This window comes from Haliotis asinina, chromosome 3, assembly GCF_037392515.1.
Source record: "Haliotis asinina isolate JCU_RB_2024 chromosome 3, JCU_Hal_asi_v2, whole genome shotgun sequence".
NCBI lineage: Eukaryota > Metazoa > Mollusca > Gastropoda > Lepetellida > Haliotidae > Haliotis > Haliotis asinina.
The window spans coordinates 43,601,753-43,662,700 of NC_090282.1; the positions used below are offsets into that span (position 1 = coordinate 43,601,753).

Sequence of the window (60,948 nt, forward strand, 5' to 3'; positions counted from 1 at the left end):
AATGTTAAAGTCTGCTGCTGATGCGGCGACTGGCAGTATTCATTCACTCCTTTATAACCGGTAATAAGAAACTATGGAAACAGGTGGTCGCACTGGCTGACAGTAGTTGATGCATGTCATTATATCCCAATTATATTCAAGCTCATGAGGTGTCAACAGTTCAAATCTTCAGATTGTCCCAAACTGCCTGTCAGTGCCGGAAGTGTAATTAGTGTTGCTTCCCTTCCTGTTCATTCCCTATTAGACGTGTGTATCAGTGCTACGTCGAGCCTGCTTTTGGGGTGACAGCTAACTCAAGCAATCGCCTTCCAGTGAGCAGATTGTGAGCCGTTCCCGGAGAAGAAGTTGCACAAAATCCACACAGCAGGCTTAACCCATCACCGCACAAGATTTCTCTGATAAACATGGCAGATTAGAAACTTTGGGATTTTTGTCAGAACAGATTAGGTAAGATGGGTAAAATTATTTATATTCAACAGCAAAAAGACGATGACACAATGAAGGACGGATTTAAACTGTTATGAGAACCCAGGTTACAAAACATCCGCGACCACCTGCACGTATCAGAGGCAGTAGAAATAGCTAGAACATTCCTGACGGAGACTGACATTCCTACCATGTCCATGATGCATGTAGCCTAGTATCGTATTGATTGTTGGCCATACATGTATATACAGAGGGGGCGTGACTGAGAGACTGCGCAGGTAATACCAGATACAGATGTTCTAAAAGCGTCGCGTTTCACCTTATATGAATGCTGTTCATTCGCATGTTTAGTTAATTTGTTCTGTCATATTGAATGCGAAGGTTGAGGAGTGTAAAATAAGCAAACATATAACAGCTAGCATGCAGATGTGAACAGTGCATGTAATGTATAGTAGGCATGTAAAGAGACTGTGGATACAAAAGTTTAAAATCTAAATTTATCAAACCTGTGTAGAAACATAAGGATTTAAATTCAGAGATTAGTGACATGAATTCCGTGACGTCAGTGGTTACGTCCTTGAGACGTGCAATACGTTGCTGCACGTGCATTCCAGGAAAGAGAAACAGAGCAAATGAATGCCACACAATACTGTCACTTTGGAAAGCTCAACCCCTGCCCTTGCGATAGTTCACAATATTAAACGGCTATTAAAACATATAGCATGCCAAGGCTATTGTCTGCACAACGTTATGAGGCCATTGGTATGGTCCGTGCGGGGAATGTCTCAACGACAAGTGGCTGCACATTTCCACTGCCACTGGAACACCATTTCTGCATTGGTGAGACGCTACCAGAACACAAATGACGTCATCGACCGGCCACGTTGTATTGCTAAAGGATGTAGAATTTTTTGGACATGTTTTTTCTTTCGAAAATAATCAAAATGGCCGCCATTTTGGCCGCCATCTTGAATTGTCTTGGGTTGCCTCCGCGGCAGTTAAATTTACATGAAAATTAACACCGAATGTGTCCATTTTCATACAATGGTGACACTTTTGATGTTTTTTTACACTTGTCTCTTCTCGAGTGATGGCTTCATTCATTTGATGTCACATGTTTAACACAGTTTAGAAAAACACTACAACTTCAATGTTATGGTTAATAAGTTTTGTTTCTTGATGTGTTTCTTTGTTGGCAGTGTTTAGAAGTGTGTGGCAGTGTATGGCAAAAACAAGCACTCCTGCACGGCGATAAAGTTGGGCACATCCGATTTTCATGGAGATAAACAGTTCTTCTCGAGTACACAACTTCCAAAAACAAAACAACAAAACAAACAAGTACAATTGAACAAGCTGTGTGGATTACGTTTTTTTAATGTCATCATTCCCAACATGAACAGTACCAAATCTTCGAACATAAACACCAACATTGTTGCCGCAGAATGTGTGTCTAAATTTACCTTGGTCAAATTTGAGATTTGAACAAGGTCAAAGGTAACTGAAGCCCGACACGTAAAACCAGAGATAAAAAACATTTTGAGATTTTAAAAAAACCTCTGGAACCGTGTTCCCTCAACGTATGCAACGCCACCTATTCTACTGGAGGGTTTACAGTAGAAGACACGCATAGAACATTGTCACAGAATGTACGAAGAGTAAAACATCCACACCCTGCTCAAGAAGAATCGCTGATCCACTTCTGTCCATTGAATGTCTTTTTGGCAGTTGTCCTGCCTCTGGGGGACTTCAGGATCCATTTCCGACCCCAGGACGATGGCATCCACGCTCCTGATAAAAAAAGGTAAACATATTCTACTCATTGGTACTGTGTGTACTAATGCAAAATATATACCTCCACGAGAAAAAATCTCAAACATGAAACACAAGTTGTGCCTTGAAGTAGACATCATTGTAAACAAGGCGGCATGTTATGTTTTCTTTCAAGGATCGTTTGAAAATAACACAGTTGCTTCCGTGGGCGACGCTTTTACTAATTAAGGTAAAAACTATTCTACATCATTTATATTTCCCACACATATTAAGATAGCATGAGTGTTGTTTTTACACCGTTGTTAGGAATATTACAGCTTCATCACGGTGAGAATCAACCAATATATATTTCACACATCATTGCCATATATGGGAAATCGAATGAGGGTTGTTTGGAGCATCATGAGCGAACGCTTTCAACCATTCGGTTATTCGACGATCCCCATAGATTTAAATGCAAAACAAATACGTCGGGTTGTGAAAAAAACATTTAATCTAAATTTGAAACTGAAATATTAAAATGCTTTACCAGCTGGGGGCCGCGCAGTCGGCCAGTGCACTGACTCCCAAAGTGACCATCCGGGATTTGCTTTGTCTCGAACTACCTATTGAAGGACGGAATGGTGGGTTAACACTAAGTTATGCCATCTATAGACATCATCGTACAGGGCATGCACGAAGGGGGCCCTATCTACTCTACCACGTAATCTACCAGTCAAGTGTAGTCAGCATTGGACCTACTGGGGATGCTGAAAAGACTGGGCCACAGAGTGTGCCAACCCTAAACTAGCTGGGTTGCTGTAACAACCATCCTGACTGTACAATCAGGCCCTAGCACCGAACCTACTCCATGTACAGTTGGCGGGGAGCTACATGAGACAAAACTCATCCCGTCGGCCCCTCGGAAAGCCAGTGTACTGGTAGAAGGGTTTAGAAGGACACAACACCAAATCCAGAATGTGCCAGGGTTCCTGCGTCTGAAAGAAATGAGTCATTCATAAGCATCAGGAATCACATTTCTCATGTATGTAGATTGGTTTAACAACAGCGGGTAAGTGTGGTTTTATGCCGCTTTGGGCAATATTCCAACGACGGGCCTCAGAAGTGGGCGTGAGACATAGTATTTAAGTGGGGACTCGAACACTGGCACTGAACATGGTGTGCCAGCACTTGAACAACTAGGCTACACTACCACTCTGTTTACATGCAGAAACCAGTATCAACTTTTCCCATCTATACCTAAATGGCTGTATACTATGAAAGAATGAGTGTGCACTGTATATTAAACAAATATTCATGAAGAAGCATATTTTCTTCCAAACAGAGTTGGAAACACCTGCCTGTCTGGTCCTGTGCCACCCTTCCGAAGAATCCTTGGTCCACTTCTGTCCATGGAATGTCTTCTTGGCAGTCGTCCTGCCTCTGGGGGACTTCAGGGTCCAATTCTGGCCCCAGGACGATGATATCCACGTTCCTAGCACTAAAGATAACAAATAGGTTAATGTTTCATATCACTGATCCTTACTACATAGATAATGAATATCAAATGTATATGCTTTTCCGTGAGAAAAACGCTGTAACCTGTAACATGACGTCATTGTCAACAAGAATATATTGTATGTTGTGTTCAAAAGATTGTTAGGAGAACTTGCCTTCCTGGTAGTCGAGCGGCTTTGTGGCCGTTGTCCTGCCGCCAGAAGAGTCCTTGATTCATACTTCTGTCCATGGAATATCTTCTTGGCAGTCGTACTGCCTCTGGGGGACTTCAGGGTCCAGTTCTGGCCCCAGGACGATGGTATCCCTGCTCCTAATAGTAAAGAGAATATATTTTACATCATTGGTACTTACTGTGTGTATAAATGCAAGTTATATGCCTACACATGAAAAAATCTCAAACATGAAACTCAAGTTGTGACTTTGCAGTAGACGTCATGGTAATCAAGGATACACTGCACTTTTATGTTTTCTTCAACAGATTGTTTGAAAGAAACAGTTGTTTGTGTAAGTGAAGGTTCTACTGATAAAAAGCAAAGAACATTTTACATAACTTATGCTTCCCACACAGACTATGACTGCATGAGTGTACTTTATTCACAGCTTTTAGCAATTTACCAGCTATATCACGGTGGGAAACAACAAATATAGGCTTCACACATCATCCCCATACGGGAAATCGAATGAGGGTTGTTTGGAGCATCAGTAGCGAACATTTTGATCATTCGGTTATTCGACGATCCCCATAGATTTAAATGCAAAACAAATACGTCGGGTCCTAAAAACAAAATTTAATCTAAATATGAAACTGGAATCTTGAAATACTTTACCAGCAGCGAGCCGCGCAGTCGGCCAGTACACTGACTCTCAAAGTGACCATCCGGGATTTGCTTTGTCTCGAACTACCTATTGAAGGACGGAATGGTGGGTTAACACTAAGTTATGCCATCTATAGACACAGCATCGTACAGGGCATGCACGAAGGGGGCCCAATCTACGCTACCACCTAATCTACCAGTCAAGTGCAGTCAGCATTGGACCTACTGGGGATGCTGAAAAGACTGGGCCACAGAGTGTGCCAACCCTAAACTAGCTGGGTTGCTGTAACAACCATCCTGACTGTACAATCAGGCCCTAGCACCGAACCTACTCCATGTACAGTCGGTGGGGAGCTACGCGGAGAGCGGACGTACAATGGAGGCACCATCAGACAAAAACTCATCCCGTCGGCCCCTCAGAAAGCCAGTGTACTAAAGTCCAGGTGGAAGGGTTTAGGAGGACACAACACCAAATCCAGTATGTGCCAGGGTTCCTGCGTCTGAAAGAAATGAGTCATTCATAAGCATCAAGAATCACATTTCTCATGTATGTAGATTGGTTTAACAACAGCGGGTAAGTGTGGTTTTATGCCGCTTTGGGCAATATTCCAACGACGGGCCTCAGAAGTGGGCGTGAGACATAGTATTTAAGTGGGGACTCGAACACTGGCACTGAACATGGTGTGCCAGCACTTGAACAACTAGGCTACACTACCACTCTGTTTACATGCAGAAACCAGTATCAACTTTTCCCATCTATACCTAAATGGCTGTATACTATGAAAGAATATTAATGAGTGTGCACTGTATATTAAACAAATATTCATGAAGAAGCATATTTTCTTCCAAATAGAGTTGGAAACACCTGCCTGTCTGGTCCTCTGTTGACCTTCCGAGGAATCCTCGAAGTCGTCCTACCTCTACAGGATTTCAAGACTTTCTGCCCCTACGACGAATATTTCACATCATTGTGAGTCGGTGCTCAGACTCCAAGCGGGCAGCAGTCGCTCGCTGGAAACGACAAAGGGCAAACCAGCCACCTTACGTAACCTAATCCCAGTCGCCGAACCCGAAACAAAGGGTTAAAGCTATTGAAACACCTCAATCACAAGTGTTTGCACAGAGACATGTTTTTTTGATATAGCGTGAGCCAAGTAATATTCTGGTAATATTCTTTATTGAAACAAAACGAGACCAAACGTTCTTCCATTAATTACATAATCATTATATATTATAATCATATAAATAATTATTTATGTAAGACAATATAATTAAACATGATCAACGTCTAATACAGTAAGGTATGACGCATTGTACATTTAAAATTACAAGTTGAACCCAAAATGACATAGGTGTATGGATCATTCGATACAAATGAATTAAAACAACCTGTTGTCCGTGGGTGGGAATGTTGTAAATTGTGATGTGCTTATCACTGCTCATTGCATTCGTGACTCACTCGTGTTATTCTGCGATTACAGTCTGTTTGCCGTGAAAACGTACCGATGAATGTCTCTTTAAACAAAAAAGTAAATCGAATAAAGTGAAATTAAGACTGGAAATTCTTATAATTTTACCTTGCCAATAAAACATCTAATTATCAGCAGTTTATTCAATTTAAGATGAAAGTTGTTTAACAAACGATCATAATTTCAAATCACTTTCTTTGTATTACAAGGGGGTATGCACATTACATAAAACGCCGAGAAGAAGTTGGGTTGGTCTAAGTTAACGCTCATCACGTGCTCTTGTTTTACTGTTCCAACTGCTGCGCTTACCCCCTTGTAATAGAAACCAGCAATAACTATTTGAATCTAAGATCGTTTGTTAAACAACTTTTATTCTACGATGAATAATATTCTAAGACTTAAACGTTCAATTGGTATGATAAAATTACGTGGATTTGAAACATTAATTTCACGATGTCTCGTTTACTTTTTGTTTAAGGCGAGAAATCATCTAAACATCGGACAGCACCATATATATATGTACATGAGACACCACCATCACATTCACCAATACATGGCGCACCACCACCGGCATTACGTGGGACACCACAACATCTACCAATGCATGGGGCACCACCACCACATGCACCACTACACATAGACACAGCCACCGACACAACATGGAACTCAACACAGCCACCACTGATTACGGCACAACTACATCCACCACTACACCACTGGAACACCCAAACCACATCTATCACTGTATGCATGTTATCATCAAGATATGGTGATATGGTGGACAGTGAAGTGTTTTAGTCCAGCATGTTTAGTGGTGGGTTTGTTCATCCTTTCCTTGTGCAAACTGTTCTAAAGATGTGTTGTGATGCGATATGCATCCTAGAAAGACAAAGTAGGATCATACCTTTTGAATTAATTAAATCTCTCGATATGCATGAATTTGAAATTAAAGGAATATGCATTTGAAACCACAATATTGACACCTAGGTGATTTACAAAGTACATACGATATACTCCCAGTTTTGCGATATTCTAAAAAAAAACCCTCTTAAAACTCATGACACGTTTTATTGATAACAGTACTTCTTTTTTTAATCTTTATACCACGTTTCAGAACCACTTCATTTTATTCTTCATACGACGTTTCAGATCTAATTCTTGCTCCTAGTCAGCTATTGTTTCCAGATGATAAGATGTTACATTTACTAGCCAGTGTTTAGAATACAGCTTGGCTACATTTTCAGCTATATGTACTTTTGCTGAATCAGCTGTCACGTACATACAAGTCACGGTGTGGATGCATCTTGCAGTCATCGTACAGTGTAGGTTTAACATTTGTGGATTTAGATCTGGTTTTACATAATCGTAGATTATACATCTGTTTATTGAGAATTGCATCGAAATGATCGTAGATTGTACATTTATGAATTAAATCTGGTTTTGAATAATCGCACATTGCCTATGCGTGTATTAAGACAATAGAACATATAAATTAATACATGTTTTATATAATTGTATCAAATTCCGATTTATTCCCTTAAAACTTAAAGATATTCTTGTGAAATTCCGATGATTTAATGGCCTTTCCTGTGTCTTGTTTCGGGGAAAGGGCATATTCGGTAGACTGGATCAGCTGCACAAAATGAAGACATAATAATATAGGACTTCACTAAACGTGAGGATCCTTGAGAATGGCTTTAAAACTAACATTTTGAGCGATCGAACCTACCTACACTAATTGACAAAACGCTTCACTCACTCACTCACTTACTCACTCTCTCAGCTATTCCGGACGTTGGATTTGATTTCTGCTTTGTATGCGTATACAATCTGGAACATTCTGTGATATTACATTGACGTGTTTTGACCTGTTTCCAAAGTATATTCAAACTGCCCACAAGATATAATGTGTGTATAGACCTGCCTGCCTGCCTGCCTGCCTGCCTGCCTGCCTGCCTGCCTGCCTGCCTGCCTGCCTGCCTGCCTGCCTGCCTGCCTGCCTGCCTGCCTGCCTGCCTGCCTGCCTGCCTGCCTGCCTGCCTGCCTGCCTGCCTGCCTGCCTGCCTGCCTGCCTGCCTGCCTGCCTGCCTGCCTGCCTGCCTGCCTGCCTGCCTGCCTGCCTGCCTGCCTGCCTGCCTGCCTGCCTGCCTGCCTGCCTGCCTGCCTGCCTGCCTGCCTGCCTGCCTGCCTGCCTGCCTGCCTGCCTGCCTGTGTTATGTCCTCCCATGTTATGTCCTCCCATGTTATAACATGTAGAACATTGGACAATGGGAATTGTCTGACTGAAGTCCTCTGATACGCACCAACTACATTCACACGAATAGATGACAATCAGGATTTTGTCGGTCATGACAGCTGCAAATTTGTTCATGTTTCACAAGCAGAAATGTTTATCCCAAATGGAGAACATGTTAATAACGCATGTCTGTATACCCTGCCGTGTCATATCCTAATGCACACAGTGTTGACATAGTGAGACCTGTTTGAGACCTGCATAAACGCAGAACGAATAGAACTTGATGGGAATCTATTGCGCTCTTTCAGATCCGAGTAGAAATGTACTTCAAACTTTTTAAGAACAATTCATGGTAAGCAACATGAAGTTAGAAACGGATTCGGGATTCGAGATTCGGGATTCGAATCCCGAATCTGAATGTTTTGTTCACATTCGGGATTCAAATCCTGAATTTGAATTTCTGTATGTATGCATGCATGCCTGTATGTATGTGTGTATGTCTGTATGTATGTGTGTATGTCTGTATGTATGTGTGTCTGTCTGTATGTCTGTATGTCTGTGTGTCTGTCTGTCTGTATGTGTGTGTGTGTGTGTGTGTGTGTGTGTGTGTGTATGTGTATGTATGTATGTATGATTTGGTTTTGAGAATATTTGCACGGAATACCTAAGTAACTAAAAACATAATGCGGGCGAGTTTCGTCTGTCTGAGAACGGAGTTGACCTGGTGGCAACTGTGTACCTACGTTTCGCAACTGATGTCCAGCTATATTATGTCTGCACACATCCCCATTAGGTTTGAAGTACGGCGATTCCGTTCGCCATATGGCATCTCCGTCCCATTTTAGAACATGTAGAACATTGGACAAAGGGTCTCACTGAAGTCCTCTCAACATGTGTTCATGTTTCACAAACAGAAATGTTCTCCATGTTCTCCATTTGGGATAAACATTTCTGCTTGTTAAATATGAACAAATTTGCAGATGTCAGCATGCTGAATGCTTACTTCCTGCAATTATTTTTGGAAGCAGAACAAGAGTACAATGGACCGGTAGAGCAAGAAAGGAGGAAACGAACAAGATCTTGTTGGGTGAGAAACTGGCTTTAACCCGAGAGGCCGATAGCTGTGGAACATCTCATCAACTGTCACAGGATCTCGCCTTGATGACCATGCGTCCTTCTAAAATTTCTTGAGAATCACCCCACCCATGTTTAGTGAAATTCTTGAATGCATCACCCCTTCATTAAATAAGATGTCTTTCTTGATCCATCCTCATTTTTCTGTGGAGGCATGGTGAAACTGATAACGGAAATATGAATGGGCTGGTTACTTACAGAAATCAAACCTGGACATGACTTCTATTACCACTGCACACGCTAGAATCAGAGTGAGAATGTAGTGCGAACGGGAAGAGGTGTCTGAATACGAGCTGGTTGAGTTAAGAAAGAGTTAGAGCTGGGTAGTGCATATTAAGAACGTGGTAGGTATAATTCAGAACGGATATTAAATGACTCAAGGACGGGGTTGAACTGCTTGGAAACGTTGTTCACATGGGGTGAATGCGCATTTCTTCCCAGTCTATACGTAATACCAACTGTCTGGGGATTGGGCACAGATGAGGTAGACATACTGACAACAGTTTATTATCAAACGAGCATCGTAATTTATATAATCATTACACCTTCTATCCCGTTCAATCTCTTTTTATAGTTATTGTTAAGAGAGGTCAGGGCGTCCTAAGAACTACAAATGACCTTGGTGTGCATCGGGCCAACCAACAGGTAGCATGGCCGGACCAACAGAACCGCGTCGTTCGTTCGTTCGCGACAAGACTAGACTTGTTGAAAGGACAGCTGATTTGTCCCAATGTCTTGGTAGTGGTGTGTTTTTGCCAACAATCTTGACTTCTTGTGCCTTTGACGATCATCTTTGATTCTCACCCCTACTTTGACCGACTCTTGCCTGGCATACCTGTTACAAACAGCATCAACTCTAATGCAGTCAGTTCGATTCCGAATTTATCTCAATGCATCAGCCAAGTCTCCAAATTTTGAAGCAGCTCCCTTTCTGCACATTTGCAATTTTGCCATGCCATTAACTATAGGAAGAGCCAGCATTCTCTCCTCTGCTAGTAGGGAATGAAGGATCAAACACTCCCGTTTAAAGTTCCACTTACAAACCGCATTTGATGATTTTCTTGATGTTCCACCCGAATGAGCCATTGTAAAAGGAACACCAGAAATGTCAATGTGCTAATCAGGATTGATGGGAAAATCCACTCAGTCTTCCAAATTAACGACGTGTCATGTCTGTATCTTATGAGCATTGCAAGTGGAGTTGTTGTCCCAAAGGATATAATTCACATCTTCTTGCATGCTGAACACAGCAAAAGGATTAATATCATATGTAGTCAGCTGAACTCTTCCAAGGTAAATTTTTGGTCACCTTTACATCAATTGAACCTGAAACTCTTCTACATTGATTCCCTAAAAGTCTATAAAGCCCAAGGATGAGAAGCTCCACACAACAAATGGATCACAGTTGTGATGTTCACGAAACAATCTTTACATCTTGTGGACAGGTTTCTAATGCTATGTATGTACAAAATAATCTAATGATGTTTGTAGATGAAGTATTTACAAAAACTCCCACCAACATCCAACAGTCTAAAACGTCTTATTGAGTGAGTTAACTACCAAGTGCATGTGTGGATACAACCAGCTGGCCCTGGTTGGAGCATTTGTGATGGTCAGCTTATCCCTTTTGTGATGTCGAGAGATCTTGCTCCCTGTGGGTTGGTTGAACTGACGTCGAGTAAATGCAAAAAGTCAGCATGCCAGCAGAGAGATCTATGTCAATGCAGATGAACTGATTTATTGTGCACAGAGACATGTCTTTTTGTACGGCAGGTGACTGTTGCCCGAACAGCTTTGCCTTGTAGATGACTCCAATTCTGACATGATGTAACATATGATGTGAAAGAAAGTGAAGAGGACTATCAACATTAAAAGGGTGTTATATCAATACGTTTATGCATAAAAGGTAACCTGTAAAAAATTGTAGGGGGCAGCTGTACCCCTGCTTTCCCGACCCTGTATTACCAGAGCTTAGCATAGTTTTCTAACACTTTGGATGATGCTATTTCATCAGCTATTTTAGGCAATTGACGCTTTCATAAACCATACCATTTTGTTCTTTTTCAATACTGTATAAAACATTTGACATCAAATGAATTGTTTCTTTACAGATCAGTACACACTTAGTCCTCTGTTATGTATAAGTAGTAAAACTACAATGGCTGCCATCTTGGTAGCCATTTTGAATTCTGGATTATATGAAATAATTTCATATAACATGGTGTCACTCTAGAAGTAAACAGGAAACACAAACAACTGATTCTAGTTACAAGAATAATGTAAACTTTCAATAAATAAATCACCACAACACATTTCCACGAAAAGTCAGAGAATCGCTAAAATCCCCCGTCTCAAAGAGTATGCTGTAAAACATTGTATTACCACGACACGACCATACAAAATTACGTGTTTTGTGCCCAAGCCACCACTCTAAAAGAGACATGTGTCAAAAATATCTAAGGCATCAACATTGGATGTAAATTGACACATTCGGTGTTATTTTTTATGTAAATGTAACTGTCGAGAAGGCAACCCACGACAATTCAAGATGGCGGCCAAAATGGCAACCATTTTGATTATTTTCAAAAGCAAAAATATGCCAAAAGCATTCTACATCCTTTAGCAATACACTAACGTCAAAATGAAAGAGATCAGATTGATGGTAGTAAAACTATCCATGATTAGCTTTGAGATGTCGGGCAGCAAACCAAATGTCATGAAAATGCTCACACACACACACACCACATAACATGGCCTGTGAAACAAAACTGACAGACCAATCTGAGAGTATCACAGGCCTTCTCATGAGCCCAAGACAACATACTAACTGAAAATAGTGTCAAACCAAATCAGTACTGGGGAGGCTACGAAATCCTATTTCTAGGAACTGTTTGAGATTCTCCTCCTGGGCTAACTGGAGAGGAATCAACATATGATGATGCAGCTTGCTCGATGCATCATCCAGTCGCATCGACCTCTTCTGTTTGTATGATTACGTTTCTTTAAATAGTTAAGTTGAATTACTTCATTGAAACTCAATTATAGCCAAGCCCTCTCATTTTAAACAATAATCGAATTTCACGTTTTAATGCTTTTAATAGCTGAAGAGGAAATGTATTTTCCATCCATTCTGTTAATCAGCAAAACCGGCAAAACCGATTTTGTATGGATTGTAGGTTCCACGGATTCTGCTCAATATTATGCGTTGGACGCTCTCATCTGAAGTACAAATAACCTTCAAATGCCCTCTGGATCACTTTCAATCTGTTTCTCCTTTCGGTTAAACTGCGATATCAGCAGACAGTTTATAACGTTAGTGTTGAATTGTAATTACTTTCTAACTGATTACTCTGCCCCTGTACTGTAACATTTCTCAAATAGCTGCATTTGTTTAACTGTGTAATGTGCAATTTTCCATATCTTAAACCCTATAACTCAATTTCCGACAACGCATTGGTTTTAATGTGTCCATTGTTGTGAATAAATCACCTATTGATTTCAGAACCACGTATTGATTTCAGAACTTCTCATCTCTTTATGATGCATTGGTAACCCCAGAATTATTTCATCAAGTATTTTGTTTTGAAGGCTATTCAGTGACCTGACGTGTTATTCTTGTCTAGTCAGGGTTGCAGCTCACACACAAGCATCTCATACCTAGAGGCAGTCGGGACATTTGCATTTCTTGCCAAGTAAATTTCGCCATGTCAGTGGGGAAGTTTTCCGATCATGAGATGAACTTTTACTGCAACTATTCTTTTTATCACATATATTCGTGATCTCACTCTGAAAACCATGGTTCCTTAATCTATTATAGCATTTCTTTATGCACGATAGAAATATTGGGTGTCTCTGTTCACCTGGGGAAACCTTGACAATTCACTTGCACAGAAATTCACAGAAATCATGTTGACTACCTGTTAGACGTATTTATGTTATAAACTGTCTTTGGTATACCACAGAAAATCACCTTATTCTGACTGCAGAACATAACCTTCTGACGACATATCCCTGCCGCAGTCCATATTGGTCAGAGCAAAGTCCACGATATACATGAACAACCAATACCCCTGAGTCATCGTGTCACCAAACACCATTCAGTCTGGGCCAAATTAAAGTTTCGGATATAAACGAAGCACCTATCTTGTATCCCCACTAAATCGTGGCCACAAAATTGTCAGATGCCGCAGTTCAAAGTAAACCGAGGGTAATCATTTTAATCACCATTTCTGTGATTGTGTTTCCATATTGAATTACATTATTGTGGTGCTATGTGTTCAAAGAAATTCTGACCTTATTTATTTAGTTCTTTGTTGTTTGACGCCACTATGCTAGCAATAGACAAGATTAATGTCATTACAAGAGGATAATCCCGTGCTTGAAGACATGCGTAAAACAGGATTATCAAAATACATATGTAGACTTCTTGTTCGAAGCATTTCAACCATTCTTCGATGGCTGACCAGTTTGTCGCACATATACACGGTCGCACGTGAGGTGTGTACACGTGATGTGCTTCACACATAAAAGAGATTTGTCTAATCAAAGTCTTTATAGTAAATATACCACAGTTTACAATTGGTGATTTTTCTACAAATTCGAGCGGTGGAACTCATCAACATGTCGGGAGCCATGGAGGAACGATGACAAGCCACCTGCCATGTCGCCGAGTTTAACTTTGAGTCTTACACAAAGCATACTGATTTACTTTCCTCCACCATGTTTTCTATCGCTTACACACAGTGGGTGCACCCGTAAAGGACTGTCCCAAGCTGGGTATTTAGAGTCTTGCTGATGAATAATACCTATACAACTGAAACTTAACACCTGAGATACCAGAAACACTCGCCATTGTGGACATTGTGGGAAAAAGTTCAGGAAGATTTAGAAAGTGTTAACTCAGATCTGTTTTTAGAAACATAGAGAGACAAAAAATAGTCCTAAATTCAGTTGTTATTTCACATGGAGCAAATAAAAAACTTCGACTTTTAAATTTGAGCCAATAAGTCCTTTTATCCATCACTGTGACAAAGTAGGTTTTCATTTTGCTGCGAAGCTTCTTTTCATCTTGCTAAAGGTCAAACTGTTTTATGGGTTTAATTATCTCACTACACCTACTGAAAGTTTAAAACCGGGGTAAATTGGCTCGGCTGGTGTCTCCTTGAGCAGAAAAACAAATACATCAGATTTATTTAAGAGCAAATGCCGAATCACATGTCAGAAAGAACGATATCATTCCGCAGATATTTACGATAATAGTTAGTAGGGTCTCTTCGTCGCTGAACAAATCAAAATATGAAAAGGGAAAACCGTTCATCAGTCACTCGAGGACTATGTCCTGTGTCATTATACGCAGAGGGGACAAACACGTCGTGGAATAATGTCCTAGGGTTTAGAATGTATTCATGTTTCTTGATATACAACGGGCTGTCGAATAGCCGAGTGGCTAAATCGTTCATTAGTCACGCCTTACGCCGTGGTTCGATTCCGCTTATGGGTACAATGTGTGACGCCCCTCTCTGGTGTGGTCCGTCGTCATATTGATAGAATATTACTAAACGCGGCGTAACACTAAACTTGCCCACTGACACCAGTCTTAGTGCACACAACATACAGTGAGGGTCAACTCTTTGAGTACCTTTGTAGAAAAATAGTGCCTGTAAATGAAGTTCTTTGGCATTGAGCACACTTGATTACATGCAGTTGATGTGTTCTTTATTCGTAAACAAATTATATTTTCTCGAGTCAATAAAAACTTGGTACAACGCCAGTTGACACCAAATGTTTCATTTGTCACGCAGTTACGAATACGGTAGAAATGTAGTTTCCATTTGTTGACATATTTCTCTTTTCATGTCAGTTCCCCTGACAGAAAGTGTTAAGCTGTGCCCTTTATTTGTTTATTCTTTATTTGTGCTCTTTTTGTGCATCATCTTGTATGTATTAAAAAAACTTCAAAAGGCAAATAGGGCCTTGTTTCTGTTTACATCACACAAACGGTTCTCGTTATTGCTGTTAGGCATTCACACAGGTTGTGGCCTTTATCATAACAAGTCATAAATCACTGTCCCAGAGACTGATGGGATAATCTTGCTCAATAAACGCCCTATCGAATTCATGGTGAAGCATACTGGTTTACAGTGTGCATCACTCCAGTAGAAGTATCTGCATGTCATAGCACGCACCGTGTCGGGACACCCATTCCTTCAAGACCCGTGAAGGTCCCGGGGTAGAATAGGCCTTCAGCAACCCAGGCTTGCCATAAAAGGCGACTATGCTTGTCGTAAGAGGCGACTAACGGGATCGAGTGACTTGGTTGACACATGTCATCGGTTCCCAATTGCGCAGATCGATGCTCATTTTGTTACTCACTGGATTGTCTGGTCCAGACTCGATTCTTTACAGACCGTCGCCATATAGCTGGAATATTGCTGAGCGCGGCGTAAAGCTAAACTCACTCACTCACTCACTCCTTCAAGCATAAGGGACTAATGTTTGACGCTGCATGAACAATTTGTCCTGTACATAATTTACCTTAAAGTAACGTCACTGGACCAACCTTGGCACAGGTGACTATTGCCCGTCACCAGTCACAGTGCTGACATGAACGTACAAGTCACAGTTTTGCGTTGAAGCATCATTAACGCCCCAATGTGGAAATCTGCTTGGAGAGTGGCATGGTGTGTTATTGATCAGGGTTAATGAGCATTTCATGTCATCAGTTAAACATTCCAGTGTAGGAGTATGAACATGTATAGGAAGGAACAGTTTGGCCTTTTAAAATTCCCTATCGGAAATAAGTAGAAAATGGGTTATGCATATTGACCTTTTGATAAGACTCAAAGTGTTTATATTGGTGTTTGATTGGTTCGACCTCCCATGATACCTTACCCTCGCTCTCCGTTAAAGTTTAGCTCTTATCTATTCTCATTTCCTGATTACACTACCCATTACATATTTCCCACCATTCAGATCAGATACCAACTACTAGTGTTTGTGAAACAGATACATCAGAACACGACAACTATTTTTTCTGATCTTCCATTTCTCAAAAAAAAAAAATAATAATTCAAGAAGGATTCATGCATAAAGACTGTTGACAGAACAATATCCGTTGGTATATACCTTTTCACCGAAGATCAGTTTAACAAACACTTGGCATCATACTGAGCAGCTTAATACTTTACCGCTGGTAATCGATTTGCTGTTGTTACTAGAATTTATGTTTCAGTGAGTGAGTGAGTGAGTTTAGTTTTACGTCGCACTTAGCAATATTCCAGCTATATGGCGACGGTCTGTAAATAATCGAGTCTGGACCAGACAATCCAGTGATCAACAACATGAGCATCGATCTGCGCAATTGGGAACCGATGACATGTGTCAACCAAGTCAGCTAGTCTGACCACCCGATCCCGTTAGTCGCCTCTTACGACAAGCATAGTCACCTTTTATGGCAAGCATGGGTTGCTGAAGGCCTATTCTACCCCGGGACCTTCACGGGTCTTATGTTTTAGTGTCTCCATGAAATCTTGCAGTCATTTACAGAATTCATGCCATCTTCCCGGGGTTCCGGTTTTGAAAGGTGAAGTCGGTTAACAAACCCGAGGGTTCTAACGCACGCTTTATCCATTGTCTCCCTGAAGTACTGGGTTTGCGATAGAACGAAGTTAACCCTATGCTATGATGATAAATCATGCTTTTCAAGTATCGTTTTTCTGTAGCATACTGTGTCGCAGTGAATGCCTGCAATATGTCGTAGTTCTAATATATTCTTTTCGGACTCTATCTTCACCCCTGTGTTGACAATATTCCCCCAAATCCCCCTTACATGTGCTCATACATGTGTGACTGTACCTCGGACATTCGGTCAATACATGTTTGTCTGGACTTCATGTAGTCGTGCAAACGTATGGCGGCGTGTTGTAGTACCATTCTACAAGTCTGAATAATGAAATCAGATAGTGGAGCATCTTATTATCATTACAAATTAAAATACAAAATGCGTTTGGCAGAATCTGGCCGGTGAGGTTCATCATCAGTTCAGGGACCTGGCCGCATAGACTGTACGTGGGACTCCCATAAAGTGCTGTCTAGTAGCAGCTCTTCGACTGGTGTAATCTTACTCAGCATTGCAAACTCATGCATTACTCAAACGTATGCGTGTTTATAATTCTTTTCAATGTTTTCAATAATTTTGTCAACAACATTGTTCTATAAATGGGAAGAAAATTTCCTGATAAAATATTTGCAATACATTTATCGAAAAGGACACGGTTTGTATTTTTTAACAGAACATGGACCTAGGGATTAAATCCTTAACTATGGCCAAAACGGTAATAGAAGGATTTGCTGACAAGCTCCATTTTATTCAATGCATGAGGGACATTTAATAAATTTCATGCGAAATCACACACTGACGGTTTCGGTTTGGATGTGGCTCGACATGACCAGCAAACAGAAAGCTTGCTGTTTCCTTTTCAGGCCAGTTTGCAGGCTGCTCTGCTCTCAACTAACTCGAAGCCATGGACGTTCAGAATGACTTTTCTTGAAATTCCACTTTTAAGCCTGTGCCTGATAGAGAACATGGTTTGGTTGAACCTCCTTTCTCTTCCATCCAGGAGTACAGAACCATACACAAATTCAACACTAAAGTTATGCAGAACACTCTTGACGCCTTTTTATTATATATCTCGACCTGCTCCACAAAGGGAACAAAATACAAATCTGTCAACAAGAACCTTTATGTTCATCTGATATGACTTTTCATGACTGAGGGAAGAGTCAAACTGGAGAGACCTATAGTCTGGCATAATGTTTCCTGTGAGGGCGTCAGTAAACTGAATTTCTCGTCGCATCCAATTGACATCATCTGAAAAATACGAAAGAATGGATACGGCCTAAGTATTTCAGTTTGACTTTGCTGTGACCGTCCACGTCTCAACTCCGGATTTCTGGATTTCCATCCAAAGCCTTTCCTTTGTATCGGCGTTCTGAAGTTTCTCACCAGCCTGCATCAATAACCAAGCCAACATTTCACGAGATTGTTCTCCTCCTAGTAAATGGACTGGCCATACCTACGCTAACGTGTATCCTTTCAGTGTTGTTTTTGTCGAGCCCAAAGGTGATTCCGGGCATCTCTTCATGGCTGTTGATTTTCCTTTGGCAAGAGGTTCAAAGGAATAAATGTAAAGGAGACTAAAAGGAGATCCCGTAAAGGAGGTCAAGGATGATCAATCACCTATGCCTGTCCAAAATCTATAGAGGCTAAAATGACAAGCAGTTGTCTCTTCAAGGGTACTTTTTAACGAACAATTGCTCCTTGAAACCCTAGCATCTCTTCATGGCTTCTCTTTGTGTCACTAATTGTCAAACTGATCAATAATCAATTTATGATTACATGCTAAAATCATTTCAGATTGTGTTAGGATAAAAACATAACACAGCTTGTTATAATATCCCAATTGTATTATATTTTCCTTCAGAAGAATGTCATGTCCCTTTTTTATCTGCATTTCAGATGTGTCTCATCATCTGCCAAACTGCTCCACTCTGCTGAATTATGCCATATAGTCGTCAGACGTATTCCCAGATTACTAGACCGCTCCCGGCAAACACACACACTGTGATCTCAATCTCCTAAAAAGCTTCTTCTTCCTCCCGACCTCCACCGAAGGGGATATTTGACTGCGCTGACATCCGTCAGATCCGCGGCTGCAAACACCAGTAGTTGTTACCTGTGGGCAAAACCCCATGTCTTTTACTGGCAGAGAAGCTACGCGTTATTCAATAGACAGCATCAGTGCCGCTGTAACAAGATTAAAGGTTTGATGATGCTATTTGCCATGAAATGGACTGAGTTAATATTTGATCTTTGTATTAAGATACCTTTTGTCCATTTCAGAACCCTTTGACATTCTGAGAGGACGTTTGTGATAGAGTGTGTGTCTGGGGTCCATCGATCGCTTCTAGTAAATGACATTATGAGTCATTTGAAATTTTCACCTTGGAGACTGAGGAGCTACTAAGATTATATCATTTATTTATTAGGGGTCATTTATATCAGTTAAACCATACGGTCATACGGTTGTTATTTCGTTCACGCGAGGGCAGTGTCTATTAATCTTCATCTTCGCAGAGTTAGGTGCATTTGTTATACGATGTAAAGAAACCAGAACAGAAGCCATTTACCTTGCTTATGAAGTAGAGTAGCCAAAATGATAAAAATAACTGAACCGATAAAACTGTTTCACAATTTACAAGGGCAAAAGAAGCACCACAGTCAAATAAAAGCCTACTTTGTGACTGGGTGGATAACAGATGATATTGCCTTTACATACAGATGGAGGCTGTCGTGGATTTCGAGGGGTAAAATATGTGAAATTGCGACCCATTGAGGGGGATAGATATAGATTGTGACATTTTTATTAGCACCACAGTAGCTCTCTTTTAGTTTCAATGATTACATTTCAATGTAGACACCTATTTTACCCAAACACAGCATGTGTTATGTTAAAAGGAAGTTCAAGTATGATGCGAGCAAGGATTATTACACTCGCTGCATCTTGTGAGACATCCTGATTCAATACTCCCACTGAGAAATGTAGTGATATGATATCCTTCTTTGAGGCACACATGCGTTGTACCTGACGTCTGTGAACTTGCAATCCAAAAAGATAAACAGTAAAACATCTATCCATCTGTCCATCCAACACCCATCACCCATACCTATCAATCCACTTACCCATCCATCTACCTGCCTGCCTGCCTTCCTTCCTATCTGTTTATCTATCTATCAATCTATTCATTTTGCAGCACTATAACCCATACACGCCCCCCTTTCATTGCAACATATGGCTAGTGTAGCTGATTCACAAACGGTTGTGTAGAAACAATTTTAAATACCTGAAGGGTTTGCTTAAAAGTCTGACTTTAATAGAACACCACTTTGAACACTCAGTATTTCTGCTTTATTTTAGTGATAGCTCGTTATGAGAGACAACAGATCAAAATTGTGCTGCTCGAAGATGTTCACAAGTTCTCTTCAACTTGGGTGCAGACAATTCAATCATTTTCAGACAGGACACAGATTCCAAACCGACGATCATAAAACCCAGAATATGCGACTAAATGTTCCATGATGCAGAAGAAGATGTGAACATGTCCTGTGTAACACTCATATTTAATTAATATCGCGATGACATACCATCCTACACCTGGGATTTATTGCAACTCTGCACATGACAGTTAGTACTTCGTACGTTCAAAAAAAAGAATGCATGCCACTTCTGCGTTCTTATGGTTCCATTGCTAAGCAATTGAAGATACTTTCGACGTGTTTACGTTTTGTGTTGAAGACATCTTGGAATAACACAGATAATAATCTGATAGCATTTTCACGTTGACATTCGTGAGCGCTGTCGAACCAATTGTATGATGCATACGCAACCAATCACATGACTTGTTGGCATGCGTTTTGGTTGCTAAACGCATCACAGTCAACAATATTCCTGCCATGACGTGACAGGACTGTTCAAGTCTTGATCAGACAATCCAATGACATTCAGAAGATCGAGCTACGCATTTGGGATATGGTGGCATGTCATCTACCAAGTCTGCCAATCCATGACATTCACTCAGTATATATTATGTTGCTAGGAACCTGTACCGTTACAGATCAGCACTTGTACACCCAAAAGTAACCAGGAGCGGTTTGCAAAAGGTTTGGTGTGTTAACCAAATCAACTATCGTTTACAGTTACCTGTGGCTGTATTACACAAATACATCCTTTCTAAAATCGGACCCGTGAAGGTCCCGGGGTAGAATAGGTCTTCAGCAACCCAGGCTTGCCATAAAAGGCGACTATGCGTGTCGTAAGAGGCGACTAACGGGATCGAGTGGTCAGGTTCGCTGACTTGGTTGACACATGTCATCGGTTCCGAGATCGATGCTCATTTTGTTACTCACTGGATTGTCTGGCCCAGACTCGATTCTTTACAGACCGCCGCGATATAGTTGGAGTATTGCTGAGTGCGGAGTAAAACTAAACTCACCCACTCACTCACTTTCTAAAATCGGATACGTATACAATCACGTGATTCTTCTGAAATTACATGTCTTGTAAAACGGTTCAGCATTAAGGGAGTTATCAAGGACAACTTTGCGTAGTTGATATACATCTGTGAGATGGGAAGACATATGTAAGTCATGAATACGAATACACAATATAATGTGTTACATGTGTAAGTCAGTTTAACTTCCGTCTGAATGGAATCTCAGAAGGCTGTGTACATCTGGGTAATTGTATTAAAGCAGACTGGTAATTATGACTGACTGGTATTATTCACGTACGCAACCAGTGGACAAGGCTGTTGTCAGTGGCCTCTACATTTTATAACATGTTGTTCAAATAGAAGTTTATGTTTTCTGTCTAGTGTGTGGCAACAGGCGTGACGCTGTTTTCACGTAAACAGGGTTCTGTCACTGATGTAATACTTGTGAGGTCCAGACGAAGTGTGAGTTGCTATGACACGTTCAGTCATGGCATTTAGTCATCAAACCTCTATTGGCGACTGGTGATGATAGTGTCCCCGAAGAACATTGCCATCCCGGTCTTCTGAATGATTTCCCCTCTGTCGGGATAATATTAAACAGCGTTGACATCCGCCATTTCCGTTGAGGCAACACCAACAGTTTTACCTGTGGGCAAACGTATATGGAGTGAAGCTACACATTATTCAGTAGATAGCATCAATGATCCCGTAACAAGATTAACGGTTTGACGATGCTATTTGCGAGATAATGGACTGTGGCAATATTCGATCTTTGTATTAGGGTACTCCTTGTCCATTTCAGAACCCTTTGACATTCTTACAGGACATTTTTGTTCCTTTATGTGTCTGGACCTCATCGACCGCGTCCTGGTAATGGCAATATGATTCATTTGACGTTCTTTCAGTGGTGCTTAGTTACTGAGTTAATATCACGTTAAGCTCAAATATTAGTCCAACTAAATGTATAATTCTGAAATCCATCAGTGTTTATTCATCTTCAGATGTATTAGTGTTTTCAAGTAAGAAGACACTAACAAGAGCAAAAAAACTTGCAGTGAAATTCAATAGCTGCAGAGAGATATAGAATCCATACATTTAGTGTTACTCTTTACATGATCAAAAAAGCTTCGCAACAAATGGGAAACTTTGTTTGCGACATTTGAACGGTTTGTCGCCTCTGTGTTTTAATCAACTAGTTTGTCCATTTTACAAAAGGTCACAAAACCTAGCTTATTTTATTGACCTGTCACACCGAACAACAACACGGGATGGTACTTATACATGACATCATGCGATGTCCACAACAGTAGATGCAGAGTTACGTGATTCCTCTAATATGAGGCTTGGATCTCACCAATTAACCCTCTTAATTTCGTATTAATTTTGCATCTCCCTGGTTACAAGTTTCTGTACTTCTGTACTGTGTTATCACAGCCATGGTTAACGACAACCATTGTGCGAATGCACACTTAATTCCATAAGCTGATGTAGCTTGACATGTACATGTCTCCACCACTTAATTGTCATTGTCCATATGACGCTAATGACTATAGCTAATACACCTCACTATTGTTTGGCACAAGCCATCTGCCAACAGTGACAACTGTGACTTTATGACATATACTGAACCGCCAAAGAAACGTCTCCCTACCGAAACTTTCATCTTTTTCTTTTAATGACTTTTTTCACTTTTTATTTGATAGCTAGACATGGTTTCGTAGCCAATGTTCAAGAAAATTTGGTTCAGATTCTGTATTTGATAGAGAGAAAAAACACGTCAAAACACAGTTACTAAAGTAATGATGGGACGAAGATTATCATGAAAATGACAATGTACCTGCATCCCGAGGTGTCATCCCTATAAGAAGAGCCACCGAACATGCACCTAATCATTCACTGTTCGACCGTAGCGACATGACACGATTTTCAAGGGAACAGAGGGACCAAGCTTTACGAAGACTGAATATCGGCCAGGCTGCAAGACATGTTGCAAATCAATTTTTCTGTCCATGTTCGAACCATATACCGCCTGCAGCAACGAACTGGATGCACAGCCCCGCAGTGGAAGATCGCCTTCTACAATGTTGAGCAAAATCGGCAGATCCTCCTTCATCACCTGCAAAATCGTTTCGCTTGGGCTATGGAAACTGAATGGCAATCACCAGAGAACAATCAGCGACGACATAGTGCTGAGGCGTTTGAGGCAGAGAAACGTCAGATGTTGCAGGCCTTACCGGGGTGCGATCCTCACTATTCGACATCGTCTCCTGTGGACCACGCATCATCGGAATTGGCGTTACCGGGAATGGCGAACTGTAGTCTTCCTCGATGAAAGCCGGTATTGCGTCTCGACTCTGATGGCAGAGTGAGAGTGTGGGTATAGTGTCCTGGAAAGAGACTCGTGGGGAGGTCCGAGCATAATACCAGTCACAAACTGTGTCATATGGTGTTCCAGAATATTGGTCCTGGTAGAGGAAATGGTGTAACATCTGCCAGCTACAATGATCAAGCACTGCGACCCTTCATTGTGCCACATTTTTGTCGTCATGTAAACCTGTCATGTAAACCAGTCATGTAAACCACGTCTTCCAGCATGTCAACACGCGTGGCCATACTGTCAGAGCAACTAGAGACTTTCTCAGTCAAGACGGCAAACAAACTCTTCAATGGCCTGCCCTCAGTCCAGATTTAAACCCGACAGAACAATTGTGGGACGAAATTCAGAGGAGGCTCAATAATGGGCGACCAGGACCGACAACTGCAACTGAACTCTCTCAGGTGTATCACCGAGTCTGGGCGCAAGTTCCTATGGCCTTCATCAACCGTCTCATCCATTCCATATACAGATGATGCACTGCTGTTGTCAACGCTCAAGGAAGTCACACACGTTATTGACTTTCGGACTGCACTGTTGCGCCACCTGTCGTCATTTTGACTTGTAATTGTCTGAAATTCGTCTTTAAGTATTGATGATCAAACTTGTCAATTGTGAAATCTTTCCTACAATTATTATGTTATGTACATGTGTTTGAATTAAACTGATACCACTTTCAAAAAAGGAAGTGACTGCATTTTGCGGTTTAGAGTGTATAGCCTTAATGGAATATCTCTGGGATGTCGCGGTAAATATAAGACAAGTACAACTTCATTACATCAATGTGTCTTCATCTAACCATTGTTGTCCATTCCCACATATATTTTTTAAAGAAAGTAGGGGATTAAAAAAACCCAACAAAACATGTCACTACTATTTGGGATGATATTTGAATTAGTCGTTGAATGTAATATACATTCGCGGGAACCCGCCATGGTTCTTAAAATAATCAAGGATTCGCCGAGACATGCTCCTAATCAAACTTTCCTTGACCACTTAGTTATTCAAATCCACTCTTCCTGCAGGACAGCGCCAAATTCGTTGAGTGTGGTTGGTGGTTCTTGACGGTGCCAAGGATGGGTGATAAGTCTGGACTGAATGTTGTCCGTGGCTATGCTTTCCAGTAGGAGGTTCTCTGAAGCAACACCAGCGCTGGTGCTCATGCGTTGTCGACCTAAAACACAACGCATCCTCCACGTCGGAGCTCGGATTACACCACGTGTACCTCCAGGATGATGTCAGGGTAGAACACACGATCGAGTAATTGAATAACATGTATAGAGGTTCTGCCAGTCACAGTGATACCCCACTCTACTGCTGAGCCATCCGAAATCCATTTTTTCTGTCTAACGTTAACTATCTGAAACCTTCATTCCTTCTATGTTTCACTGTACCAAGTCGAAGTGGAACATAAAGCTTGATTTATCGGAAAACTTATTGTCTGCTCATCGACGATTAGGCCAGCTCTTGACACCAACGCCTTGCAGTGACGGTCCGACATTCAACGCTGTGTAGTTGTTAATAAATCGTCTGTTGTTGCTTTAACATGTAGCTTTGTGAAGCGCATCTCCAATTTAATATTCACTTTGACTCCGGTTTCGTATGACATAGCGTTCTACTGAAAGGTTCTTGTGCGTCAGTTGTCGCGTTTGGTCGTCCAGTTCGACGTCTCTCGTCAACGTTATTTTCTGTTGATACATTGATTGCAATCTGCTAATTACTGAGTGTGAAACGTTAAGAGCTGTTACTAAAATACCCTGTCTTGTTCCTACTACGAACATGCCAACTGCATGAAGTTGTTTCTGACATAATAGACGTCACGACACTTTTACTAAAGTTTAAAACAAAGCCAGGACAACTTTTAGTCTGTTTTTTAGTCTGACATGTACAGCAGCACACTGACACATTAACACAAGTTCAGTTTTGTTCCAATCATTTTCACCAGCATAGCTTTGGCACAAATTGTAACTGACTGGCATATTCAATTTTCTAAATCCATATACACTGATTAAACCTGATTCAAAAGTAATATCATACAAAAATGCCCGTAGTTTTTGTGATGGAACAGAGTAAAGTTGTATGCCTCGTTACGTTCATATCATACTGTTTATCAGTGAGATATTTACATGGCGTGTATGGGCACAAAGGCAATCAGGATGTACAGCTCTTTGAAACGCCTTGATGTTGAGCTGGAACACCACTCATCTCATTTCAGTTCGAGCTGGAAACTTAGTTCATTGCTGATCTTATGATTTCTGGCTATATATTACCCACTGTGCTTATTTGTATTCATTTATACCTTATGTAGGGGGTGTTTCGGGTGTATGGAACAGAGATCTTTTCCTTTTTTCGAAATGAGCAAGTCACTGTCGACAAGCACTCATGGACACACACAACGTTCTCCTATATCACGGTTATGTTTTGATCTAGCTTCAAGAATAGTTCGGCTCAATGCAGACTGGATTGTCTGCAGCCAATTTGTAAGCACCAGGACAGTGTCAGGCTGAGACCATATCCGAGATGACATAACGTCTAAGACTTTCAAAGATTAGTCTACGGCTCAGTGTCAATATTTTGTTGAACGAGTCTATTGGGAGACGGTAGGGGATAAAGAACAATCAAGTTCAAGTACCGAAACAAGAATGTATGCTGGAATGAGGCGAGGGAAACCTCTATTTCATCCTTCATTGGCGAAAAAGACTTTACTTCCCTGAATACATAACAAGTCACGTTCGGGTTGATAATGGACAGTAAACACGGTAAAGTCTAACCATTAAGACGAGGTTAAATCTAATGTTGATTGTTCAAACAAAGTATACGTTGTTTGGGTGCTATTTAATGACTTCGAGGTGATATCTTCTCATCGTTAGTGTCTATTTCCAGTTTCTTCTTCTTTACGGCACGTTGTTGGCATCAAGGTACAACAGGGACAGTTCCACACTGTGTCAAAACGTACGTGTTTCCAATCATACGTCGTGGATAGAAGTACAATATATAGAGTTGAATCAGTTACAAATAGAAAATTGTTTGTTTAGGTGAACAATATATAGAGTTGTTTATGGTGTTAGTTGGTTGTTAAAGGCTGCACTCAGCAATATGCCAGCTATAAGGCGGCGGTCTGTAAATAATCGTGTCTGAATCAGACAATCCAGTGACCAACAGCATGAGCACCGATCTACACAGTTGGGATACGATGGTATGTGTCAACCACCTCAGCGACCCTGATAGTCCGATCTCGTTAGTCGCCTTTTGTGACAAGTGTGGGCTGCTGCTTGAAGGCCAATTCGTACCCGGATCTTCGCGAGACATATAGTGTGTGTGTGTGTGTGTGTGTGTGTGTGTGTGTGTGTGTACATATATGTATGTATATGTATGTGTGTGTGTGTGTGTGTGTGTGTGTGTGTGTGTGTGTGTGTGTGTACTGTGTGTGAGTTGGTAGGTCGCCTCTATTCCAGTCTCTTTTTCTTTCATTTGCAATACAAACCGCCTTGATAGAGTTATATTATTTCTTTAGCGTACAACACCAGTCATTCAGAAAAAAATGTAAATACAGGTCCGTGAAGGAACACATCAAGAGTTTACCAAGCCCAAGGGAAGCAGGTAAATTGGCAATAAATGTTCTTCTTTCAAATGAAATTTTGAACGAGTCTGCCAATAAACCCTCAAGGCAAACGTGCAGCTTGGGAGATGATAACATAGTTCTTTAGGATAAGCTAGAAATATCCCATTCGGACTCTGATTTTAAGAACCCGGATGTAAATGAAGTCGAAAGTAGGATTTCTGGATAACCCTTCAACTTAAGACATTTCTGCTGAGGGATGCTAATTAACTGGGTATTCTTCGTAAGTATCTGACTATATCCAAGAGCCATTCTGTTTGCTTCTAAGTGGCAACAAGTGCCCTAGGAATGGAATTTCATCAACACTGCTAATTCAGACAAATATTTTCATTTCCGCGATGGGTTCTCGGCAATCTTAGACATAATCTCCTATCTTGAAATATCCATTTTTTTAGAAGCCTCAGAAAACGAATGTCAAGACCAATTCCGTGTTATTGCGTGGATAATGGAAACAGAGATCTTTACAGATAAATCACATGCTTCATTTTGAAATAGGGGTCTTTTCCAAGGAGGTCCAAGTAATAATGCTTAACTTATACTTCTTGCGACAAAGTTTCCTCATCTCTGACAAAAGATTTCGGGGTTGTTAGAGTAAACAGGGCAAAAGTTGACTGTCTATTCCATTTCCTTCAGTGGTTACATTGTCCACTGTTTGTCCACTGTTAAATGATGAATAATGACAGTAATACACAATATCTTTGGAAACTTACAAGACTCATGCATGATAATGAAGAGACTGAATTTATTTACAAATCATGAATACAATAAAATACACCCAGTACAGAATATTACAGTATGTGTACACATGAGGCTCTAAATGTATCTTTACTGTAATGATAAACTGAAAATTTATGAACACCCAAAGGGCTCTATCCAAATCTTGGTTTCTTAATTGCTTTAGATAAAGGAAATGTGATGGCTGGAATAGACAAAGGTGTGTTGCATGTTCTCACGGACAGTGTGAAGTTATCAGACATGCTACAAGTGCCTTTCCAGATACAATATGTAATTGAAGTGTTAAATTATTAGGACAAATAGAAGTATATGTCTACAAATAATGTGTGAGAAATCTGAAGAGTTAAGGAGGAACACTTTGAAGGGACAGGCAACTTCTGTATTGCAATATATGCGACGCTCCGGTGTAGATCCCATCAAGCACCATTTGCTTGATAAATGGTGTTCGGATCTCCACCGAAACCTCACATCTAGTCCAATAAAGTTGTCTATCAATGAAAAAGCGTTTCTCTTCCTCATACCAGCTTCTAAATGTCACTTAAAGAGGTTAGTGCAACTTACGCAGTGCTACTATTACGTCGTGAAAAGACTCCGCACGACTGTAGTAGAGAACGTAATAGTTATGGTGACAAGATACTATACATGATAATAAGTGATTATATTACAAACAAGACCACCACGTTATAGTCTGGTTCTGATTCTTAACCATTTGTGTTCGGTATATAAATGTACAGTCAATGACAAAGCGGGAGTCTAAACAACTTACTTTGTCTATATCAACTCAGACTTATTATCATGTTACATACCTACAAAATGCAACTTTCGTCTTTAATTATGACAATCATACGTTCACGACTTTAGTAACTTAGTTGTATTCCCTTAAATAGTCCCTTTGAATTATTGGTGATGGGATTGAATCCTAGACCATTATTAACGTCAAGACCGTCAAATGCTGTTCAGAAGACTGCGTGATCCCGTCATGATTGTAAGTGTAGGGAAAGACTTGGTATAGACAATTTGTCTGAGAGTGGAGTGGAGACTGAAGTACTGTGACCGGAAGTGAGGTGCGCCATCTTCAGGATTTGATTTTGTTTCCACTTTGGTAGTTGACAGAACTGGAAGCGACTGACTCTGACCACCTCCAGGAAGTCTTTGTCTGTGAGATGATGCTGAAAGTACAAAGAGAATGTCCAATAAGATCCGCTGCTGTTGCCCCTGCCTGGAAGCGGTCTAACTGTCAGCTTGTGATGAATGAACTGGTCGGATACGTCAATCCTGACAAGCAATTCCGCAATATCTCACAAAGTAATATTTCTGTCACTAACAGCAAATACAATCAATATCCTACTGACTGCAAGCGTGTCTTGCCTGAACCAAAGCTGACATTCGCCAGTGCAGGGAGATGGTCATCCCCTTTCAATTGTTTTTTATAACTTTGTATGGTTTTGTGACATCAAATTTTGTAAGCTGTTGTTTCGTTTATATAAACAAGAAGATAAAACCACCATTCACCTGTTTGTTTGCTGGGTCTACGTCAGGCGGGAGTTCCCCTTTCACCAACGTCTTGTATGGATACTTAACCTTTACAACGTGGGCTCTGTCGAGAATCTGTAACAACAGACAACAGACATAGAAAATAAAAGAACTTGAATTTAATCAAGTTCAACTTTATTGTTTGAACTATTATTATTGTTATTGCACCCTCTAAGATTTATAGCTATGGTAAGTTTACTGTTACATAATTCCCACTGCAAAACATTTTGCTCAAACTACCTTTCTTCCGTCAATACTTACATCTGAACTGATATCAATCCGAGCGTTTTCTTGTCGTACTCTCTTTCTAGCAAGGTTGTAAACATCTTTCCCCTGTAACACAAACAGTAAAGCGTGCAAGTGAATGAAACTATTTTCAGCATATTGAGACACGTCGTTATCACCGAACACACAATTTCTCACAGACATAATAGTCACTGCATTATCAATACAACACTGATTTTCAATAAAAGTCACTATAGTGACTGTCTTTTCCTCTATTTTGTCGAGTGAGAGAAGTAATCTAACTGATATATGTTTTTTTCTGACGTAATTCATGTTTCTACCTACAGTGTCTAGAACGACATCTCCTCAACTGAGCAGTCATTATGTGTCTGTACATCAACATAACAAAGTTTACACAGATATGCCCACTCTATAGGATATGTTCCCCAGCACATGGAGGTAGGAGTAGACTGGAGTATCTGATATGTGTACATGCCCTCTACCAGGCATGCACTGGTCGATATACGAGACCAGAACCGCTACTGGGGTTAAAAATACGTAATTGTAGTTTCCTAGATATTTCATGTAGCAGGTCTATGCCGTGTAGGACAGTTAAGACTATGTGCACTGTGATGAAATGAGGAGCTGAAGCGACATCAAAATGACACTGTACCACACTTGTTTGTGTTAACTGTCAGAAGACTGAATCAAAGTATCCTTAGCTAAGATTAATAAATCTCTGGGTTTGCAGCTGAAACCTTCTTCACTGTGACCTACAGGCAGGAGAAAGTATATTATCACCCGCGACAAACAAATGGCACGTATTTCCAACCACCACTGTCGGAAAACCCATCAAATTACCAGATTACATTGAATCTCGCGCCCCCTTCAAGTTAATACCTCGTTGAGCCAGGATTGATCAAGTGGGAACGTTATGATCAATCTATAGGTCAATGTTTCCTGCAAACTGGTTTGATTTCTGACCTCTGGTGTCGGCGTGTTTATCAAGAAGAGCCACTGCCCGGTGGTGTGCTGGATCAAGGAGAAGTCATCACTCAAAGAACCACTGTTTCAGAAAACCAACATGTACTTCCACAGGATTGCGGAGTTATGATTTGAAAGCTGACGTTGTGTATTTTGACAATCGGGAAGACTCACATCAAATAGAGGATTGTATTTAATTTGCTTCCTCTCTGTCAAAGGTTAAATTAAATACATAGTGAATTACTTACTTCATCGAGGAAAAGGTCGGGGGTGGCTGGATCTGAAGTTCGTTTCAAGACAGTTTTCGCACTAGACAGTGGTGTGTTCTAATTCTGTGGTATTCGCTATAAAACTACTCTCTACCCGGATCAGTGAATTTATCGCGAGCCGAGCCAACGTTTGTTCAAGACAAAGTGAGGTATATCAGTCTTAGAACAAACGACTTGATAAAATAGGAATACTTGATATTTTGCCTTCAGAACAACATTTTTTGCGACAACCATCAAGACGCACAATGATTCAGGTAATGTAAAAACACTTTCTTTTCATTTCTAAAGTCCTTTCAGCAATATGAAGAATCATGTTACAAAGAAAGGGCAGGAGATGAAGATGGTTTCGACAAGAGTACAACCGTCCCACATCCTACACACCGATCACTTACTCAAACACAACGCTAGCAGAATGTGATTAGATCTTCGACCAGAAATGGATTTACACCAATTACGGCGGCATGCTTGTAGCAACATCTGGCACTTCTGTCAACGTGTTCTCAAAACACGTGTACGCCTGTATTCAATCTCCAGGATTGGCAGGGGAACAGAACTAGTTGAGAGTGTGTTTCAATATCTTGATGGGAACTCTGTAGGCAGTGCTTGTAGACATGAATGGTAAACATTCAGGCTTCGCACAGCATAGGGCTTTCAGGGTCTAAAGGAGCGTGATCGACAGACCAGTACACGTGGTTGAAAATGTCATAACCGACGGAAAAGAAAAGTCTATGTCCATATCTGGATTTTAAAACTGATTAAAACATGTTTTGCATGGCAGACCCATGATCTCTGGAGCTAAGCTCGGTCGATTTTGTCTGACTTATCTAAAGATATATCACATGGGCTTCGTCGTTTTTCAACTTGATGAGTTAGATCAGACGATACTGTTTTCGGTGTATCGTGTGTGTGAAGCAAGCAATAGCCTCATAAAACCAACCAGTCAGTGGCGCTATTGACAGATGACTGCTACTTCGTGTTGTTTTTATTCAGCCGGTCAGTTAGTTATATATTGAAGTGATATATATATTTCCGCCTCCAAAACGTACCTCTATTAGATCTCATTAACCGCTTATTTCCACTCAGGACGAAACGTGTCGCTTCCTTACCCGTAGACATGGGTTACTGAAATAGTGATGCCTACAGTCAACATGGTGATGAGTGGCTATAGATGTATACTAACGCCTGCTTCAACCTGCCCATGGCCACGACATATTACACCGAGGTTACCAGACGTGACACACTCAAGAGAATCCTGCACATCACCGGTTGGATTCCAGACAGTTGTTCCTCACGGGCCTTGCTTTATCAGGCAGCGATCATAAGGCGTATTACGTGGCCAAAAAGCAACGGTAATAGTTCCGTGACGTGCATTGATAACGGGTGTGTCCAATACTGCATTTTCAAATACAACATCACAAGAGGTAATGCTCCAAATATTACAATAGTCATTGACACTTTGGTAACACCAACGAACGCGAACATAAGGAAAATAGACGATGAATCTGAGAAAATTTAGTACTAAGTATGAGTGTGTGAGTGTGTTCTTTTTGTTCCACAATACTAAGACAGGGAAACGGGAGACTTCACTCATTATATCCAGTTGGGAACCAGGGTATTAGCAGCAAGCATTCAACCTTGCCTACATGCCTAACTTGTCTCTTTTCAAGACTTCAAATCTCAGAACTGTTATGAGTTTCGAAGTGTTATGATTTTCTATCCTGAGAGCAATTATTTCAAGACACCACCTCGCTGTGTTTACCCTAGTGTAAATGTCAGACTAAATGTAAAAGCCAGACTGGGAGCAAACAACTATTGCCAGATCCATGCTGAGGATCATGTCTGTGACCAGTGATTGATTTTATTAACAGAAGAGTCATCCTTGACCTGAATCAATACCGTCAAATGTATCCATATCCCCCTGTCTACAGAATGGTTCGACCTGTGAAGATCCGGGTTAGAGACGGTCTTAGCAAACCATGCTTTTCATGGTATCACCATGTTATCGTATGCCAATTCCTTAGACAGATGCTCACGATGTTGATCACTGGATTGTCTGGTCCAGACATGACTATTTACTGACCGCAGTCAGATATCTGGAACATTGCTGAGTGTGGCGTTAAATAACAAACAAACCAACAGAGCGGTTCAGTTTTGACCATGTTATTGACAAGGAAATAGGAACTGACCACAAGGAAGATAGGTGATTCACAGATGAACGCCTTAAACATAATTACAGAATTTTGGGATGCATCCATAATTCAGTTCTTACGGTCGTTTTTGATTTGACAGAAAGTTCCCGACCAAGTTTGCAATTAAATGAAGCACTAACCAAAGAAGCGCCAGAGTGGATGACCTCACAGGTTTCACGACAGTGTTGTAGAGTTAGATAAGGAATCTGTGGTGGAGAGAGAGAAGTATACGTCCGATATGTCCACACTTATCTGGTGCCGGTCCTGACATTTTAAGTACCTAGACGTACAGCAGCCATGTCGTTTATGCGCTTCTTCTTGCCGCGTCATGAATAAAGATGATTTCATGGGATGAATATAGTAAGAGGTTAGGAACGTACTGTCATCAATCACCACGAGGTAAATCCTGCTGCTGGTGTGATGATATATCTAGCACAATTACTGCATGTATTGTTTGGAATATGGCTGTGGTAAACACAATATTACATGGTGTAACCATAGATTTTATACCGTTATATGGTGTAACGGTGTAACATCATGAGATTACTCTTTTGCTTCACCGATCGATTAGTTTTCATTTCTGTGTATTTGTAGTCAGTTCAATGAAGCCCGCAGTTTACATTACTTTATGTATATAGCTGAAGAAGTTCTGGAAAACAGTGAACGCCAATCAAGCGTTCTTAAACGTATTGTGAACAGTCTCTCTCTCTCTCTCTCTCTCTCTCTCTCTCTCTCTCTCTCTCTCTCTCTGTCTCTCTGTCTCTCTCTGTGTGTGCGTGTGTGTGTGTATGTGTGTGTGCGGTCGTGTGTGCTTGCTCTTGGTTCTACATTTCACATTTATGCCAATCAGCACATCAGGTTCTAAAGGCACCAGTGTTGCGCGAAGAGTGGCTAAGCTATACGGAGCACATTTCACGTGCAGTTGTGAATAGTCAATCCCACCCTATAGGTGTAGATAAGTAAAAAAGTGACACATAAAATGAAAGTTCTAAAAAAACTACATCCAATGCCGTCAGCTGCACATCACATAACAATACACGTCCACTGGTGTCGGGCGGGACAGTACAAGTTTGGTTCCTGTATAATTTTATCACACTAATCACATAGACATTCATATGGTGATCAGCGTATTCACATATGCTGCCACTACAGAGATGCCAACCCTATTTTGGGCCTAAGTGTATTACTGGACGCCAAAAAGTCACTGTGCAATACGTGCCTTCCGGTCGCTTCGATATAATGCACGGTTTTACAAAAGGAATATTCTAGACAGAAATACACGTCACCAGTCATTAAGAAGTTATTGGTTACGTGACACAAGATACTTTCATTCCTTACAAATTAATTGGAATGAGCTCGATTCTAATTAAGAATAAGCGATTTCTGTCGGTGTAAGGCCATTTCTTAACCCGTACATTAGTGCGGTACGAAACACTTACTTGTGAAATTTTATCCACTTCAATCATTTTCCTAAAATCAGCATATTATGTGTAATGGCGCAATTAATTGGCCAGAATCGTAATAATTACGCCAAAAGCTTGAGTGTTGTTGGCATCTCTGCCGCTGTAACAGCAGTACATAACGTCAGTGTGTCAGACAGAAGTCTGGATAATGCTGGGTTAGAGAGGAAACACATACAGGGACTAATTCTAACGAACGAGACAAGAGAAACGCTCTATTCTTGGAACTGAATGACTCAGTAATGTCTCTCCAGACAAACAAACACAATTATCTCTCTATTCAGTTGCGTGGGGCTATCTATGTGTCCTCTTGGTATTTCAAACCACCACTTCTAATGACACAGTGGTACAATGCTGGACTCAAGTAAAATATACCAGGTAACATGTGTCGTCAAGTCTAAACATGATATCATTCACACGTAATTGTTTTAATGTATGTTTGTTGGAGATATCACGAGTATGAGATATCATATTCTGCTTTGCCGGTGCTGTATTTGAGGCAAATGTTTCAATAACTGATGATGAGGAACCATCGATGATGTTTTGAATGAGGCAGTAGTCACCATGTCTAAACGAGGATGTTGTTCGCGATACGTTTGGAACATGGTTTACCCACGCTAGAAATGTCTCACCCCGAATCCCGTGGGTGTCCAACTCCTGAAGTATTTGGTGAAGCCGTGAGGTTCGTGTCCCTGACAGATGTACCACAACTGGATGTCTCGGGAGTTCCGGCCTGCCTGGTCTTTGGCTAGGTAGGTCTGAAACAACAACCATGGGAAAACATTTAGCATCACAATTCATGGGGTTCAAACTTTGTACTGCGTAGCCACGTGGCAAATGCTCCAATTACATGCACGGTAAGATACACGAAAGCTCGATACTTCTGGTTTGAGGAAGCCCTGTCAAGAAGTGAACTAAGCGGCCTGTAAATAATTTAGTCTGGGTCTAACGATCCGGTGATCAAACAGCATGAGCATCGATGAACGCATTTGGAATACGATGAGATGTGTCAACCAAGTTAACGAGCCTCGCCTCCCGATCCTGTTGGTCGCGTGTTACAAAAAGCCTGGGTTTCTGAAAATCATTCTAACCTGGATCTTCACGGGTCAACAAAATTGTGCCTTGGTATTGTTTGTCTTGACCGCACACGAAGAAATTATTTTCGGTATTTGAATTCACGTTCATAAATGTTCTCAAAGTGACCTGTCAATAAATCTTTCATGCCATGGCATTAAGAACCAATGAACCTATGAAAACCAACGTTGGCGGAATCGTACCCTTAGTAACAAACTTGCAGCTAAACCTAAGACAAATTCAGTTTATTCTGTATAGGGTTCGCTGTTTTCTTATCGACCTCACCATAAGTTATTGACAGGCTAAATGTTGTTTGTGGCAGTCCGCATAATTGTGCCACCGTATGTGATTTATCAAGTTTAGACGAGATATAACAGGGATGAGTGCACGGTCAACGATCCACGTTGTCGGGCGTCACATCATGAGCAAAATCACTCACCAGAACAGACGTTAGTTGGCAGTCACTTTCAAATATAGCCAATCATTTCCCAAGTGTGCTTGGAAACGTGGCGGCATACCCACGAGCTAAAGCGGAAATTGGCAATAAAGGGTAATAACGCGTGTGATTGGGAGTATGGCCTGTCTGGTCATTTCGTCCAGCTGACCAGGTGTATGTTGGAGAATTGCTGTTCGGGGTAACCGCACAGCGGATGTAATGCTTACTGTTATCTGGACTTTCAGAGAGAAGTAACAAATACAGATGCCGTTAGATACAGTTATATATACACTCCCTCCTCATATATTCTGGACTCCCGGCTCAATCTGCCGCCGTATATATCACTGTCGTCTACAACATGCCGTATATAGCTGGAATGTTTCTTGCTTGGTTGAACCTTACGCAGTGCCATCCAATTACACGATCCAGGTGTCCCTAACGAGATACTAACCTATGACAAGATCTCTGTGGCATTCTAACATTATATACTCAACCCCAAGTGACCGGAACGGTGGGGTAGCCTGATGGTTAAAGTGTTCGCTCGTCACGACGAAGACCCACGTTCGATCCGTCACATGGGTGCAATGTGGGAAGCCCACTTCTGGTGTCCCCCGTCATGATATTGCCAAAAGCGGCGTAAACCATACTCACTGACACCAAGTGACATGTTGCAACACTAGGAACTGTTCTGGACATAACACGCTTGTGCAATGTCCAGTAACTGCTAGGAATCAAACGCTGACCACAGATACAACTCACCTGTGCAACGTCTCCAAACAAATGGCGTGTGTTTGAATCAATGTTCGTACCGCACCACAGAAATATCTGTCGAAAACAGGGTTGGATAATGTAGTGATAAACAAACGTAGGTATTTTAATGGAAAAGACACGCTCTTATATCGGAGAACTTTAAATATTTTTCCATAAAATCTAATTTGTAGCTGACTACCAGTAGTCTTCGAAGCAAATATAAAAGAGATAAATACTATGTCCATTCAAGCAGGCTTAAGTTTTCACTAAACAGTTGAAATGCTAAAGAAACTGAAAACCTGTCCATGTATATTTTCTACGCATTTGTACGTAGAAGACGTATTGTTGCTTGAAAGTGTATAAAGCAATATATATATATAGCGGACTATAGGCCTGAGGTCTTTTCAGTACGGAATAAAGATTGAATAGACAGTGAATAGACAGTATAATTGATTGACTAATTGATTGGTTATTGAGCTGCAACCTCTAACAATGGATGGCGTGTGACTCAGTAAGTTCAATGAAGAAGCATTAGACAATCAAACAAAGGAAACAAATATCTGTTACAACACTCAACAGCTCTCTCTTCCTAAACTTGGCCACCGGGACGTGTTTCGGGCGGCTGTAAATAATAATGATAGCTGAACGTCCATCACTAGTGGTAATGGTTCACTTTCCTCTCAGCAAATCGACAGCAATCCCCACGGTGAAAAGAAACTTGCCGTTTGTTGGGAGACAAATGGCAGTGGGCTTTTTCTCCGTCATGACGGACTGATAAATTCCCTCCCCGAATAGAGGGTAGTGCACTTACAGTCTGCATGTGATTTTTAAACGTCAAGTCATCAACCTTAAGTCTCCAGACTGAGATTCAAGGGTTTCAACACTGTGATGGAGGCACCACTGCAGACAGTACGTATGAGGGCGCATTCTTTCACGCAGACACCAATCATCCTAACTCTGGGGAGGTCAGACCAGGGACAATTACCTGGTCAAATGTGTCGAAGAGCATCAAGTCCTGTTCCGTGAAGTCCTGTAAACAGATCGATGACCGTCAGAGAGATATGGATCGAGAAGATACAACGTTTACCACATCAGGGAGTGATTCTACTGTAGCAGACATCAGACTATGTCCTAACTCATGAGAACATCATACGTATCCTTATCACAATCAAATATTATATCTGAAGCAAGGGTTTGCTCAGTTGTATACTGTATTAATTATCAAATCAATGTGTGATTCCACTGTTGCAGACATATGACTATGTCCAGTTGGCTTTACTCATGAGAACATCATATTCATCGGTATCACAATCAGATATAATATCTAAAGCAAGGGTTTCTTTAGTTATATACTGTATTTACTACAAGTCGTTTAAGCCACTTTTTCATTCATGGCAAAAAGAGGATGACCTTATATTGCCTAATGCAGAACACGCAACCATGCATACCTCTTGACTGAAATCAACTGTCTCATCGAAGCTAAACTCAGATACTTCAACAGAGCAGTGAAACAGGCGTGGATTCCTTCTTTCTAGGCGCTGAAACATGTTTACATTATCAGTAAGTATGCTGCTTCATAAACTTCAAATATGGCAATCAAACAGATCGTTACTTTCTTAAAGTCTCCGCGATGATATTTTAACACATGGAATGACGATAGACAGGACTACAAATTTGAGCACTAATTTGAAAGGGCCTTCCTCCCAGGAATCCCTCCTTGCAACGGAACACGTTTCAGATGCATGTAGAGATGTGCCCGATGATAGTTACCGTGGTGATGTAATCTGCTTCATACTGGAGTCTTCCGCCCAACACAGACCAGAACACCTCCGTCTCCTTCGTTTCCGTCACTATGTCGTAATCGTACATTCTACAACAGGGGAAAACACGTGCACACTCACCATGAAGTCTCAGTTCTCAGGAAACGTACTAACACCACACACGCGCACACATGTACGAAAGACATGGAAATCGCGCCCATTGCTCGTTGTTCTTTTGCGATCACAGAGAAAAAGACCCGGAACGGTATCATACTTGAAATTTCGATCGATAATACATTTCATGTGACGAATAACATGAGACTGAAAATGTTAATGACCTACTTGCACGGATGAAGATACCCAAGAATGTACTTGGCGTATTCCCTCTCCGGGCCACCAGAGCGCTGCAACAGTTCCAAATCACAACACTTATACTCATATCTTGACAACTACTACCCCTTAGGCTTGTCTTGTGGCAAGTTGATGTTATCTGTGTATACCATCCAAAATGTGGCGAGATTTGTACACTATGGAAACAAATTTAATGAACTAGCGTTGAACTTGGAAAAGTAACCTTAATCATGATGAGTATGCTAATAATTTATGAAATCCTTTATACGCACGGTACGGTAGAAAATAAACGTTGGGGAGTCAGAAAGAACTTATGTTATCTTGCACGTACCCGTCCATACCACAGAAAACACTCGTCAGGGGAGATAACCACGAAAGCTGCCGACGAGTTAAGCGACGCTGCTGTTGGAGGAACCTGGGAAAAGAGTCACAATAGAGGACTGGACGTTTCAACAGCAGACACAATGGCCTACACTGTTTAGGTGCAGATGTCGTAGATCTTAGTCTCCCTTATGCACAGTTATTTGGAAATATCCCACCTTCGCTTCCAATGTACAAAATGCGTAGCTACCGTTATAGAAAAAAAGACTTCCACATGATAGTTGCTAAAATGGTCGGACAAGCCCTCAATACTATCTGAAATTAAAGCTTTGCAACCTAACGGGCTTACACGCAAACACTGGCTTGGTACGCGCTTTAATGTGAACTAGTTTACCTGAGCCACTCTAATGTTCCCTTTGATAAACTCCCGCACTGAGAACACTTGGACTGACGGCGATGTTTCCTCCAGGTCTTTATCGAACTGTACACAGATAATGACGAATGAGTTTATATTTAAATTTTAAAACAGCATCGAAATTACGTTAGAAATAGAGCGAGTATAAGGACAAATTAATAAATAAACAATTCAGACATTCACTCAGTTTTCTAGGGTGATATTGAAGAAGAATATCACTCTTTCCTGCGTCCATTGTTTGCTGATATAATGGCAGTCGGTTTAACAAAGACTGCTTTAGTTAGTACGACTGTCATTCGACCGTGTTATTATTGCATGAAATATAGCCATGGATCTTTCTGATGAAACGAATTTCCAGGTATCGCTGCAGTTATGACGTGAAGTTCACCAGTATCCACGTTAGTTATACTACGTGGATGCAACATGGTTTAAGCTGCTATTGTTATGATACTAAAGGCCACCCCAGTGTCGTGATAGAAATTTCATTGTCTCGAACGGTATGAGTTTAAGTCACTTTCACAGCTTAAGACGTATTTTATTATCCTATCAGTAACATAAAGTGTATAAACCTACGACAATCATTGCATTTCCCAGAACGTTGAGCATGTGACTTGGTTCTTTCCCATCCAGAACACGCACCTGCAACAAACCAAGTTCATGATGATCATAAATGTATTGTTTGATGAAACACATACATAGTATAGGTAATAACTGTTGGGTGTACAGATTATCCGATGACGTACTGATATCGATTGGGTTTTTTTTCAATGCAAAAATGATACCTCCATTTACTGAGGCCATTTAAAGGTTTAGCTTTATTTTGGTTTCTGTTTCCAAGAATTACGTCCCTCTCCGTAATCACGTTTCACCTGACCTCCTTTACAATCGATAATGGATGAATGACATTGTTGCAAATATAGACTGGCATCACTACATGTACTCCTTTATAAGCGATCAGCATGAAGTTTAACTGAGGGCTTTCTTTATACCCTATGAGAAGAGACCATATAATAGATGGTCTCTGCTATGATGTCAAAGTTGACCTCATCGACCCAGTGCGAGAACAACTGACGGCACCGTGATGAATGTTTAACTGTTCGTATAGACTGCACATGGTGAGCAAGGCAGCATGTCCTGCTCTATCTGCCGTCTTCTAGAGGTAACGTACCATGGCCGTGTTCTGGTGGTACGCCTCCTCCATCACCATCGCCAACTCCACGATTCTCGACCTGTCTGCTTCAGAGGCCTTACTACCCTAAGACGGGAGAAAATGGTGATTTGTAACATAACGCGAGTTTTATGACATTTGAATGACCGTGGTTACTATATCTGTCACAACAAGATTCACTAGGGGTTACTACAGGGTAGCTTGCATCCTTGTTATATCAAGGGCTGACAAAGGATGCAGAAAGTCAACCGTGTTTCAAAAACACAAAACTGTGAGATGTTAACGTTGCTTGACAAGATTGCCATTGTACCTTTGCTATTCAGGACAGTAACGTTAAAATTAACGTCGGCACATATGTATATTCAAGACGGAGGTTATTGGTCCATAAGCACCTATACCAATACATGCATACATGCATACATCGTAAAATTTCATAAAATCTGTCATAACTGACCCAGTAATTAATTACAATTAATAGGCTTTAACGAGAATACTTGTAAGTTCCTAGTCAGAATATCGCATCCCAGACATTAAACAGGTATGAGCAACTTATAGCAGACGAAAACCAATGTTAACTGGGTTCAAGCCGTGATCAAGAAGGGTTCAAGTGGGTTGTCTGGGGTTTGAAATCAAACACTAGCACAGTCACATTAAACACCATCCACACATCTTTACAAACTCCATCCTATCGTGATAACAAAGTATGTGTTAATATCAAACGTGTACAGCCTAGTTCGTTGACGTTGGCTTTAAGTTGATTACTAGACACAACGTTAATAACCCCAAGTATTATATTGCTTGATAGTGGCATATGATTTAATGAATATTTATTTTGTATGGATAAACAGGGATTACATCATTCCGTGACGGTGTTAAAAAGTCAGCTCATGTTTTCGGCAAGACGACATGAAAAACGAACGCAATTGTCATCCATCATTAGTCGGCTTTTGTCTTTAGGCCTCCCTCTGTCGTCACCTTGCTCAAACGAACGAGCCTTTTAACTCACTGAATAATGCAATTTGGTCTGATATACTAGGATAAATGTACAGACATTCCAGCGTAATGCGTCGTTAGCTGCTAGCATCATAAATAATTTCTAGAATGAGTTAGTACTTCAAAGACTGCCACCTCTATATTGCCTACTTGTTCCCAGCAGTAATACACTGCACTCAAATCTGCATCCCACCATCCTCTATCAGAACTTCTCTCACCATCCTTGCTGGGTGGATCCTCATTGACCTACTGACGTCGCTCACCCACAGTTCCCATCCTCTATTGTTGACAGTCCCTGGAAAATGACTTAATTTACCCGCACTTTCCACCTTCGTGTTATCGACTTTCTTTGCTAATACCTGACTTTATTTACTCGCAGTTCCCATCCTCACGTTATCAACATTCCTCGCAAACACCTGACTTTATTTACCCGCAGTTCCCATCCTCCTGTTATCGACTTTCCTTGCAAACACCTGACTTTATTTACCCGCAGTTCCCACCCTCCTGTTATCGACATTCCTTGCAAGCACCTGTCTTGTTACGTTCCCTTTTCCCACCCTCACATTGCTGATGGCTCTCACGAACACCTGACTCCACCAAAACCAAGTTCCCAACCATTGTTGACGATCCCCATGAACACCTCACTCATCCCAATATTGGGACTGAACATTTGAGTGTTTTCTTAATTATTTTCTGTGAGTAACTTACCATCCAGTAGTATAGGATCCTCTTGCAATGCCGGTCATCTAGATGCTGGTTGTTTATAATGTAGCACTGGCCGTTGGAGAAACTACCATTACTCCATCTCTCTACATACTCCAGGGCATTGCCCTTCAGTACGTACACCTCCAGCTGCTGAAATACCAGAATGTGTATCAACCTTGTTAGAGCTCTTGCTGAACCAGAGAAACTATTCCTCAAACATTTACAAGAGTATTCCTGCCACAAGAACGTTCACTTTATCGATATTTACAAGTGCAACCATTTACCTACACAGACTGTACATAAACTGTGAAACAGATGAAAACATGTATTTGATTCGATCAAAAATTGCAAAATTATCAAAATTGTACTCATCTGGGAAAGTCACCTAAATACTGCAAAACGACTCTACTCCATAGAACAACTACCAGTATCCAACAAACCCCCACCGATTAATAACTTCCTCTTAGTTCAATGTTTAGCCACCATCACTGATCTTTTCTATAACAACTTTGATTTCCATTTCTTGTGATGATTTATAGTGAACGAAACGGTTGTCATGCACCTGAATCCTAGCACAATAAACTAACGACTGCACCAACCTCGTCCGTGCTAATGTCGCTTTCTTCCACTACATCTTCTGATAATGTGTCCCCGACTTTGGCTACAGCTCGCTTGCTCGATCGGGAGAATAACGCCCTACCTGTGGTTAACAGGACGCAATTACAAAATTATACAATTTTCCCATGTACATTAATCTTCGAATTGAAATGGGGTACTAATTTTGCTTAGTTTAAATAACAGTTCGTTACATGCATCTCAATTAAAATATACAACGACAGGTTAGGACAAAATACAGTTCCTTATAAAAATAAATTACTGAATATGGAACAGTCACTGAACATTGGACAGGGCCGTGCTTGAGGTGATCCGTTTTCTATAAGAGTGATCTGAGACTTTATTATGGTGTCTCTATGTTGCTTTGAGTATCGAGGTAAGAAGGTGCGAAGGTGACTTATTTGAGTATCCCCGAACACTTCTGAGAAGGAACATACCCATATTTCCAGCACTGTACTTCCTAGTCTGACTTTGTGGCCGATCCCTCCAGTCATTGAACGCCTGGCGGAACACTAGCGGTTCGTGCCCCTCCAAAACTCGGAACACATTCACATTGCTGGGGTATTCCTTATGTTCTGCGAATGTCTACGCGATTAAAACAACACACCGTGAAATGTTGGAAAGTTTGAAAATGAGAAATATCCTTGGTCCCTGATATAAATATATACTATATTTTGTATGTGCTCACGGGGCAACGTAAGATAAAAAATAGCTTCGCGACAATGAGGGTCACGGCAGACGCTGTCCTTAAGTTAAACGTCGGGACCTTTGTTTCACCTTAACATATATGATCGATTTGTTTCCCCCTTTTGGAAGCAGCTAGCATGTCCATTTTACAAAGGTCACAGGGACGGAAGGGTAGACTACTGCTAAAGGCCCAGGTTCGATTCCCCACAATAACAAATACAATAAGTGAGGCATATTTCTGGAGTCCCCCACCGTGACATTATAGATATATATTGCAGGAACAGTCATAAATCACTCTCACTCACTCAGTCATAATGTAAGGCAAATTTGATTGAATAACCATGAAATACGTACCTTTCCCCTAGATATAGCATTGCTAACCTCGGAGACCGGAGCGTGAGATCCCACCCACAGAAACAGCGGGTTGTCCGGTCCGGTGTCCAGCAGGTAGCACGACTACAGCAGATCACATTTATACTCATTTCTGAACATGTGTTCTTTGTTCACAGGTAGCACGACTACAGCAGATCACATTTATACTCATTTCTGAACATGTGTTCTTTGTTCACAGGTAGCACGACTACAGCAGATCACATTTATACTCATTTCTGAACATGTGTTCTTTGTTCACAGGTAGCACGACTACAGCAGATCACATTTATACTCATTTCTGAACATGTGTTCTTTGTTCACAGGTAGCACGACTACAGCAGATCACATTTATACTCATTTCTGAACATGTGTTCTTTGTTCACAGGTAGCACGACTACAGCAGATCAGATTTATACTCATTTCCGAACATGTGTTCTTTGTTCACAGTGGATATATTATATATCTTAAACAGCCTATACAAAACCAGTAATGTGCATTTACTTATACAAGAATGTTAGATTTACATAATTGCGTCCCTTAGTCCCGCCAGGATCTGATGCTGGTCATGACCTATGGCTTGTCCCCGGTATAATCGAGTGAATGGTTTCTCAAAACCGGGAATTGTTCTCTTCACCGTTAACCAAATTATCATATGAATCCGTCATAAAATTGAAACATTGCCCAGATGGTTATTAAACGAATGAGCCCACTCAGAATGAGAGAAAGTGGCATGTGCATATACCTACCGAAGACACAAGGTATTTGTACTGGAGAGGTTTCCGTGCAGCGTATGGCATGTCATACAGCACCCGATCTCCGCTCACCCTGGGGAGTAGAGGCCCACATATAATCATTCACACAATACTGTCAACGCGTGGATCCTATGTCAACGCGTAAGTATGTGATTGACGTGCGTCGACTGGGGATCGGCTCATGGATAGGATGGCTGGGGAATTGGTTCGGTATTAGATGAACATCACGTTGACGAAGACAAATGAAAATGTTGATGAAGACGAAGGCATAGTTTAGTTGTTCAGACTTCTTTAGTTGGTTTCACAAGACATGACAAACAAGTATACATGAAAGAGGTGAGCGGACTTCCAGCTCAACACACGGGCCTTTCCTCCGAGCGGCATAATCCTGCTCGCGGTCGTCCCTACAAGGACAGTCGGAATGCCGGTCTCCACACTCACATCTCACCTCCCAGTATAGATGATTATACATATATATAGTTTTTTAACAACAATAGACAGGCAAAGATTCAACAGTGGACAGATAGAGAAACTTCCTTCTACAGTTGGTGTGATGACAGACACAGCCAAGGGGGATGGCCAATAAAGGCCATAAATGTCATATACAGTAATTAATGGAAGTGACAAAGAGGAACAAGGTAGCTGACAAAACAATGTACTCTGCGGTAGTGATAAAGATCAAGATTGTAGATTGAATAAAAATAACTAAATATCATATAGCCTACCTACCTAGTTTTATGTCTTTAGAAATATTTGGACATGGCTGTCCTGAAGTAGACACTATAACAATACTGGCTTTGACCGACGGAGCGGATAATCACTGCTATCACTAGAAATTACAACAAGTCTTCTCTTGGTGGCACCGATTATATATGTACTTAAGAGTAAATCAGCTTCTAAATGCCGCTTAAAGAAATATTTACACTACCCATCAAAAGATTAGACTCACTTGTGTAAACTTAGCCACTTTCTCCAATCCGCTGTTCTAAACAGGATGTTGAAAAATATTCCATACTGTGCTGTTTACACCTGAACGGATGTATAATAAAACGAATTCGTAACGGTGAAAAGATTACTGTCATGAGTTCAATAAATGATGAAATTCAGTGAAAATTGGCGAATCCTCAGTGAATGCTTTAACTGAGTGTAAACTTTTGATGGGTAGTATACGAGTCTGTTACCTTACCGGTGAAGTGTGATCGTTTCCTCTGTGCGGTCAGTGCACGAGTGCCCATTCATCTGATTGTGGACTGGCGACTCCTCCCGCTCGTCGTCCAGCTTCTTCAGGAATGACTTGTTCAGTTCCTCGTCTTTCTCGTCTATAGAATAACATGGTTACATTCAATATTCCTTTTTACGTGTGTCAGCACCCGTGGGTTTCGCTACATTTGGGCTTTCCTCCCACATCGAGTACGCCGCCATACACCTGGAATACTGTTTACAGAGGCCTTACAATCAACTCACTCCCTGAAAATTCCACTAGATGTAATACCTAGTTTAACTAATACAGTATTATATAGCAGGTTTGTGGCATATCTAATACATATATCAGTTGGGATATTCTCTCTTGCACTGATGGAGACAATAATCTGGAATATCTTGTAACCAAAGAAAATTTAGAACCATGTGCAAAAGCTATATATTTCTAAAACATGAGGGGAAAAGAAAACAAGGTTTGGAACCCTGATGCCTTGTAAGGCATATCTGTTACTTTCCTGTGTCTTTTATAGGTGAAAGAAAAAAACGCTCTTGGCTATATAGTTCTATTCCTGGTACGAACTGCTCTGAACATGCTATAAGATGTTGTGTAGTATTCATGATGACTGCGCGATGTCACATACCAATAACGACAACATGCGCTTTCCCTTCCCTCTGCCAATTACGTATTCGCCGAGCCACCTGAATAGCCTGAAAACAGAGAATCACGTAGTATGATATCTTTACAATTACGCTTCAGGAACAGATACAAAGCATATCCCGAGACTACGGATGTTCCTCTACCTTGACACGTGTGACGTAGCCGCACTTGCTGCCGATCCAGACGTAGACGCGAGGGTATCCGTCCAGAATGACGGCCACAGAGGGGTCAAGCGCTGATACTTTTGGCCGTTCCTGAAACACACCGTCAGTATATGAGTGAGTTTTACGCCGCACTCAGCAATATTCCAGCTATGTGGCGGCGTTTTGTAAATAATCGAGTCTGGACCAGACAATCCAGTGATCAACAACATGAGCATCGATCTGCGCAACTGTGTACCGATGACATGTTTCAACCAAGTCAGCGATCCTGACCACCCGATCCCCGGCAAGCATGGGTTGCTGAAGGCCTATTCTACCCCGGAACCTTCATATCCCTCAGTATATGAAAGATAATGCAAGTGTATTGTGTCTATTTTTAATTATAGCCTTTACAGAACATATTTGGTAGAGTAGTCATAGTAAAAGCGACCGTTGGTATAAAGTGAAGTCTTTTCGGTGTGTATGCTTCTATCCAAATTCTGACTGAAACGTTTCGTTACTGAGACAGTTACAGGAACACTTCGTTGCAATATTCCAGCAGAGGTTTAAGAAATGCTTCACATTTTGCCCCCAACTGATTGAATGAGTGAATGAAATAATCAGCGACGGGAATACCCCATGAGCTGTATGCAGGTACATACGCAGGCGGCCCGGACATGCTTCCTCCCCGTCACGACATACAGCCGCTTGACGTAGCGAGCGGTTCTGGAGAGGCTGGTGTGAGGTCCTCCCTCCAGATATCTGGAACACACGACCACGCCCAGAGGGGACGTAATGGGAACAATGAAGCTTTAAACAGCAAATAAACTATTCATGGAGATACGACACATATTCCTCATAGTTTGTAATCATATTTGTCACTTATACCTTCATGAATTGACGTATATTCTGTTCCCTTGAAGGTAGCTTTTTTATATAAGGCATTTATAAGCACTTACACATTTATGCATTTGGCATCTGATAGGCATACACTGTGAAATGAATAGTATTGCCAACTCGTGTATGTGGTTTTGTAAACTATCATTTATCACAGACGCATCCACAATGAGGTCGGGATACCCGAAACTAGTCAATACTTACACAAGTCCCTCTGGGAACAGGCGTAGGAAGCACAATGATTCATGACCTTGCACCTACACAAAGAAAAAGACAACGATCACAGCTAGTCTAATGCAAAAGACAAGGTAGGTAAGTTTGGATAAAATAAGTAATTAAGAAATCAGTGAACTACTAACTTGCCGGATATACGCATGTATATATTCACATGTACATATTCATATACGTCTTACCTCCCTTGAGAATATACTGGCCCGACAGACTGTGGCATCCAGCTCGTGCGCAAGGTCATGGATATTGGTCACATCATTCTGAAACACAGAGATGACGATAGAGTGGACATTCTGAAACACAGAGATGACGATAGAGTGGACATTCTGAAACACAGAGATGACGATAGAGTGGACATTCTGAAACACAGAGATGACGATAGAGTGGACATTCTGAAACACAGAGATATCAGTAGACGGAGGGTGGACATTCTGGAACACAGAGATGACGATAGAGTGGACATTCTGAAACACAGAGATATCAGTAGACGGAGGGTGGACATTCTGGAACACAGAGATGACGATAGAGTGGACATTCTGGAACACAGAGATGACGATAGAGTGGACATTCTGAAACACAGAGATATCAGTAGACGGAGGGTGGACATTCTGGAACACAGAGATGACGATAGAGTGGACATTCTGAAACACAGAGATATCAGTAGACGGAGGGTGGACATTCTGGAACACAGAGATGACGATAGAGTGGACATTCTGAAACACAGAGATATCAGTAGACGGAGGGTGGACATTCTGGAACACAGAGATGACGATAGAGTGGACATTCTGAAACACAGAGATATCAGTAGACGGAGGGTGGACATTCTGGAACACAGAGATGACGATAGAGTGGACATTCTGAAACACAGAGATATCAGTAGACGGAGGGTGGACATTCTGAAACACAGAGATGACGATAGAGTGGACATTCTGAAACACAGAGATGACGATAGAGTGGACATTCTGAAACACAGAGATGACGATAGAGTGGACATTCTGAAACACAGAGATATCAGTAGACGGAGGGTGGACATTCTGGAACACAGAGATGACGATAGAGTGGACATTCTGAAACACAGAGATATCAGTAGACGGAGGGTGGACATTCTGGAACACAGAGATGACGATAGAGTGGACATTCTGGAACACAGAGATGACGATAGAGTGGACATTCTGAACCACAGAGATATCAGTAGACGGAGGGTGGACATTCTGGAACACAGAGATGACGATAGAGTGGACATTCTGAAACACAGAGATATCAGTAGACGGAGGGTGGACATTCTGGAACACAGAGATGACGATAGAGTGGACATTCTGAAACACAGAGATATCAGTAGACGGAGGGTGGACATTCTGGAACACAGAGATGACGATAGAGTGGACATTCTGAAACACAGAGATATCAGTAGACGGAGGGTGGACATTCTGGAACACAGAGATGACGATAGAGTGGACATTCTGAAACACAGAGATATCAGTAGACGGAGGGTGGACATTCTGAAACACAGAGATGACGATAGAGTGGACATTCTGAAACACAGAGATGACGATAGAGTGGACATTCTGAAACACAGAGATGACGATAGAGTGGACATTCTGAAACACAGAGATATCAGTAGACGGAGGGTGGACATTCTGGAACACAGAGATGACGATAGAGTGGACATTCTGAAACACAGAGATATCAGTAGACGGAGGGTGGACATTCTGGAACACAGAGATGACGATAGAGTGGACATTCTGGAACACAGAGATGACGATAGAGTGGACATTCTGGAACACAGAGATGACGATAGAGTGGACATTCTGAACCACAGAGATATCAGTAGACGGAGGGTGGACATTCTGGAACACAGAGATGACGATAGAGTGGACATTCTGAAACACAGAGATATCAGTAGACGGAGGGTGGACATTCTGGAACACAGAGATGACGATAGAGTGGACATTCTGAACCACAGAGATATCAGTAGACGGAGGGTGGACATTCTGGAACACAGAGATGACGATAGAGTGGACATTCTGAAACACAGAGATATCAGTAGACGGAGGGTGGACATTCTGGAACACAGAGATGACGATAGAGTGGACATTCTGAAACACAGAGATATCAGTAGACGGAGGGTGGACATTCTGGAACACAGAGATGACGATAGAGTGGACATTCTGAAACACAGAGATATCAGTAGACGGAGGGTGGACATTCTGGAACACAGAGATATCAGTAGACGGAGGGTGGACATTCTGGAACACAGAGATGACGATAGAGTGGACATTCTGAAACACAGAGATATCAGTAGACGGAGGGTGGACATTCTGAACCACAGAGATATCAGTAGACGGAGGGTGGACATTCTGGAACACAGAGATGACGATAGAGTGGACATTCTGAACCACAGAGATATCAGTAGACGGAGGGTGGACATTCTGGAACACAGAGATGACGATAGAGTGGACATTCTGGAACACAGAGATATCAGTAGACGGAGGGTGGACATTCTGGAACACAGAGATGACGATAGAGTGGACATTCTGAAACACAGAGATATCAGTAGACGGAGGGTGGACATTCTGGAACACAGAGATGACGATAGAGTGGACATTCTGAAACACAGAGATATCAGTAGACGGAGGGTGGACATTCTGAGACACAGGTATAAGTAGACGGGGGTGGGGGGTGGGGGGTGAACATTCTGAGACACAGAGGTGTCATGATCAGCAGACAAAAATCTGGATATTCTGAACTGCGGGGTGTCAGTAGAAGGAAGAGTCACACACCCATCAATGTACTCTCAAATAGACTAAAGAAAGATGTCGTCGTGCAACGTACCTCTGTCGCATTCTTTCCGGTCCAGAAATGTAAGGAGGATGTCTTGTCTTGCGAGATCTGAAACCAATATGAAAGTGAGCTAACTCACAATATCAGATTTACACAAACTGTTTCCGACCAGCATATTTCAATAAAAGCAAGATATCAGACGTATCGGACATATTCAACATGCACACCATATTGGACCTACAGGACATAACCAATAAACATACCGCGCACTTGGCATTAACCAGTTGACAGCTATTACATGGGTTGTCAATTGCACCAGCTGTTACGCATAATTACACGAAGGAGACAAAATGATGTTCGACATCATCAAGACATTTCTGCTGAAAGAAGAGGAGAGGAACATTTCCGGCTGTATGAAGAGCATGAATATGTATGTATGTTTGACGCCACACACACACACAACTATAAAAGTTTGACAGCCGTCTGTAAAGACTCGGATCTCTCCGGGGAATGTGGTGATAGACATCATATACGATCCGAGGACAGAGCATGTGTTTATGAATCACAGTCAAACAGTGATGATAACTGGTGTTCGCGAAAAGGTGGACTCATCTTGCCCCACCGGTCTCATTCGACATAAACATATGGACATCTCGTCAACTGCTCACAAGAAATAATTGAGTACATATGATATATAAGTGGAAAAAGGGGATTACATCGGACATCATTTTGTGATCAGTGTATCATAGTTTTAAATGCCTTCCACATGCCTACCATCAAACGTTGTGAAAGGTTTACTGAGGACTTGACACAATAACTTACTACATCAGAAGATATTACGCGCATTACCGGTAAATGCAACGCTAGTGTTCACCAAACACATCAATAAAAGCTTGGGTGGTGTAGCTTGTAAATTCGGAATGGAGACATTATTATCACCCTTTGTTAAACACGACTCGAACTCGATATGAAAAATAGCACAAATACCACCTGTCCAGTAATGAGATTGAACTTTGGAAATGTGGGAAATAGGTTCCCCATAAAAAAAATTCTGTCTCATTACTTTAAAATATAAACTGTGTGCTCATGTTTCATAGACTAAGTGTCATTTCGAAAGTTCTATAAAAGAGTCGCCGCGAACCGATTGATTAGCATGGACTACAGATGTCACATGAAACATCATGGTTGACAAATGGCAAGGTGGGTCCGTGTTTGAACATACTGATGCACTGCGAATTCATCATTACAACGCTGTCATTACAAACTGTTCCCAGTGGTGGCAATACACCCACTTCTTTAGATGTGGAAACTAACTTGTCTATACGTTTAGAACGATCCTCAAACCGATCTCCAGACTGAGACATAAATTGGGAATTGATTTGTCAAACACGGATGTATGTGTGCACATATCTCGCTCTGTACAGGTCGCGTCTGAGACTAACGACTCCATGGAGCGGACATAATATAACGATTCTTCGCATGACATTCAGTATTTGTCCGGATCAAAAGTCTCCCTAATCTGCGAGGTAAAAGTAATACGGTCCGGCTCCTTAGCTTCTGTCAAGGAACTCCATCTTATATCCCCTCGTCACAGGAACAGTCTAACTTACGCGAATCGACCTGTGTAAATAGTTCGATCTGTGATAGTTCGCGTCTGAATTCTATATATGGGTTACAGACAAGTGTGTAACTAATTGTTGAGGCTAACAGACGGTTGAACCACTCGGATGTTGGACAGGCTACAAGTTGGGATGAAATTCAATAGGGAATGTACACACTAACAGGAAACCATTACTTAATGGAGATGTATTCACAGCACTATTAACGTATACGTCAGGCTATACATAATATACATAATATACATTATACATAATAGATATACATAATATACATTCGCGGTATTCTGAACACTTGACACAGGCATAGTTCATCTTTATTTTCTCTTTTTAGTCTGATGTGATTGCGCTGAAATAGTGCTAAAAGCTGCGTAAAACTTAACTCACTCACTGTTTTAGTGATTTTGATATACTTGTGGAACATCATATACATACATATATCTTCGGTCGTATGTTACGGCACATGGAAGATCATTCTCAAGTTGAAAGAGCAAAGGCTATCTCAACCGGCACGCCCTTTATGCCGGCACTATTGGTCTGTCCTAACGAATGCCGGTTTAGAGGGCTTCTTTCCACTGTAATTACAAAAGGCGGACAGACAAGTCAGAACCGCGGTATCTACCTATTACACACCGGTATCCCAGTCAGTGTCAGTGCATCATGATAATAAGGGACACACTGACGTTTTTAACGTTTGCCGGAAGCAGATGAAACATTGCGGCTTTCAAATGCATAAAACATTACATGTTTCAGGCCTTGTGATAATCGCTTCACGTTAGGATTCAGAACGTTTTCCAAACGTACTGGCGTTGCAGTTGGCGACATCATACAGCTTGTCGGCATATACCTAGCCTGTCGGGACTGTTGAATACAGAGGGCAACCTCTTCATACACAGAAACATATATCATGATCGATGTTGTGTTATTCCCTATCATTTCTGCCTATCAGAGCGTAACCTACCCCAGATTGTCACAACCTTCAGTGCAGGAGATCGATTTCTTAACGCCAAGTAAACAAATATATTAAAGCCTTTAGAAGTAATGCTTATCTCTAAATTGCTGCTTAAGGGGACCGTGTTAATGAGCTTATTTGTGAAAACTGATTTCATGCTTGGAGCCACAACGACAATACCTTATTTCCTGGCCAATAGCAGTGCTTGGTGCTGGAGGTTACGTTTAAAAGAGTGAGTGGTCATACAGAGCAATCGTTAGCCTTATACAGAAGAATGGTAACTATAGTTCTAGAAGGTATCCTTAATACATACATAGATATCGATAGCATGAATTATATGAGATGTTTACATTACAAAAAAGCGTAAACAAATATAGGAATGAGGTTCTTGAGAGACATGAAGAAGTTGGTTTTCAAGTATAAGACAAAATATCATGGATGTTGTCTATACACCAAAGCAGACGTTGACAGTATATGCAATACAGAAGAAGTTGACATCCATAATATTTTGTGCTATATATAAATGGGAATGTGTTTCTGCCATACAAAATGCCCCCCGTCATATTTATTGTACTTCTTAAGTGTCCATAAATGTATTTACAGTTAAAACTTGCAGTGTCGAAGAATTGGGTATCCTCCAGGTCCTTTTTATATTGTGTGAGCCTAAAAGACATAGATCCTGTCATAAATGGTTTGAAAATATGTTCTTCGTACTTGAGTATTTTGAGACGGTCTGAGTTCAATTACATTTCGATGTATAAAGAAACTATTGTGTCATTGCATTTTCTCATATTGTTATCTGATGACGCACGACGAGGACATTCCGAAACAGCCTGAACAGAGAAGAGAAGAATCTAATATATCAACAGGAATTTAGATAATTTAAGCTCCCTCAGCAGTTTATGTCAGTATCGGTTGGAACCATACCCTGATCGGATATTGATGGAAGCTTTGATATACCATCTAGGGTGTAGAGAAACATGAAGCGAGGTACTAAAGTGGACAATCATCGGCTTTGAGGGATCTCTCAGGATTTGCCACAAAGCTACTCGCTCTGGAACGACCGTGAATGCCACTTTGTGCTTCGGGCAACAATAACGATAATACACCCATTGTACAAGCAATGGGTTCTCAAGAAGGGACATTATCCGTTATTATTAAAGCCTGACGTGTTACCCTGCGTCTTAGTGCAGATTTGACAGTGAGATAGATTAACGGCATATTTGAGCATATGGAAATACATTTTAAAAGTAAATGTGCCTTGAAAAATGCCTATAACAGATATCAAATGATACACATCACATCTTTGTTTATAGAGCTAACATCTATTATAACCGTTTACAGTAACAGGCGTTGACTAAATGTTTCTCGTGACAGCAGATTTCGGAATAAAGTTTCTCAACCGACATGTATGTTTAGGGACTAGGGATAACCCGAACTACTAAAATGTAGTACAACATACGGAGAACCAGGTTCTGAAAGTATATTGAAACGAGCACTCAATTCCCATCTTTTTATATACTGCTTTTATTGTTCCCAAGGGTACATCATTGAGACACCAGTTCACATTTTACAGTTTGGTAGATAGAGTTCTAAAATACACAAAATTAACATTTTCACATAAAAGATTGACTGAATATAGATTCATATTTCCTTGTTAAGTTGGGAATATAGATCTCCACTTTCTGTAATGACTTTGAAGACATTGTACATTGTAGAGATTTTTTTTATCGCAATGAACTTTTCTACATTGAAAATTTCTCTGAAAATATACATGAACCATGACGTTTTGGAGTGTATTGGTTAATCCCACATGAATGGATACAGTAAGGATAATATGGTTTAATTATCTGTCTGTGTATAATGTTCCAAACCAAACAACCTATTTTGTTATTATAAGTGGATTCTCAGTAGATCATTCATCCAGACTCCAAGTTCATTCCAGAATGTTTGTGTTACTGTACATTCCCAATAAACATAACAAATACTCTCTTCAATGTAAATACATGTAGTTCATCTTAGTATAGATAATACCGTGTAAAAACTTGTACTGGAAATCAAGTACATCTAGTTTAACATTTTTCAAACCAGTTCTATAAGTGATAAAAATCTAATTCCAATCAAAAGTAATATTACCAAAAGATTCTTGTCGTTTAAGACACATTTTAGGTAATCTAGATCGCAAGTCCATTTTGCCCATCTTGATCTGTAGTACATTGTAAGGAGCGTTCATTCTACTAATTAACAGATGTAATACATTGTAGGGATGACTCGTCCTACTCATTAAGACTCGTTCTACCCGTCTGTTGTACATTTAGGCCAGGAGCATTAGCCACAAACAGTAGGTAACATTGGAAAAAAGTAGTAGAAAGCTGAATTTTTCAGGAAAGCTTCAGAACATCATTGCCATGTGCAAAGTACAAAGTTCTGGAAATTCTACCTTGTGACATTTTCAAGATGGCAGCCAAAATCATTAAAATGATTATGCACACGGACATCCTGTCAGTAATTACGTCATGTGATATATCAAATGAAAGCTCATCTCACACGGAATCTAGATATATTACTTTTAACATTACACATACATAAGGCAATAAAAAATGGCATGATAAAAACACATTTGATGCTTGTGCTTTTGGTCAAATTTATTAAAATGTCTACTATGGCTGACTTAATACATTTACAACTGTTATTGATGAACAGAATTACTACCCTCTCAAGATAGATGCTTTTACTTTTTTCTTGAAAAAAATTACCATTGAATCCATGTGGAGGTGATAAGCATATACGATATGTTGTCTGGTAAGCAGTACAGGAAGTGCATTTCTCTGAGAAAAACAATGTCACCGGTGGGATGGGAAATTATGGATTTCGTCATGATTTTTCCAAAACATTTATGTAAATTTTGATTTTGAAACAATTCAATGACTTTACGGAACAAATAACATAGATAAGATGTGAACTTTATTGAAGTAAGAGTTGAAAACTGACAGAACAACATAAAACACAACACAATGACGGAGAGTTGCTGAATGCCAACCTGTGCATCATGACGTAATTATTGACAAAATATCTGTGTGTATAATCATTTTGATGATTTTGGCGGCCATCTTGAAATTGGCGACCATCTTGAAAATGTCACAAGGTAGAATTTCCAGAACTTTGTACTTTGCACATGCAATGATGTTCTGAAACTTACCTGAAAAATTCAGCTTTCTACTACTTTTTTCCAATGTTACCTACTGTTTGTGGCTAATGCTCCTGGCCTAAATGTACAACAGACGGTTCATGTCTAATGCTTCCTGCCGAATTGGAAGGAACACCCCTTCTACTCATTAAGATATGTAGTATATTGTAGTGACGACTCGTTCTACTCATTAAGATACGTATGCACGATGACTCGTTTTATCCATCTGTAATATATTGTAAGGAACAATCGCTCTACTCACAAAGATATGTAGTACAGTGTAGGGATGACTCGTTCTACCCATCTGTAGTACATTGTAGGAATGACTCGTTCTACCCATCTGTAGTACACTGTAAGAAGGAATTGTTCTACGCATCTACCCCCTGGTGTATGGAAGAATCGGTCACCTCACCTGGTGCACAAGGAAGAGGAAGAAATTTAAAGCTACCGACCTGTAGTACAATGTAGGCCGTTCCCTCCAGGAGAAATCCGTGGTCGTTTGCTTCTACCAGATGTAAGCGCCGACCCTTAAACAGAGAAAATGTGCCTTTAGAAACAGTCGGAACTCGGGATCCACTCTGCGTTATGTAGTGGATTTTATTTTTTTAAAAAGATACTTCGACGTGACGTCAGCCCTCAATACACTGGAACCCGTCCAGTTTATCTTTAGAATGTGGGTATACTGACGTGGTGCCTGGCATAGACAAATGTGAGGCACGAGACCCTTAAACGCATTGTCCTTTCTGTTTTTACCGCCACCATGTCGATTATGTCACTCTAAGTTCTTCCGACATGCCCACTTGACTAGGATAAACAACTAAACGGCAATGAATGTACTAATCGACGTTTGTTACTTGCTTCACGCCACTGTCAGCAAGTTTACATCATTGTAACGGCGGTTTGTGAGCCAAAACTGGACAATCCAGTGATTGACATCATAAGCATCGATCACAGCAATATTGACATATGATGGCATGTATCTACCAAGTCTCTGAGCCTGACAACTCGAATATGATATGGTGACCTGGTATCAGCTGCAAGGATAAGCTGGTTCTGAACAGTTAAGCCTTAAACACATTTTTAATATCACAAAGAATTCTAAACATTTTTTGTTCATTAAGCAATATTTAAACCGGCATGAAACAAACTGGATCTGAATGATCAACTAACGCATGGTCAATGACTCTCAATAGAAATATTCATGATATCAATATTGTTCAAAAGTTTGAGGTTTAACAACATGAGAAATGTCTGAGAATCAATGTCTTAAATCTATGCACCTGTCGACGGGCGCCATCTGGTGAGAATTACCTCCTCCAACAGGTTCCCTATGCCTAACACCATACAGTCAGAATGCTCTGGTCTGCGGAAGCAAATCTGATTATCGGTCGGGGAATCGATGTCTGGAATTCAGAGAGTCACAATTCCACCATCGCAAGAGATACAACCAGACAGCGAAATTGGTATAACTTCTTCATTTATGTAAGCTATAAAACACCTGCAACTTAATGAGTACACAAACTCTCAGCAACATATTGCTTAATGTCTCATCGTGGACACTTATGGACAGATTGTGTCCCCAGCATCATAAGCTGATCGCACAGTTGCCTACCACAGGGCCGGTGTTCATATTATTTACAGACCGTTAATATTACATAACCGGAATATTACTGAATGTGGCGTAAAACATGGACTGGCTGTTTCCATCACACTCAGCCTTAATACCAGGCTGGATACTTAGATATCGCCCTGAGCGAAACAATCCTCTTCCAATTCCCTTTGCGATCAAAAACGAAAAACCAGGAATCTAATCTCACGACATCGGCAATGCTTACCACACTTGAATTTTATCTGAAAACTAATCTATAAAGAAAACACCACCGCCAGGATCACGCGGCATCTTTCTTTGCCGTCACTAGACGTATGAGGCCTGATAAAAAATGCAGGTTTGTCACAGAAGACCAATGCAGGAAGGAGCTGATCACCTTGTCTTCACCAACCATACATTGTGAGAAAGAAGAGCGTACTGTCCAGATAATGAAACCTGTTCTTGCTGTTACTGTATTCAGTGCATGGCAAGATGGTCTCCTAGAATCCATTGTATATTTCTAGCCATCAGTGTATAGAAATTATGCATAGTCCTCATAAAAAGGGACTGTGCGTAAGGACGATGAAGACAGTTTGCTTGGTCGCAAATCTTCCAGCAAATCGCATTCAAGTGCATAAGAAAGTTGTCCCCTTTATACATTCGTCTTCTCGTCTCTTGTGCGGACTCGAGAGTCTAAAAAAGCAACATGAAACCTTTGTCTGAACTACAGAACGATGTTGTCGTTAGTGGATGAGTGCCCAACTCATGAATGTGCCGTTGTGGGGTGGGACTTTACGTCTGTGAAGTCATCAAGTGTACATCAGAGTCCTGACGCCATCGAATGCAGATGATATCGCCAGAATAGGATCGGATAAAGGCAGAGTTTTCTTTAATTGGGAAGAGAGTAGACTCAGAGTTAATAGAATAGAAAATTCTTCACACACATCCGCTATTGAAGTGAACATAAATTAGCATGTCTTTAGTTGATAAGGAGAAATGAATGGTAATCAGTCCTTCATCACCCAGAAGTCTTGAGACATGACGTGTACTTGTAAATTCATTAATCCTTATCGTTTCCAGAGGACACAAAGGCCCATCCAATCAACTTGAGCTCACAACAATACTCTTTCCTAAAACAAAACGAATGCTGATTTGAATTTAAAAATGTCTATTGAATCCTACGAATCAGAAGATATTAAGATTGATAGACCAATTTGTGGCTTTGATGCACCAACGACAGTAATTAGATCGGAGTGCATCGCCTGGTACATTTAATGACATCTTGACAAACACCCATTGACCGAGTTTGAATATTACTGAAGAACATCAGTGCACTAACGACAGACCTGAAATACCTTTACTGAATTCCCGATCATATTTATCATTTATTAATTACGGGGGAGTACCTAATCACTTCAGGGAAATTAGGCGCTGACACGGTACGATGTCATGATTATACATGTACAGACATGGCGTCTAATGTTTTAATAAAGTTCAGTGAACGTGGGGACCTTCTCGAAACGTTATGAGACACTGCTGAAGTTCAGTGAATATCTAGAAAAGTGATGACTAGATACTGAAGTTCAGTGAATGTGGGACCCCTCTAGATAAGTAATAAATGTATTTACCTCGAGTTTCCAGATAAAGAGTCCGGGTATGTCCAGGGACACCTCGCTAAAGGCGTCGATGGCTGCCCCAAGTCCAGATCCGCTCATTGCAGAGCCCACGCGTCTCGAGGAGAGACGTGACCGACAGGAAGCGCGAGTAGTCTGGTTACGGGGATAATCTGGGAAAAAACGACATCAGATATACATACTGCGTGATCACAAGACGATCATAAGCGGAACCTGTCATACAACCTCGATCGTAACCACTACTGACTCTCACTGTAAACTCTCACTGTGTTCCCCAACATTGGTTCACCCTCAACGTCGACTACGCATAGAGCGCTATAACGTGTAGGCAGTTTTACCTTCATCAGAGACTGCACGCATTATACCGTATGATGTAGATGACTTTCCCCTCACTGTAGACTTTGGGTACTGAACTCTGCAGATAGCTTTACTTTCACCTTACACAACAGGCCATATACCGTAACACGTAATTTTGTCCCCACTGTAGGTTAATACTAATACCCCATGTGGTATACTCATTGCTTTGCCTGTATGTGGGTGCATAGGAGTATGTAACCCTGCAGATACGTTTGACAAAGTCTGTGCTAGTAATGGTGTAACCTAATTTTCAATGATAGCTTTGTCTCCATTTGTCGATTAATTGTGTATCCCAAGACTATGGATATTTGTGTCTGTTGGTGATGTATCCTAACCTTTTTGATACCTTGCCCCTGTCGTAGACGATGTCGCGTCCTGGTGTTGCTGGCACAATACAGGTCATCGTCATACAGATAACTACAGCGTGGAAACCATCTACTTACCGACCCCAGTAATGACCTCCCTTTACGCACCTGAATGCATATGGTAATGGGATACGCAGTGATGTACTGTCACTGTCAC

The 60,948-nt window shown here is 41.0% G+C and overlaps 1 protein-coding gene across 1 annotated transcript; it reads right to left on the reverse strand.

The window, feature by feature from the left end:
- Positions 1 to 28,113: 28,113 nt before the first annotated feature.
- Positions 28,114 to 60,215, reverse strand: LOC137276861 (advillin-like). Its single transcript, XM_067808507.1, has 27 exons — positions 60,064 to 60,215; positions 57,300 to 57,374; positions 51,144 to 51,200; positions 48,494 to 48,571; positions 48,285 to 48,337; positions 47,846 to 47,945; positions 47,187 to 47,297; positions 47,027 to 47,093; positions 46,372 to 46,504; positions 45,180 to 45,258; positions 44,416 to 44,517; positions 43,812 to 43,959; positions 43,359 to 43,459; positions 42,763 to 42,909; positions 41,062 to 41,148; positions 40,467 to 40,532; positions 39,873 to 39,959; positions 39,489 to 39,572; positions 39,149 to 39,210; positions 38,817 to 38,916; positions 38,495 to 38,584; positions 38,032 to 38,076; positions 37,056 to 37,121; positions 35,419 to 35,544; positions 29,921 to 29,992; positions 29,639 to 29,734; positions 28,114 to 29,295 (listed from the first exon to the last, which is right to left on the reverse strand). Exons 1-27 carry the CDS (start codon positions 60,148 to 60,150, stop codon positions 29,104 to 29,106), a joined length of 2,511 nt encoding a protein of 836 aa, XP_067664608.1. The 5' UTR covers positions 60,151 to 60,215; the 3' UTR covers positions 28,114 to 29,103.
- Positions 60,216 to 60,948: the final 733 nt, after the last annotated feature.

Coding starts and splice junctions, on each gene's coding strand:
- LOC137276861 (XM_067808507.1), bottom strand. CDS start 60,150: ATGAGCGGATCTGGACTTGGGGCAGCCATCGACGCCTTTAGCGAGGTG. Junction 39,211..39,488: donor GTTTTCTGTGGTATGGACGG/GTACGTGCAAGA, acceptor GAACTGTTGCAG/CGCTCTGGTGGCCCGGAGAG. Junction 29,296..29,638: donor TAGACCCAGCAAACAAACAG/GTGAATGGTGGT, acceptor TTGTACTTTCAG/CATCATCTCACAGACAAAGA.